This window comes from Haliotis asinina, unplaced genomic scaffold (genome assembly GCF_037392515.1).
Source record: "Haliotis asinina isolate JCU_RB_2024 unplaced genomic scaffold, JCU_Hal_asi_v2 scaffold_17, whole genome shotgun sequence".
In the NCBI taxonomy this organism is placed as follows: domain Eukaryota; kingdom Metazoa; phylum Mollusca; class Gastropoda; order Lepetellida; family Haliotidae; genus Haliotis; species Haliotis asinina.
Genome location: NW_027133889.1, coordinates 483,086 through 544,033, shown reverse-complemented (window position 1 = coordinate 544,033; position 60,948 = coordinate 483,086). Strand labels below are relative to the sequence as shown.

The 60,948-nt window shown below is 41.9% G+C and overlaps 2 protein-coding genes across 2 annotated transcripts; both read right to left on the bottom strand.

Moving 5' to 3' along the window:
• Positions 1-289: 289 nt before the first annotated feature.
• On the bottom strand, positions 290-31,839 carry LOC137269812 (calpain-5-like). Its single transcript, XM_067803649.1, has 14 exons — positions 31,788-31,839; positions 15,618-15,789; positions 12,019-12,150; positions 11,168-11,292; positions 10,469-10,546; positions 9,414-9,597; positions 7,861-8,057; positions 7,027-7,104; positions 6,144-6,321; positions 5,226-5,348; positions 4,878-5,074; positions 3,775-3,890; positions 3,222-3,358; positions 290-2,070 (listed from the first exon to the last, which is right to left on the bottom strand). The coding sequence occupies exons 2-14, from the start codon at positions 15,786-15,788 to the stop codon at positions 1,876-1,878; spliced, it is 1,911 nt and encodes a 636-aa protein (XP_067659750.1). The 5' UTR covers position 15,789; positions 31,788-31,839; the 3' UTR covers positions 290-1,875.
• A 4,094-nt stretch (positions 31,840-35,933) lies between these two features.
• Positions 35,934-41,707, bottom strand: LOC137269864 (uncharacterized). Its single transcript, XM_067803703.1, has 3 exons — positions 38,707-41,707; positions 38,204-38,278; positions 35,934-37,271 (listed from the first exon to the last, which is right to left on the bottom strand). Exons 1-3 carry the CDS (start codon positions 41,705-41,707, stop codon positions 36,628-36,630), a joined length of 3,720 nt encoding a protein of 1,239 aa, XP_067659804.1. The 3' UTR covers positions 35,934-36,627.
• Positions 41,708-60,948: the final 19,241 nt, after the last annotated feature.

Here is a 60,948-nt window from a genome sequence, read left to right as displayed (position 1 = left end):
CAGTCAAACCAGTGATTGATACCACGAGCAACGTTCTTGTCATGATAACACACAGACATACAACCTCTTTAAAGTGTAGATTACCGGGGCGTTATCTTCTCTGGAAAGTGAGTGAGTTTAATTTTAGAAATATTCCCGCATCATCACCTGGGGGGATACCACAAATGGGCTTCACACGTCGTACGCATGTGGGGAATCAAACCCGGGTCTTGGTCGTGACGTGCGAAGGCATCAACCACTAGGCTACCCTTCCGCCCCTAACGAAAACTGAAAACGTACATAACAACCGTTGATCAAAAATAGTACAAAATTTATTGCAGTCAATCCGTTGTTATCACAGAAGTTTTGCTTTGGCACCGAACCCTGTTAGGCATTGAGCAAAATATGAACATCACAAAACTTCTAAAACACGTTAAATGTCATGCTGGGCGTAGGGTTACCAAGCTGAAGTACTAAAACACATACCACTTTTCGTCTACTGTCTACTGGGATAACGCACAAGTCTACAATACAATGTAGTTGTTTAGGGGTACAGCTTCATTACACACTTGCATCACTTCTCACATCTGGAATTGTGACGCGTGGTCATTGATATATGGAAGCTTCAAAGGGTCTTCTCTCACGTGCAACAACATAATGATCCTGGCGATGTGACCAGGCACTCATAATTATGAAGCATGCCAATGTTAGTGATTTACCGACATGCCTTTTTGAATGGCTTTTATTAAATTATACACAGTAAATTGATTCAGAAACATTTCCATGATCGGGACAAATGTGAGATTCGAGGTCCTCGTAATCAGATCTTGACATGCTCATGGGACGTAACTCTTGTATGTACAGCATGTATGGTCATGGGAACCAGATGGTACGTTTTATGATGTTTGGTTTATACAACCAACGCCAATGTACAGTGAGGAACCTCCATTGTACATGTGAATGAGTGAGTATTGTTTTATGCCACTTGTACCCATATTCCAGCAATATCATGACGGGCAACACTAGTGTGAGTGAGTTTAGGTTTACACCACTTTTAGCAATATTCCAGCAATATCACGACGGGGACACCAGAAATGGGAATCGAACCCGGGTGTTTGGCATGACGAGCGAACGCTTTAAGCACTGGGCTACCCCATCGCCCCTTGAGCACACCAGAAATACTCATTGTGACAATGGGGGCAATTGAACTCGTGTCCAAGGCGTGTGTTTCAACCACTAGACTGCACTTGGTCTAAAAGGAAACAGTGGTGGGACATGACAAACAGCATCGATCACATGGGACATCATACATCGATACTGTCGATCACTGGATTGTCTGGTCCGGACTCAATCAATTACAGACCGCTGCCATATAGCTGAAACATTCCAGGGTCTTACGTAAAAATAAACTCACTCACTCACTCGCTCATGAGAAACGGCACGTTGGCTTCTAGCAGACGGTTTCTCCTTCACGATTGCATTATCGAGCATATGTGTGATACATAATAAAAGCGTTTTTATAGGATCAGATTTGGCATCAATTACATGTATACATGAGAAATGTATGTACACTCTCAAGAAATAAATATATAAAATAGCAGCAAAGTTGACAGGTCATCTTTTGTTGTGTGGATCAGTGTCGTTAGAAAAGATGGATTTTAAATGGTTTGATAAAGCTGGGCAAGCTTAGAACATGTTAAACTTAGACCAGGTTAAACTTGGACCATGTTAAACTTAGACCATGTTCAGTGGTCTCCGTCAGACCTCAGTCAGTGTGTTCTCATGTTTTCTCACGAGATTATTCTGGACAGCAGGCTGTGGTGACTGTGACTCGGCCAAAGTGTTCTTTCTGTGACACTGTGATGTTCACACAATCGCCGTCATTTTCACGGCTTCTCATATGTCCGACATGTTCGTTGTGTGGTTTACTTTGAGCCAGAGGAACCCCGCCCTTTCTTCCTTGCCCTCTGATTCCACCCTCTTGAGCTCGTAGCGTCGGATTAGGTTACCTCCCTTGTATTCGCTGGCACGTGACATGGGTAAGGTCACGCTCCCAACTAGCGTGTCTTTCACCAGGTTCGCTTGCCACATCTGAAACATGGAGTATCACGTTGAGATAACTGGCAACATTACTACAAGATCTATCATCCCTATGGGTAACGATCATGTATGATAACCTTCTGATACTTGCATATGTGCATTCTAGCGACTTCCAATCATGTTTACATTATTCCGTATGACGTCTAAATGTGGATATGTCGTCAAACTACAAAAATCATCTGAAAATTCCAGTAAAGCGTCCCCTAAGGATCGAGATTACATCCGTTTTTTCATATGTCCGCAGCAAAAATGTCAATGAGTAATACACAGAAAAACCGAATTGTGACGCGGATTTATGTATTTTCAATTCCTCATAAAATAACGCACGGACGTACGCGATGCATTCCCTGGGGTCAGACAATACTGTAGAGTTCGTTCAGTATTTTAAATATGTGTCGTTGTGTAAACCTCGGGAACTATATTACATGATATTACTGCCATCTTGCATAAAATGCGCAGAAGTTTAGAGCGAAGTATGTTTTTCAACTAACACCCACTACAAAAGCAAGAACTGGAAAAACATATACAGTAGTATTAACAATGGGGTTTATACTACTTACACGAATTTTATAAATTGCATGTGTTAATTCGACAAACATGTCATGGTGTCCAGTTTAGGCAGTGCAACGTAGACACTATCCCGGAATGTGAATGTAGAAACTAAAACGTGAGATACCATCAAAAACAAACAAGAAAACATATGTCTCAAATATTTCGTTTATGTTCAAATAAGTTATCATTAAGTTCCTAATATGATGAACATTTTTATTAGACCATTATCTTTCTTAAAAGGTATTTTAACCTAACAAGTAGGAGGGAGCGTTATATTTATAAAATCATTTCATGAAATTTCAAAAGCCATCGGTCCAATCTGCAAATTTACTGGCCCCACTGGATTTTTACTCGCCACGAGCTAGCCAGCTGCAGCCAGTGGTTCTTTAGCACATTGCTGCGTACACAGCTGGGATCATCAGCTCCAGTCTGTGCTTTAATTAAGGGTCATCACTGAATTTTTTTATATGTGGTGATTAACGTAGTTCGGTTGTAGTATCAAAATATGATATTTGGTAGACAGTATCTGTGTTTGTTGTGTCAGTTCATGAAAAGCGGTCTAATCTATTCCAGTTGAGTTTGTGACTGACCTCAATGACGATATCCTCCTGTGGTTTCTTCCTGTACAACGTCACTCTGTCGCCCCATGTGGCTGTGGGAGCCTTCCTGGAGGTTGTGGTCTGGAACACCTTCCCCTCGCACTTCACGATGCAGTAGGCCTGCAGCTCTACAACACAGCATGGTGTGATTAACAGTCAACTGTTGTAACGACATTGTCAACATCTTTGTTGGTTGTTATGAGCAAATAGCGGGTGCTGAGGTTCTGTTTGAGGCTTGGATCACCAAAGGTGGTTGGGGGTTGAAAGCCGTGAATTTACGCCATCCGGGAGAAAATTCTCTCGTGCCAATTCAATATTTGTTGCATTGGCGAACGCATGCATTACTGTACACGGGAAAGCCATGAAGATCCGGATGCAATTGGTTTTCAGGTACCCATGCTAGTAAGGGGCGAAAGAGGCAACTGATGTAATCGGGGGGTCAGGCTCGCTGACGTGGCTGACACATGTCATGGTATCTCAGGTACATGGATGTTCATGTTGTTGATCACTGGATTGTCTGATCCAGACTTCACTGAATTCCTACCGTCATCACCGTTCTTCTTTACGAGGCCGTCAGCGTTGACGATGGTTACCGCCGTGGCCGCTACTTTTGGCGTCCCCATACAACCAGGGGGTTTCGGCTCATCACGAGTTAACTCCCTGAAACAACAGTTTGGGCGAGTTGAATTCGTTAGTTTCACATTAATTTTCGATGAGCTGTGCACATGCACAGGGCGTGAAAAATATTTCCGGTTTGGTTGTATGCTTTACCGATAGAGCAAACACACTCTAGGGAAAATATGAATCAAACCAAGTACATCGTTTAATGACGAATGCATGTGGTCTCAATTCATTTATGAAACAAAGGCAGGCATGAGTTAAATAAATAGCTTACTTGTTCATGTGAACAAGCTCTCGTACAAACACATCACACCACCACCGTCCTTCCTGTGCATCCCCTTCTCACAACAGTTACTAATAAAACACGAGATTTGTTATGCAGGTGCAGCCAGAATTGCACATCAATTATTGAAACGCATGGGCAAATGGATGTAAGTAGATGGATGTAAGTGAATAGTTGTCACACTTAAATAATCTTCATAAAAGCTTTTATTGACAGTGTATTTACTGTATCGACACACAAACGATCAAACAGGAACTGACTAGTGTCTATTTTTACAAGCTCTGCGCATGCGCACAGCGAGATGAAAAATAATGTAAAACCACCGAATGGCACTGATAACAGAGGACAAACAAAAGAACACAAGTTACCAGTCATTTACAGTTCAACTTTAGTCATGACTACCTCCAGTGTCCCCACTATATTTACTGTAATAGTAGACTAAGCAATACCGCGGTGAAGGTATTCTAAAAGTGTCAAGGACGGTGTCTGTCCGATACCGCGAAAATCTCAAATAACTGAGAACCGAACCCGCGAAAAAATGGTTGCCGTAAGAGGCCGCTCAAGGGATCGGGTGGTTGAAACATGTCGTTGATTCCAAACTGTGCAGATAGATGCTCAAACTGTTGATCACTGGATCGTCCGGTCCAGACTCGTTTATTTCCAGACCGCCGCCATATAGCGGGAATACTGCCGAGAGTGGTGTAAAACTAAACTCATTCACCCACTCATAACGTACTACTTACTTGAGTTTCACTGCCCCAGCTGTGAATATACGAAGAACGTGTGATCCCTCCTGCCCAGGGTCAAAGGTCGAGGGCACAAGGAGGTATCTGCCCTTATTGAGGGAGAAGCGGCTGAAGATGCTCCTTGCCTGTACGAACGGAGTGGCGTGGACACGGTCCAGTTTGTCGTGCATTCGGTACTTGCGGTTTACGTCAGTCTGAAGTACGAAGGGATGTGAATGAAGCTCGATGTTTGTTTGGTCATAACTGTCAGAAATTCTACTTTGATATTGGCCTGATAATGTACCATGGAGTATGTGATGCATTTACCACTTGCTTGAAAAGGGGAATATATCGATGAGGACCAACCTTCATTATCGTGACACCGATGGTGAAGTTATCTCCCCTTTGTTTGCATTTAACCGAGCGCCTGTCTTCCTGCTCCAGAGAGATCATCACTTCCTCCTCGTCCTGGTACACTTCAAATATATACTGTAAAGGACATAATTCAGAGGAAAGGATTACTAAACGAGATTTAACGAGCCGTAAGAAGTATTCAATGATGTAATTGTATATGTGGAAGTTAGCATAGGGTGTGTCATTTACATTTTGATAAAACAAGTGATGGATGTTCTATACGAATCACCTCTTAAGATATTGATGGCACGATCTGATACAAACATGGCAAATAGCAACATAATTAGGACTTATCTGGGAAGTGTAGCTTTGTGTGATCAGCACATACTCATTGGTACAAGAAAATGTAGTTACCCGCTGGATTGGTTTCTACTAAAAGTTACCCGGGACTCAGACCGGAATCAGAGAAACGAAATATGATGTAACTACCAATCGTACTCTAAGATAACCAAGATCACATATATGGTGATTAACGGTGGCAGGACGAAACCATACAATACAGGGACTATAGTTATAGTAATAAAGGCAGTAATGGTAATATTCATATCACAGCAACAATAATCAAACTTGCAAAACAAATCCACACAATACCTGTCTCCCTTTTACTTGCGTTTTAATGTTAGATGATCACCTTATATACTTAAAAAAGGCCCCAGAAGAATTTGCTGCCGTGCGCCAGAGTAATGTTCTCATCCTTATAGTACCTTGCAGTTGTTTCCAGAATTCTGTCATGATAGAGCACACCGATGCTCAGTGTAAGCAGTGTAACATTGCGAATGAACAGAAACGGTTGCACAATGAGCAACACACCCGATAACAATGTGCATAACTCGCCGCTGGACATGAGCGCTGATTCCAAGACGGTCTCACCTGTGGGTTTTTCAGGAAGGAGGCGTGGTTGCCGCACCCTCCCGCCCTCATCGGTCTCTTCCACTCCCCCCGGGTTGCAGTAGCGGTCCATGTCTTCTTGAGGGTGAAGAAGCGGGTGTTGATCATGTGGCAGATATCGATCTGAGTGAAGTATCTGCAGAAGTCATCGAACGACATCCTAACCGAAAAAAACAGAATTATTCATAAATTACTTGAATTGAATTACTTTTAATTGAATTTACTTTCATTGGCGTTAATATGGCGAAGTTGTCGTTACAGTCATCTCCAAATAATGTAGTCGGTGCCAGGTGGGAACTACCAATTGCTGATATACCTCCCTGGATAAGATGGTCATCAGCCATCAAAGCGTTTACTGGAGACAGAACAAGAGATAAACGCGCTGGATAAAAACAAAACAGTTTCTGGTTCCGCTGTTCATTATACCGGTTGTTTCAGTCAGAAATCTGGAGCCTTCACTTTTACATAGTTTACCTACAGAATGCTTGACAACGACATTACAATCTATGTCGAAACGTCTAACAAAAGACTAAAAAGTTCCATATCCATAAACATTAGCCACATTCTTCATCTACCCAACTTCTAAATTGCCAATCAAAGAAGGTACAGTTTACTCACAACTGGCGAACTGGTGGGTCAGAATATATTGTACATATATTTTCTAATCGTTTGAAACTTAAACTTGTTTTTGCATCTGTAAGACCAGCTGCCTTTACTTAAACGGTATGATTTCTGTATATAAATGCTTAATCAAAATCGGTTGAAGATTGATCCTATGTGTGGGAAAACGAGATGCCCTGTGTGCTTCAAACAGTTTGAGTCTGAGACTTCAAATAAATCCTTTTCGAAAAGTAAACAAATCTACCAAAATTCTCCGTTCTCGTCGAATGTTAGTCCAAGGTCTTTCTTTTCCTTCTCACTGACTTTCTGCCATTCCGCCGACCTGAAACCAAGGGGTCATGTGAACACAGTGCTTGAGCGTGAACAATCAGTCATGTGGCAAGTGTCCGTAGTCCGACAGCAATTCTCACCAGATATGTCGTGATTTTAAGAGCGCTTTGCGTAGGGGTGGGGTGGCAACACCGCTTACAGCTTCTCACATTTCTCATTTCACCTTTCAGTTCTATTCATGCCATGGATGTTGCATAAGACACTTCATCTTCCCAGTAATATGCTGGTCAAGTCTACGGATCTACTCGTATAGCGAAAGCAGGGGTGTAGCTATTATTATTTAATGAAATCCCCGGACTTACACATGGTTGTTGCTTGAAAGGCTGAACAGTATATATATAAACTTAGGCAAGCCCTCAATACCTAGAGCTTAGCAACCTATTGTGCTTACATGAAAATATTACCATTGCTACGCGCCTGGGAAGGACTGCTGTTATCTTTTAGTTTCCAATATTTCGACGCATGAGGAATCAGTGGGTCCAAAGTTCATGCTAGTGAACACTATGTATCTTAGCTAGTACAAAGCTCGATGTTTCTGACCGCAAATAGCTGGAATTTTATCATTTTAACTTAAACAAATATTCACGATGTCAATTCTCCTAAACTGCCACACTCAATTCCTCTTTGGTTTACAGTTTTATAATATCCTCAATGTGGTTGCACAAATCAACCCTGAGTACTTCCGGTGAACTGTTAAGGAAACAAAGGGGAGGTCACTCTGTCATCATTATACCTCATGACCACCTACCCGTCACTCCATGGCCCCCGCCACTCCACGCCGCCCCAAGGGTTCCTCAGTCGGATCATCTGGATCTTCTCTCGGTTAAAGAAACTAAAGAGTCCAGTTCCTTTCAGGTGGACATTGCGGACATCTGTGACGCTGTAGGCGTGACCCTTCACTAGGCCGATACTGAGTTTCACCTCCATCTCCGCCGCCGACTTCGCCTGAGTGAAGTAAGGCAGTGAAGTAAAAAACATTGGCCAGTATGTGATTCAGAGCTTGTGCTCAAACGTTTCATTTCATGGCTCTGTTATTATGTGTCAGGTGCTCTGTTATTATGTCAGGTGCATGTTAACTCAATGTGTCATTTTCACAGCTTACGTCATACCTTTGTGAGTCAGTGGATTTAATTTTACGTTTCTTTCAGCAGTATTACAACAATATTCGCTGTAGAAAAATCACGGCGTGGGACGTCAGAAGACAGCTCTGAAGTTTTGATACCAGATAAATCAAACTTTACTTTATGTTATACTACCACCGACTCTGCAGCCAAGGAGACAATCCACTGATCACATTTCCATTTATCGAAATGGATCGGATTATGCGACGAACCTAATTATCTATATTTCGGGGAAAGAGAAGTACGGATAATGTATCATAGTGGAGATAGGGAACCTGAGGAACTTATTGAAGAATACCTTCTCAGACGCAACATATGTCATATTTGGGATTTCACTTTCTTAGTAAAGTACAAATTCTAGTACTTTTTTCGGTTGAGTCCCATCCGGGATTCGAACCCGCACCATCAGAGTCAGGCACCTAATCGCCAGCACACAAAGTCAGCCGCCTAGCCCGCTCAGCCACCGCGACTTCCACAAAAATGAAAGTCGGACAACTGGTAGTCTAGACTGCGTACTTTGTGTACCCCTCTGATGAGTGTAAATTGGCACGGCTCCCACGGCCGAAAGCTATGATTACACAATGCCATTTAGAAAGTGGTCAAATGCAACATATGTCATATTTGGGATTTCACTTTCTTAGTACGAATCCCGGATGGGACTCAACCGAAAAAAGTACTAGAATTTGTACTTTACTAAGAAAGTGAAATCCCAAATATGACATATGTTGCATTTGACCACTTTCTAAATGGCATTGTGTAATCATACCTTCTCAGACGACGTCGAGACAAAATGTTCGAGTTAAGTCCGTATTATTTGCTACGGATTATCCGCCATTCTGAATGTATACATATCACTCTGGTTGGATATCCGTCATTCTAACTGGAGGCACATGTGACCCATTCGTTCACAAGGCGCGGAAAGTGTCAACCCAAAGTGTCAGACAACATGCCCAACATGGGTACAATGTGTGAAGTCCATTTCCGACATCCGCCGTCGTATTTTTGCAGGAATATGGCTAAAAGCGACCTTAAACCATACTCACTCACTATAATTACATACTTGACAATTTCCTGAGTCCTGCTTCACTCTGACCTCCCACCCACAAGAAGCTGATTTAATACCGTTCATCACTACTACGTCACACACTGCGACCACAATATCGGGTTGTCCGGTACTCACCACTATCGATGCACTCATAAGCGACCTGTGGTCCATGGCCTTATGGAGTATGTCGAACAGCTTCATCCGCTTCTCCTCCGACCTGTAATCACTGACGTCCAAACCCTCCCCGACCCCGCCCGTCATGTCCACCATGGCGTCCCTTGCCTTCCCCGCGGTCAGGGCTTCGTACGATCCGAACAACCTGCAACAGGGCGTGGTCGCTTTACAAGAGGCATATTACATTTTTTCATTTCATTTATAAATCTCAGCAGCCACGTTGGTTTAAACCGATGAACGTTTTGCACAATCACCGGAGCATATGCCCGTGTGATAGATGTAGCGCTTTCGGAAATGCATTGCTTTTTTGTGTTCTTTTTTTTATTCGTTATTTTTTTCAATTCATTCATTCATTCATTCATTCATTCATTCATTTAATCTTTTTTAAAAAATATATTAGTATTAATATACTAGCATTGTTTATTCTCGATATCTGATATTTACCATACAGTGAGTGAGTGAGTTTAGTTTTACGCCGCACTCAGCAATATTCCAACTATATGGCGGCGGTCTGTAAGTAATCGAGTCTGGACCAGACAATCCAGTGATCAGCAACATGAGCATCGATCTGCGCAATTGGGAACCGATGACATGTGCCAACCAAGTCAGCGAGCCTGACCACCCGATCCCGTTAGTCGCCTCTTACGACAAGCTGAGTCGCCTTTTATGGCAAGCATGGGTTGCTGAAGGCCTATTCTACCCCGGGACCTTCACGGGGTTACCGTACAGATATATGTAAGCACAAACCTATGCTTATGGTCGTGTGAGCTGGTTTACAATATCATTTAGCTCTGTGATGTCATATCCGAAATCATCACAACACAATGTATAACGGAACTGTCCCATTTATGTTGTGCCAAATGATTTGCAGCCATGATCGATTACATCCAACGCAGTCTGTACCCAACATAACTGACACATGATACACTTAAAAAATGAATAATTATCTACAAAAATCAAGGGGCTTTTTAGATTTTCCACGTTAAACATTCACTGCTGCATATTCCAAAACTTACTTTGCATAGGCCTTTTCCAGTAGAGCTGACCAGAATTCGTTCCTGGTTTTGGAGTGCATGAATATCAACCTGCCCTGTCTGAAAGACACGGGTAAACAGCTTATCAAATATATATATTTGGAATGGCGACATACACTGACAAGGTACATTATTAAGACATCTCGTCTTAACCGGTGGACGATGTAACACAATGCGTAGTCACCAAGCTCTCCGTTCACGAACGGTATGGGCGTTAGAAGTCTGTATTACATCTATGCAACATTGCTATTTTTACCTGAGAAAATTGTTTAGACACATTCAGTCAAGATGGGGTGCTGGTGTGCATGAAGAGCATTTTCTCTTAATATTGGCGTTCTTATGGCCTTTCTGTCGGATGATAAACATTATCGACAGCTATCATCCAATTAATGTAAAATTTGGTATTTAAGGACACGTGAAAACACGAGTTTTTAGGGCAGGTGATATGCGTAGATTCGTCTTCTATCAAGTATGCTATATAATGTTTCAAACAGATAAGCATAAAAAATATCAAAATGTCCTCAACAACAACAAAAATGCTATTAAGGTGTTTTCTGCGTTAGGAACCCAAAATGGATGAAGAAAACTATATATTCTGTGTTTGAAATATGAATCAATAATTTCATATTAGAGACTTCTTTCGGTCTAGGCCGATGAAGAGTTCGGTGGTTTTGTTCACACCTCGTGGGCAGGTAGTCATCTATCACTACGTCCTCCCACTGTCCACAGCGCCAGAACTTGAAGTGGAAGATACCGGCGTATTTGTTTCCTGGCGCCCATTCCTGACTCTTGTAATCCGGTACCACCTGAAACAAACACGACCAAAAACCCCCTAAAAACTATGACATGCGGTTCTTATTGTCATGTTGTTCGTAACACATCAACATGAATGAAATAATGAATATATTCTAACGGTATCTGCACATTCGTGATAGATACTCCATCTTTCAGTCTACACTTAGTATATCTCTTAGCAGATGCCGTTTGGTGATGGTTGAAATAGGGTACGGCCAACGCACAGGTACTTTAATTACTTTGGTTGTAATTATTAACAAGCAAACAAACGTCATTGGCGTTATATAATTTGATTTACATGTATATCAAACATAATCTTATATGTTATAGTACGTATTGGACCGATGCCGTTGGTTACGCATAATTATCTAAACATACAGCTGATTTTCTTAAATTAGAAATAACGTTAGATGGTACTCAGCCATGGCTAGATTAGGCTAAGTTACATCTAGCTTGTTTGATGTCAGTCACCGATTGCTTTTGGAGCTCATAGTTCAATTCCTATCAGCCACATGTCCACCTGGCCAAGAATCCATTGAGGCCATTATTTAAAAATACGAGCGTGGCATTGAAAACATCCATTAAATCCCTTCAAAATCAAATTACACCAGCAGTGAACTTGCTGTAATGAATACGTATTTCAGGGTTGGAAGTGGTGTTCAGTAACTATTAACGGAACTGGATGGTGATGTTTGCTGAATTGGTAAACGCATAACCGAAACAACAAATAATTTTACCTTTTTCCAAAGAGTGGAATCTTCGGCGATGCAAGCACAGGCTGCAACGAACCAGCAGTTACCTAGGCTACCCTGAGAAAAGTCATCAGCACTTGCCTTGTCCATGAAAAATTTGGGGTCCGGCACAATGTCCTGAAAAAAAACCAGAACAGCTTGGAGTCACACATCAGGCACCATCTTGACGCGCTAACGGGTAACTTACATTTGGCGAAGTCGCGAGAATCAGACTGCAACTTGGCATTTACTATAGATGACCGACCACACCCTTTCAATAGTACCTAGCTAAAGCCCACAAGATTTGGTTACGAAAGAAAAAGTGAAAGTATTTCATATTCCCGATTGGTTTCATCTTACTCCGATGGGAACTTCTGGAATCTTCCATATTCCCGAGTCGCTTCACTGTACCGGTGGTACAGGATATTCACGATTCCAGTCATCGTACCCATTATATTTTCGATTTCTCTTAATCGTACCCAGATGTTAAGGGTCTTTGGTGCCCAGAATCGAGACATTGTAACCCGATGGGACCTTCAAAGGTTTTTAGCATTCCCAATACGCGTCATCGTATCCCAGTGGCAAATTCAAGGGTTTTTGGTATTCGCGAGTCGTACCCTAATGCAAGGCTCTTTGATATTTCCAATTCGCGGTATCGTACCCTTAATACAATGTCCTTTGGTATTCCGATTCTGGTCATCATACCTGATGGTCGTTGATCCTTGTGTGTGTTTGAACGCGATTACGAACAGGTCGCAGTGACCCAGATGTAACATACCTTTGAATTACGAGAAAGGCAATAAAAATACATTTCTCTCTAAACCGATACTAAATTTTGTCTTCGACTATCTTTTACCAGCTGGACAAAATCTTTTAGATTTATGCTGTATGTCTTTTCCCAGCTCCTTAGTGTTGCATTATCCAGGACCGCATTCCCCTAAATGTAGATCCAGGACTTGTAGAGTTATGTCGATTGTAACCATTTGCGCAGATCGATGCTCATGTTGTTGATCACTGGATTGTCTGGTCCAGACTCGATTATTTACGGACCGCCGTCAAATAGCTGGAATATTGCTGCGTGAGGCGTAAAACTAAACTCACTCACTCACTAGGTTGATTGAGCCACTAACAGCAAGATCCAATCTGATACGACACGTCCCTGCGTAGAGATGTACGGACACATGCATACAAGTTCGAGTTAGGTGAACGGTTAAATCAGGTCATTAGCGTCGATGCTTCCATATTGTCGATATCTCGAAAACGAACTGACACGACCTTTCCCAAGTGTATACAACGAGTGCATACAATCTAATTTTAAACCCTAGCTGTCTGAAACAACTAATCCTGAGCCCCTTTCAGCTCTACAAGGCCGCTCACTCTTCACAGTATATGTAGGGATAAGCAGTTTTCGTTAATTCCATATGCAAACATTTAAGAAAGAGATGTGTGATTTGAGCTTAACCTCGCTTTTACACGTTTTCCAAATTCCTTGGCGTGTTTGCTAAATTTAGGATGAAAGCCCGAAAGGTTTTAGGTCTTAAACGTCTAGGTCTATTGTGAAACCCTGAACCACCAAGAAGCATAACGACCCGTGAAGGTGCGGGGTAGAATAGACCTTCAGCACCACATGCTTGCCAGAGAGACAGCTGCTTGTCGTAAGAAGCTAGTAACGGGATCGGGTGGTCAAGCTTGATTACTTCGTTGACACATGTCATCGGTTCCCAATTGAGTAAGTCGATGTTCATGCTGTTGATCACTGGATTGTCTGGTCCAGACTCGATTATTTACAGACCGCCACCAAATAGCTGATATATTGCTGGGTGCGGTGTAAAACTAAACTGACTCGCTCACTGGAAACGTAACGGAGGGAACCCACGATCTTAAGTGTCTGGCCGGTCCAAAGGGTGCAACTTTGTTGAGAGAATTGCGGCACCTTATACAGTTTGGCCAGCTAATCCCGCCAGCGAAAAATGGTAAAACAAATCGAACAGTACTTCCACAAAAAAAATGTAGTTTGCTTTGATTAAATCCCTTGCCGAGCATCCCGAGTCAACACTGACTCCACTCGATCACCCCAGTTAGTCTGAAATTCAGTGCCAGTAGCGTGACGCTAGCCTTCTTCCATTAGCGGTCTCCGTCTTCTCACCTGATTTACGCCAGTCAGGTTTAATTTGGAGGCGGAAATAAGTGTTTAGGTGGATGTCTGACCGGGAATTAGACATGAGGAGAAAACACACTGGGAGGTCCACAACACTAACCGGTAGGGCTCTACCTTGAGCACGTACCTGGCAGGAGGTGTACGGCGTCGTGTTAGCAGGCGTTTTTGATGGAGTAGTTGTTGCAGGAGCCACTGTGGGGAATTGTTATGACTTGCGTTTAACAACAAACGGCATAATTGTTGTTGTCATAATTAATGACCAACGTGGACTTGAGTAAAATTTTCACGGTATTTCAGTGACATCGGCTTTTTGTAGGAGTTAAGTACGAGATGAGTTTTTGAGTTTTCCTTTTACGCCGCAATCAGCAATATTCCAGCTATACGGCGGCGGTCTGTAAATAATCGAATCTGGATCAGAAAAACCAGTGATCACAGCGTGAGCATCGATCTACGCAACTGGGATAAATTGGGATACGATGACATGTGTCAACCAAGTCAGTGAGCCTAACCACCTGATCCCCTTAGTCGCCTTTTAAGACAAGCATGGATCAATTCTAATCCAGATCTTCACGGGTCAAACTATGAGGTACGACAATTGATATACTGGAGTGAGTGAGTGAGTGAGTGAGTGAGTGAGCGAGTGAGTTTGACGTTGCATCAGCGTCATTTCTACTATATAGCGACGATGCCAACTACGCGTGTACATAAATGATTCACAAAAGCATCGGCAGCTTTGAAAGCAAGGTTGCTAACCATACTCAAGCTTAGTTGTCAATAACACAACCCATAGGTCATCACCATTTAAAGCCTGGGCAACCTCGCCGATGATTACCACATATGAACCATTATCAGATGTAACATGGGACTCGAACATAGAATCAGCAGCTCCTGTTTCGTTTAAACAATTTTGCAAAGTACTTGCTACAAGAACGTAACGCCTTTTCCATTCTCTTTAAAACACATTATCGTAATTTCCGAACTTTTTTGTCACATGTGTTCACTCCTGAATCCCGAATACTACTCAAAAGCAAAATATGCATTCCCTCTGCAAAAGCAGAATGCCGATCTTAAAAACCAACAGAAAACACAGTCCTGGGTCATAAAGGCTGCAATCAGAGTTAGCGGACAGAAAATTAAGAAACAACTTGACACGTGTCATCGTAGTCTCATTTGCGATGCTCATGAAGTTATCATTGGAGTATCTGGCCAGACTCGATTATTTACACGCCGCCGTCATATAAATGGCCCGTACGGCTTAAAACTAAATTCAGTCATTAAAACGTTGAGTTCGCAATGTAATTTAAAGAGACCAATGAGGCCAGTATATGTTGGCTGGCAGCCTCCTGGTCTGGTTTCAACAGTTAGTACATGATTGGGATCATCCAAACGATATGATCTCCATACTGGCGCCAGTCTGTTAATTAGCTTCATTATGTATGTTATTTACCTTTGGCCTCTTCCAGACTATGTCTGCTGGCGCAGGACGGCTGTAGAACAGCGATGACCCAGACGGGGGGAACTCACCGTCCACGAACAGGGCATTCTTCTTCACACACTTCCTTTTGAGTTTACCATACTTCTGACCCTTTCGCGGCACCGCCGTGCTGCTTGAAGCCATTCTGAAAGAAAATGACCCGTAGAAAACATGCTCCTCAAATCACCTCTCTATCATGGATAAATCGTGTGTTTCCGGCACAGCGGAACAAGTGACCGAGCTAAACGATTGGCTACGAGACGGGACTTTCTTTAGAAGCGTTATCTCCTTTCATTTGAGACAAAAATGGCACCTGGTCAACGTTGACGGGTGAAGTGATTTGATATATTGCCAAATACGTTCACATAAAACGTCATTATTACTATTATACAACGTATTATTCTCAGACAGACAAGATGCAATATCGATATCTCCTCTGAGAGTGATCTACAGCATTTGTTCTAGGAAATACAAAAAAACCGTTTTGTTGTTTCAGTCGTGTAGTGGGCTCAAAATAATTTCAGATGAAAAACCTCCTGCAAACTTTCATATCTTACACAAAGAATGTCAAAAGATCGGAACGATATCTACCAAACCGAAAACAAAACTTTGAAGGAAATCTGTTTCTATTCTTGTGTGTCCTTACTTATGTTCTTGAGCATGTTCCGTCCGCTGTCAGCATGTGCTGACTGCGTGTATACAAGGAGATACATGTAAATACCATCGGCGCTTGTAAAAATGAAAGCGTAACGTGAAACATGAAACAAAACGTACGCGAAATGTTAAACGAATCACCAGTTATAAGCAATAAACTTGTGTGAAACAAATTACTAAATTATGTGGGAGTATACAAGAGCATTCAATTAGACCCTGGGCAAATTTCCACAAAGCTGCCTTGATTTTCACAACTACCGTAGGTTGTAGCTAAGATTTAGGGATGGAGCGGATGACGTGAGCACCACAGCGGACATTTCAATTGTGTTCAGATTCCAGTACATTCAATTCAACCAGATTTAACGTCAACTGTGTTTTCTATATGCACTTACTAATAAAATACCAAATTTTCCGATTCGATAAAATTATTGTAACAAACTAAATGCTATTACATATTTTAGTGAGTGAGTGAGTGAGTCTGTTTAGTTTTACGCCGCACTCAGCAATATTCCAGCTGTATGGCTTCGGTCTGTAAATAATCGAGTCTGAACCAGACAATCCAGTGATCAACAAAATGAGCATCGATCTGCACAAATGGGAACCGATGACATGTGTCAACCAAGTCAGCGTGCCTGACCACCCGATCCCGTTAGCCGCCTCTTAAGACAAGCATAGTCGCCTTGTATGGCAAGCATGTGTTGCTGAAGGCCTATTCTACCTATTCTACCCCGGGACCTTCAGGGGTCACATATTTTAGAAATCGTTTCACACGAAAGTTAAATAATGATTTAACTTTACACCAGTGTCACGGTCTAATTCGCCGGACGTGTTTAGAATTAACACGTGTTTGTGACCAAAACTGGCATATTCTGAAATAAAGAAAAGACTTCTGCCACTGTTAGATATAACTGTGACTGCGACTTATGATATGTACTGTGTTGAGACGTTCTTTACTATTGTCTGCTAAATACTATCGGATCGTCCACAGAATGATTGCTTTACACAACACACCCTCCACATATTCATCGCTACTGTCAAAGAGTACTGCCAGCCGTCCGTGGTCATCGATGAAATCACTTATTTACTAAAGCTCCTGTATAAAATTACACAATTTAGCAAGTGAGTATGGACTTGATCACAAGTTTCACATGTATACAGATAATCTAACCTAGATTTGTAACTTAATTCTTGTCACGAGTTAACTGAAATATAATGAATTCCTGTTACCTATGTTTTGAGTTCATTTTGGGACAACGACATAGCACAGTAGTCAAACCTGTAGTTCATCACAGCGAAGGCTTGATGTCGATTCCCTATATAAGCTTTGTTTGTTTGATGATTGTTTAACGCCGCACACCGTAATAATCCAGCTATATGATGGTAATGCATAAATTATCTTGTCTGGATCAGACACTCCAGTGATCACCATCTTGAGTATCGATCTGCTCAAATGGGATACCAGGTTATTAAGTCTGACTACCCGACCCCATTAGTCGCCTTCAACAGACATAGGTTGCAGAAGACAGACTCAAACCTGGAGGTTCAAGGGTCCCTTCATGGGTACATGTTCAGTGGTCACGAGGGTGCATGGGTTGATGTACCCTCGATGTTTGTTTATGTTCCGCTAGTCTGAAACATCGATGGTTCATCAACGCATGGGCCCTGGAGACCAATGAACAACGCATTTAAAGTCCATTTGAGTTAAAATCCCCCAAGCACTCTAACTTAAAATCAGATAAACGTAAATGACTCAAACTAACTCCAAAGTAAATAGGAGAAACACACCAAATCTGCCGAATTTTGTTATAATTTTTGTCGGCAAATTATTAAAGTTGTTTAACAAAATATCAGGTAAGAGCCAGGTAAGCGAGGGCCATGTGCAAATTTGTCACGTGACGGTTTATCCTAACGACTGAGTGATTGATTCATCTCACACAATGACGTTCACTGCTGATGTTAAAGCTTTAATTTAGAAGGTCCAAGACTTCTCCAAGTCTGAAACTCTACGGGGCAGAGTTCTTAAACGTGCATCTTGTGCTATTGTTCCTGAGCAGCAACTGAAAACATCATTAAAACAACGACAACCTCCATCTTCAAACACGAGTGCCCAGGAGGTGAGCAATCAAAATCAACGAAAATTGAAAAACTTGGTTCGTTTAAAAAACGTGTCCAGAAGTATATATAGCCAGAATAGATACCTATCATTACGCAGTTGCAAAAAGAAACATGGGAAATCAACATTCCCTCTCAATATCTATGTACCAACTTTGAAAATTGCTTCTTAAGTTCGTATTTCGGTACACCAAAGTTAACGGGGAAGTGAAACGTGTTTTTAATAAGATAATGTGCGAATGAGAAATAATTATTTACGCACCATACGTCAAAAGAGGGAAGTGGGGTTGAGCCTGTTTATCTTGATGAGACTTGGATGAATGCAAGCCACACTGCAGAAACGCAGTGGGTCGCTAGCACTGACGATGCATGTTTCAGAAGACTGCCAATGAGCAAAGGAGAGCGACACATAGTGCTTCATGCAGGTTGTAAATCTGTGGATTCTTACTTTGAAGTTCTGTTGTGTTTAGGGCTAAAGCCAAAGACAACCGAGATTACCATACCGAAATGAATGGACAGGTTTTTATGGAAAGGGTACACAAACAACTGGTATCGGGGTTAAAGGTCACATATACTCTAATAGGGTACAATTGCAAAATCACTTGCTGACATCGTTATAAATGAAATCCCGTCATTAAAACTGCACATTTCGATCTTTAATTACCTTAAATCGACCTTTTCGTCAACAGTGCACAATTCTCAGCCGCAAACGAAATTTCAACCAATCAGAGCGGCGCGTCTCCGTGACGTAATAGTGGGTATAGAAATGAGGGTCTGTGCAGTATTCATCTACATTTCAGGGGTTAAACTATTTCGTTTACAGGTTTGTACAAACCTGAAATCGCGAAAGCTGTTGAGAAAAATGAAAGCTATACGTTCTCACAATCTATTGTCATTTAGTTTTGTCTCCTGCTTTGCCTAGTTTTCGAGTTACAACCCTTGTTTTCATAGACGATTCTGTCAAAATCACTTGGTGTCGCTAGGTTGTAATCCGTGTTAGTTGGTATAAAACCTACACGTTAGTTGTTATCATTCACTTGATTGGTCAAAAAGTAGAGTTTATGTATGTACATTTACCAATCTATACTGAATACACTCTGTCGTGTCTGTGTCTATGTAAAACAACACCCTTCTTTCAAAGGATTAACCGCCAATACATTTATTGCTCATTATTGTCTGACTAAATAACCTTTTAAAAAGAATGACGCACATTATGCAATTAGTTGCCAGGTGTGCTATCTTGGGTAACCAGTGAAACTATACAGCCATGTGAAAAACCTGAAACGATACATCACGTTTTCGTATATTAGACTGTTAAAAGAAACATCACTTGGCAAATCTACAGATGAATTATATATCACTTGTTTTTGTGGATATTGATGGATACATTCCTCGTTGAAGGAAATAGCCTGACATTGCTCCTATAACTTTAATTTTAATATTTGCATATTTGTTTTTAATACGTTGTCGTAGCTTTCAACAGAATCATTGTTTTCGTCGTTAAGTGCAATGATGCAGACGACATACACTAGGGCGTGCGTGCGAATTATGATTCATATAGGAAAACTATGAAATGTCTACATATTACATTCCTGTTATACATTCGCAGATCGCTTCTTTCTATTAAGTTTCAAAATGCTTACAAGTATGATTATAAAGTAATTAGGATTATGAGACCAAGTATAAGGACGTATATTGACAAGTGTCTACGTATTGGTGAGTGAACGTTACAAACCAAGTAAATGTAGCAAGTGAAAAAAATTATAGCGCAGTATTTTCGCTTAGGTTATGTTAGAGGTTGCGTCATGCAAACTCCATTTGGTAATGATTCAAACACATATTTATGTAGTTTTGATTTTCTAACGTGATGAGAACAAACCATACATAATCTCATTAATTCAAATGGATTTGACTTCACGATTTTCAATAATGGCGGCGCCCTAGGCCTGTCTTGTGATGAATGCTATTTAAGTTTGTTTTCGTCGACTGACAAAAGGACAATCACTTTCTACTGGTAGTATTTTATTGATCGACAATAGGATTTTGCATGACATTGCTTATAAAATGACGATTTCAGTCAAGGACGTGAGGGAGTGTGGTGTGTGTGTGTGTGTGTGTGTGTGTGTGGGGGGGGGGGGGGGGGGGGCTAGTTGAAAAAGTTGAAAATGCTGTTGAGCATCAGTACTGGCTTCAACAGGCAACTATCAGTCCTGTTATCATACGAGTGCACTCTGATGACTCTGACAGCAGCGACTCAAAGTCCGATTCAGAAGCACAATTTGATGACTTTGATACCATCCCTTACCGACGAAATCAACATCGCACGTGCCTCTCGCTTCCCTGGTTGTTACCGGAGCTATTACTGCACCCATGCCACAAATCTTGCGGCATCGAATGAGAATAATAATGGTTTGTTAAACAACTTTTATATTTATTTACAAATAATTAATTTTTTATTGTGTTCATTAAAATTTTGGCAATCTGATTGGTTAACTGGGAACATTTCTTTTGATCTCATTTCCCACTGAATCCAAAAAAAAATAAGCCACGCCCACCTAACCGGACTACTTTCGGACCAAAGGAATGTCGGGGAATACCTTTACACGGCGAGGGAATTCCCGTGCACTCAGGTACCCTAATGAACTTTGGATAAACATTGAAGTGATACATTGTGGTTAACATAAACAAACAACTCAAAATTGTCGTTCATAACGTTGTAACGCCTCGACAAGAGCATACGCACGTTGGAACACTATTTCATGTCATGCAATCCCACTCACATCACAGCCTCTTTCCACTTGCACAAATACTGCTGCCACTAACAATCTCAGTTCCACTAACTTCATGTCATCGGGCTTCATTTCCAATTCTCACCTTTCAAACTGTGTCTTTCAGTTCGCTGGTAATAATTCAAATGTTTGAACTTGAAACTTTGCCATTACCGGAACGCGTCACGTTGTGTTGTTCCGCTCTGATTCGCCACCAATTATTAACTTGGTGGATTGACAGCTGTTTTGGGGGTGCTCTATTCCGATTGGCTAATGGTTTGGTATGTAAATGAGTCACCTGAGTCATGTCACGCCAATACCGAATTCTTACCCCAAAAATGTTAATCGGTGGTAACAAAGATATCTGTTTCGATAAATTTCATTATGTTTAAAGAAAACATTGTTGAAAGCCTATAGTATTTGTAGTTGAATTTAGTTATAAGGATTGACTGTGTATTTCTTTCGTTGCACTGAGGTATGAGGTATGCAAACAAAAAGTTTGCACATTGGTATTTAGTTTCATACCTCAATGCAACAAAAGAAATACACAGTCAATCCTTTAATGTTATAACAAAATTCTGCGGAGTTGGTGTGTTTTTCCTACATACTTTGACGTTAGTTTGAGTCATTTACGATTTTTTATTTTGGGGTTAAAGTGCAATTTCTCGGGGAGATGTTGACTCAAATGGACTGTACCTTACCGAACACCTCCATGTTAATTTTGAACTGTTTGATGCATGGGTATCGGATCGTACACTTCAGCCAAACTGTCTGAATCAAACAATTTGAATCTTGCATCTTGCTGTTTTCCCGCAGGTATTGTCTTAATAAAGTCGCCAGAATCGTAAATCCCCTTCTTAATATTCACAGGGACGACATTTGAACGTTTTGTCAAAATTTGTTTACTGGAATGCGAGTGAAATCTTTCCGTAGCCATCGCTTGATTTTGCAGACGAAACAAGAAGAGTTATCTCCCTTCAATCGATTTGCATTCGCACAACATCTGTACTTTCCGTGGATCGTGCTTGATTAAATGTTATTCGAGACCACGAAGTACAGAATGAGTTGCCATTGGTAGCGGTACATTGCAATTTACCACGCTAGTAAGTCGGGTACATCGAAATTAATACAGAAGAGCACTTAGCCAATCAGAAAGCGACATTTCTGTGTAGGGTAAGATACTGAGAGAAGCATATTTCCGGGTGTTGGTGAAATATCGATTAACTCGGCGTAAAGCGATACTGTGTACCTCAAAAGAGTTCCGTGTAGTATTGAAGTAAAAATAACAATGCTATTTGTCTTGGATACCAAGTTGTTCGGACCTCTCACGTCATTAACAGCGTGTGACCGTGTGTGGTCCTGCGGGTAGAGCTCAGGTCACATATCAGTCCAAAGTCGAGCTCGGACAGTCCTTGGATGGGTGACTCCTGACTCCCATGTATGATCGGCCTCACCTTTAGGCAAGAGAGTTTGTTAAAACTGCCTAATTTCCCAAAGCAGAAAATGGGTGCGCGATTGGACAAAGTCACTATAAACTTCTAGTGCTCAACAGGCAGATGGGTTTTCCGTGGTAATATTAATCAGATTCTCATTACAGCGTCCATCGAGCAACTAGTCAGATGGACATTAGGCGCTGTATAAGTGAATGATTATTATGAATACTATTTACTACACGATCAGGAATAACCCGATGGTCGGTCTTAGGTAGTCTGTATACAGAACGAACGTCGAATAATTTGGCAGTACTTCAAACAATTCCAGGCAGGAAGCTAAGCCAGGCTGAGATAAAGCCGTACGTCTTCTCTTTCCGAGTACCTGTTAGGTTTATGTGCTGGAGGCGGATTGTGTTGCCATGATTAACACAAGCCACCTGTGGTGACCGTTAGCTAATGTGTACACGGTCAGATCAAACACGTATGGCGGCTTCAAGCATCCCTATAATGAAAACAGGAAGGTAAATGAGGATGTTTATACGTACGTCTGTAAGGATAACTGTAATTACGTCGTTTAAACACGGGGACGCTTGGGAAGTCTAGTTGCTCGTTATGAGGAAGACCTGGTTCGATTCCGCTCACGGGGACACAGTGTGAAGCCTACTTCTGGTGTCTCCTACCAGACTTTAACCCATTCCTCGTTTATACACGGGTTGCAACGGAAATGTTGACGTCCACATTAACTGTTAAGGTTTGTGTTTGTACCATAGACGGTTATTTTGGAACTGTGGTAATAGATAGATAGATAGTTTATTTGTATATAAGGCCATTCGACCTACAGTACAAAATAGTACATGGTATAGATACGTTACCCGACATGTATATAATATGGGTAAAAGAGGCACATTTTACTAGCAGTATTTCGGAGAATACACTTGTTATAGATACATCACAAAGTTGTTAATTATGTTACATATCTGAGGACATTAACTGCGGTAATAACTTATATAGTAACTGCTGAGGTTTCGAGATATTTGGGGAAGAGAGCTATAAACATCACGAAATAAAGCCTTTGACTCCACGTCGCCTGCTACCGTTTGAGCCTCGATCTACGGTTTAGCCAATTTCTTTTATAATAATAGGAATGAGAAAACCCTTTCAGGAACCATAAGAAATATCTGGGAAATGCAGAATGTATAGTACAATTTAGAGTATATTACGAGTGTGTTTGTGAGTTTGTGTGTTTGTTTTTTATTTGTTTGTTTATCGCCACACTCAGCAATATTCCTGCTGTAGAACGGCGGCCTATAATCAACTTCTGGAATCTTACCGTAGAGAAAGCACAAAATACCAGGGATGGTTGTCCAACCTGCAACAGTTGTTAGCACTCAAAGCCCTCTCCGTGTTTGCCTTGTGTTATCACCTCTCTCTCAACACGTCATATCTGCATGCACCATCTACTGCTGACAAGACGTCGTCATGGGTTTATCTGTCCCTTGTCTCGTTACACACCCGCATGCATATTTCCGTAGGGAATATGTGAACAAGTCCGTTTTCTCTGGTTTTGTAATTTATTTAATTGTAAACACTTGAGCTTAAATTAGGGAAGCGTGGTGTCGCAACGACTTGCTATGTCCCTCTCTGTCTCTGTGTGTCTTTCTCTCCCTGTCATTCCGTCCCTGTCATTCTGTCCATCATTCTATCGGTCATTCTCTCGCTCTGTCTATCTGTAATTCTCTGTCTGTCATTCTCTCTCTCCCTCTCTATCTCTATCCCCCTTCTCTCTTTCTCTCTCTCCCTCTCTCACTGTATGTGTGTATGTACCTTGTCTGTGATGCACATTGCACATGCAAGGCGTGACCTCCACAGCTGGCAAAAACATTTGTACAAGGAAGAACTTATTATGTCCCTCTCTGTCTGTCAGTCTCACTGCCATTCTGTCTGTCATTCTCCCTGTCTGTCATTCTGTCTCTCCCTCCTCCCTATGTACGTGTGTGAGAACTCCATTTCGTTCAGGGAACGTCTTACTGTGTCCTCCTCTGTCACTGTCTGTCATTCTTTCTCTGTCATTCTCTGTCAATCTCTCTTTGTCTGTCTCTCTCTTACTCTCTCTGTGTTTGACTGATGCACATGCAAGGCGTGATTTACGCAGCTGACAACACCATTTGTACAGAGAATAGATGATTTACAGCATCGTTCATGTGTACACGGTGCTGATGTAAACACACCATGGCGGGAATAAGTCTCAAGGCTGTGTATCTGAGACTGGGTGATTGCCTACATAAACACACTCTCGGTGAATTAGAATGTAATCATACGATCAGCCAGTTCGAAGTCAAATACCACGTGAAATCAAAGACATTGCTACAGAAGTTAAGAAGACATAAGACGGCCCATGCACACAAAGCCATGTGCCACGGGAAATATAAGCCTGTGAGAATATCTCATAGTAATATGATTCAGTGTACATTCAGACAACACGTTTCAGCTTTTGGTAGATAGGTGTGGTAGCCAAGTAGGTGAAGCATTCGCTAGGTTCTCGTCCATCGTTTATTAGTGCGATACCTATTTCTGGTGCTTCTTCTCCCCTTACACTCAACAATGCCTAGGTCACATGTACCTATTTCTTCAAAGGTAGCCGGCCGAGGCATGGGCATCGGTGGGTTGCCGGAAGATGTGCCACAGATCCGTTACCGATGAAGTGTGGACCATGCACCAGTGGCCTTAAGAAAATAACTGTGTGTTACCTTCTTCCGATACGTGACCTTACATGTTACAAGATGTTAGCAAGCAAACGCGGGAGTGAGATGGCAAACAGCTATACCATTCACGACCTGCATGTGCCTCATACACACACTTATATGTAACGATACTCAGTGGGTGAATGATTGATCTGTTTTGACAAATCTAAACACCACACATGTATGTGTTCCACGACCTAACTGTGTCTGATACAGAACGTGATCATACTGCGTGATGACTGAACGTTTAAGGCACCTCACACGGTCTGAACCCAATCGAGATAGGGAAATCCCATGATTAATAACAAGAGCACCAACCCTGCCGCTGGGCGTGTATGAAAATCATCTAACCCGCTCATACTCATTTTCTGGAGCCCCGTCAAGATCCAGGATAGAATAACTGATCTTAAGTAGCCCAAGCTCTTCGTAAGAGACAGCAAACGGGAATGGGTGGTCAGGCTCCCTGACATGGTTGACACATGTCACTGTTTACCAGTTGATTAGAACGATGCTCACGTTGTTGATCACTAGGTTGTCTGGTCCAGGTTCGATTATTTACAGAACGCCGCCAGGCGGAGGGAATATTGCTGAGTGCGGCGTTACACACCAATTAATCAATCACTGAATGCGACGACAAACGTTGTCGATCGTATCTCTTGGCGTCGCCATGTATCTGAGGGGTTTCCAAATGGTATATAGAGGATATTTCATGTACTTCAACATACGGCGTGAAAAGTTCTGATGCCAAGAGTACGGAAGTCAATTTCATGTAAGCAAACAACGAATGCTTGAAATCTTTTGCACCGTTTGCCATAGCGATATTGTTGCTCTATTTCGTGGGGTCTGCCAACACAACACGAACACTTCCAGGAATGCTTTGTGCATAGACAATTGAACTAACAAGACTTGACGGGTGTGACTAGACACAGGGACCAGTGCCCAAATCATCAATAATGGCTGTGCCTTAGCGCTGAAACTCTAACCTTCAACGTTAGAGATTACGCAAACATCCAAGAGTGAGTGTAGGTTTATGCTGCTTTTTAGCAATATTCCAGCAATATCAGAGCGGTGAACACCAGAAATGGTACCCATGTGGGGAATCGAACACGGGTCGTCGGGGTGACGAGTGACCGCTTAGTTAAACCACTAGGCTACCCCCATCGCTTCCAAAGAACGAATAACTTGACTCCGTCAATCTGCAGAAAATATTATTGATACTGCGTATGGTTGTCTTTAGTTACGGTATGAATTTGGATATTAGCAACATAATAACATATTTATATCCAAGCTGCATTTAAAATTTACCAATATTATCATTGAATTGATTGAATTGATCATCAGTAACCCATGCTTGTCGTAAGAGGTGACTAACAGGATCGGGTGGTCAGACTTGGTTGACACCTGTCATCATATTTCAGTTGCGCAGATCGATGCTCATGCTGTTGATCAATGGGTTGTCTGGTCCATACACGATTGTTTACATACCACTGCCACATAATATGGAATATTCACTCTTCGTAACCATGGTTTCACGCACAGGAAATACACTCTAAGACGTCACTCTCAACGTACAATTAACACATTCATCCACACCGTCTATTCGACGCACCAAATCTCAGTCAAGCCGTATCCGGATAACACGCCATGCATATAGGATAGGCCCACATCGGTCATCACCAGATGTACAACAAATCACCAATCCCAACATTCCATCCTCTACACACGTTTTGTTTCTTTGTTGCGTTAACGCTGGACATAGTAACGTAACTGCTATGACGGTGATCTCTGCGTAAAGTTTGGTCGATGCAAACCAGCCATCGATGTTATGAAAGCACTGGACAGTTGTACTGGCGGTGTTTGGTTTGCCTGTGTTAAACCGTTCGGTCGTCCGAAGATCTGGGATCGGCAGTCCTCATGGGTACGCAGTGTGAGAAGCCGGTTGATTTTGCTGGTATATTGCAACACGTAACGTAAAACCATACTCACTACTGCAGCTAATTCACCTGCCGCTAACGACTGTTACAAGTGTATGGTAGAGTATGGATGCTGTGAAGTCTGTCTCGCAGTCCCTGAACCAGATTATTTTCCCTACTACCTAACCCTCCCTGTTATGCTAAAGCCGTACGTGAAGGAAGTCTAGATTTCCCCGGGTTCCCCAAACTCTTTTCAGTTTAAATAGGTTCATTTGTTACTGTCAGTATTATAATTATAAATTCTGGAACTAAACGTTCCCCTGGCTTGCTGTGGTCAGTACGATCGCTTTGAACAACGGTAATCATCTCATTTGTTATTTTGTCTATATTTCTGTTGTACATGCTGGAACCTCTATCATTAAGCTTTTCGTCACGGTGGGCACGCCTGATCGAGTGCTTGCTCTGCGCGTGCCCTCTCTCAGACAGTCTCCCTCTTTTGGGGTCTTGAGTTTGTAAATATGAGCTGCCATATCAGCCAAACACAGGCTATGTTTATGTGCACGGTTTCAGTGTTTTACAGCACGGCAGCTCAAATTGCACAAACACCACGCAACATCTTCATCGTAACAGGACTCTCGACCCTGGTGAAGATGCCACTTCATGTGCCCTTGTACAATGCAACCTTGTCAGTCTTTATCCAGAGAGTGAAGGGGTGGGGATGGAGTCGGAGGAGCGTCAGCCCTTGTGTTCTGGGGAGGTAGTAGGGTCGCTTTTTCATATAGAGAATACTAAACTATGTCGAGGGAAAGCGAGATCGATAGAAACCCAGGCCATTCACGAGTTTCATAAATATGGTGTTACACGGGACATAGTTTAGTATTTTATTTATTACTAACCAACATTAGCAAAATTATATCGAGCAAATTAATTACTTCTTTGCTGAGTGTGAGTGAGTTGAGTTTTACGCAATATTCCAGCTATATGGTCTGTGAATAATCGAGTCTGAACCAGACAATCTAGTGATCCACATGAGAATCGATCTGCGCAGTTGGGAACCGATGGCACGTGTCAGCCAAGTCAACTGAATCGCTCATGTTCCAATACTAGCTCTGATCGATATAGATTTCACTTTCTCAGCAAAAACAAAAACTGTTTATTAAATCCCGTAGCGATATTGAATAATGACAAGCCGAGTCACCTTTCATGGCAAGCATGGGTTGTTGTAGGCCTATTCTACTCCGTGACCTTCACGGGTTGCTAAGAATTCAACGAGTGTGGTGACCCTCAGCGCTCCGCGAGTCAAACAGGGTCCAATACTATTGTGACAGAAGTATTAGCATTGTGACGTGTGTTAAACACTTAGACATCATGCGTACGCCATCACGCGATGTTATTACACAATGTTTATTAACTTTGTAAAATTATTAAACAGTGATATCTTCAACGGGTGAATAACAAATAGAGAAGACTAAACTATGTCCCGTGTAATATCATATTAAGAAACGAGTGAATGGTTTGGTATCTAAGGAACGAAAGCGAGTTAGCTACTGACACCATTCACTATTCGCTATGAGGACATAGTTTAGCATTTTATTTATTGCTCTCCCAACATTAGCAAAATAATATCGAGCAAAGTACATCTTGCCTAAGGATTCAACGAGTGTGATCACACTCGGCTTTCCGCGAGTCAGTCAAGATCTGATACTACTGTGACAAAGGTATTAGCATTGTGACGTCATAACGTTGACGTCATAAGTACGGCATCACGCGATGTTATTACACATTGTAAACCAAAAGTCACCAAAAGTGTTATGTAATCTGACTGGTAGAAAAAACATGATCAAATGGCATTACATTCCCGGAAACTGCAAGACTATTCACTGCGTATTCACACGTAGAAACATCGCAGACATTTGTTTTGTTCTGTCATCAACAGTGGTGACGTTAGTTAGTTTAGTTTTTCACTGCACTCAGCAATATTCTAGCTAAGCAGCGGTCTGTTAATAATAGAGTCTGGGCCAGACAAACCAGCATGACCATCGATCTGCGCATTTGGGAACTGACATCTGTCAAACAAGTCTCACCACCCGATACCGTTAGTCGCCTCTTTCGAGAAGAATCGGTAACTGAAGATCAATTCTACCTCGGTTGCGTGGCGTTTATGATCACCGAGCAACATAAATATCACTTTGTACAATAGTACCGAGGAACTTGAAACCATGCCAAGTTTACAAGGCAGAACAGATTCCGAGCACTAATGCTTGTCTAGTCTGTCACTGAGAACCTGAACCATAGAAAAACCCCACGCAAGTCTACAAAATGTGAAAGTCTAGGTATCCACAGCTTCAGGAAGAAATTCTCAGGGCTTCTTTTCATGTATGATATGTTTTTCACTTTGACTTTTTTCTGTAAAAAATATGTTTATTTTAGAGGCTAGCTGGTAGTCAACTGCTTGTCGTAATAGAAGACTTGAATGGAAGGGAGACTGGTGTGGTTGATTTTGTCCTTTGTTTCACACTTCATGTATCTCGCCCTCGATGAACCATACACTGTGTATAACAATAATTAACATCCCGCATATTTCTTCCACAGCAAATATTTCATCACACACAGTAAAGAATGCAGGTTATGTTGTGTCAAATATCTTCCATGATTACAGGAACACATGCATATCTGCACATGGTGAGATCACGTGACACAACATGCTGAGAAATGCATGTTTTGATCGGGTTCCGCCTCAGAGATGGTGAGTCAATGAGCATGGGTTACACCACCCCAGGGACAAACCGTGGGAGGGGGCGGGACGTATCTTCCGCGTCTATAACAACATCTACACCATATTTATATCGACGTATGCCTCATTCTCACGATATTGTGTCACGATCACCCACACACCAGTATCAGGGCGGGGCGACCTCGTACCAGACATAATGGAGATATAGTCGGTCTCGAGGAAATACCACCCTTTACGGCAAGCTGTGAAAACAGGCGGCGAATGTCGCTATCCTGGCATTGCATTGTATAGTCAACTGTTCATTTAAAAGAGTATATACAATGACTGTCTTTTATATATAATTACAAAGAACCATGGATTGCGTTTTCGCGAAATATACTGGATCTTGTATGAATCACGAGGGCATCAAAATCTTAACAAAATAAATGTATGTTTGTGCCAGATATAAATAATACAACTTCAAGTCGTACTGTAATATATCTATAAATAGAAACCAAACTGAATACCTCCTCCCTCATGAGTGACTCACAACATTGGTTGAAAGTAAGCACGAGTGCGTGTGTGTGTGTGCGTATGTGTGAGCGCATGCTCGTCAGTAATTTCAGCAAAACGCCATAGACGGCCTTATAGAAACATCCAGACGTACAAAATAACTTAACAGAAAATGTACATCGCATTGCTGTCACAAATTAATGCTGATATGCTGAAGTAAGCAATGTTTAAGGTAACTATAACTGTTACATCCTGGGTCTCGTCAAATATGTGCAACTCACAGCTGTCGGATCTAGCCAGTACCATGCAGTAAAATCATCTTGTATTTCATCATCTATTGCACACAGTGTTCGAAATAGCCACTATCCCACTAGCCCGCGGCTAGTAAAACTATAGTCGGCCCGGTGAATTGCGGATCCACAGTCACTGACCTGAGTGGCTATATATTTAGCTAGTACATTTTCATGATGTCATTTTGTAAAATTATCCCTCTCTCCCACTTGTTAAACTATAATGCACTTTCAATGAGTGTGTGGATTTAGTTTTACGCCGCACTCTCAAGCATTCCAACTATATGGTGGCGGTCTGTAAATAATCGCGTCTGCATCAGACAATCCAGTGATCAGCAGCACGAGCATCGATCTGCGCAGTTGGAAACCGATAACATGTCTAAACTAAAACAGCGACCCTGACCACCCTATACCGTTAGTAACCTCTTCCGATAAGCATTGGACAATATTCTAACATGGACCTTAACGGGTTCAAGGTACTGTTAAATCAACCATGATTATTGCCTGGTTAAAATGTTCAACATACTTGCAGCTTAATGACGAAGCCTGTCTCCGGCCGACAGCTAATATCTTATCATCAACTTTTATTGTAATCTCTGCTTAGTTTCTACATTCAACTTTCGGGCTACTAGTATAGTGAATTGACTAGTAACTTTCAGGCAAGCTATCCCAACTGGCTAGCAAACTATTGAAACTATTTCGCGCACTGCATGTACACCTGTTATGATTAAAATGTAACTGTTATCCTTCCTTGAGCTTCACACGCTGATGATCCAATCTGTTCACACAAATGTAAGGAAATGACAACAACGTTTAACCACGCTCCTCTGCACTTCAATCCTCTCGGTCTCACTAACTGCTGGGGATTCTTACATGGATTTAACCTATACCTGTTAAACCTATATCAACACAAATGTTACATCGTAACATATTATATAGTTGAAAGTCGGGACAATATTTGATGCTGGAACCAGTGGAAGATTAAAATAGATCATAATTTACTTACCTTGAAGGAGTATCGTCTGCTACTTTCTTTGGACGCGGTTAGCATCCACGACGGTAGTACCAAAATAGAGATTGCCGTATCACATTACACGCGAGAAGACTTTCTGACCAATACCAGTTACCTCCCTTATATATGCAAGTTTATACTACAAGCAGATGCTAATATACGTTATTCGAGTTGTACGCGTGTGCCTCGTTTTCTGAAACGAGTTTTGAACTTTTTAATGGCTCGATAAAACTTTCACGCCCAGGATATGTTACCGAGTTTCGCTATCTTGTAAACATATGCACGAGTCACAAGTCGAGATTATGACTGTAATTGAGAAATGCGCGTGATTAGACGAGGCGGGAACTCCCGATCTCGAGTTGGTTTGTGCCGGTTGCCTAGTGACTCATATTGAGATGTCTGGGGGCATCTCACCCACACCGCATCACTCACACTGTTATCATTTCATGCCATCGACGAGCTGATTCCAACAGACACACACCAGCTGAAATAGGGTTGTATTGTAATTTTTAGTGGGCTGAAGTTGATATAATATACGTCAGCATAAGGAGCTGAAAGTAGTGAGTGAGTGAGTGAGTTTAGTTTTAGTCCGCTTTTAGCAATAATCCAGCAATACCACGGCAGGAGACAAAAGAGATGGGGTTAACACATTGTATCCACATGAGGAATCGAACCCGGGTCTACGACGTACCGAGCAAACGCATTAACCACTTGGCTACCCCACCACCCCTCCATCTGTGTCGTTTCGAAGCCGCCTCTTCCACTCTCTCACCATATAACATTTTGTATCATCATTTCAGGAAAACGCCTCCGTGGTGTAATGGTTCGATCCCCGGCCGCGTCACACCGAAAGACGTTAAAACATGGTACTTGTTGGTACCTGCCTAATGCTTGGCATTAATGGGGACAAGGACTGGAGTCAGTGAGTGTGATTGGGGTCTTCTACTTCACTGCAGCGTGGTGTCTGAGTGAGCTGGCCCTATAAAACCAGCTTAAGTCTGGGTTAGTACATGCAGTCTGATACCATAGACTCTCGTGTCACTGCGAGGATGAAGTTTTTTTTTTAAAAAAAAGTATAAAAATTTTGAGATCATCCCCGACTTGAAACATTTCCAGATATATCGCACCGTGAAGCGTTTCAGCACCTGTTGCATTTCCATACTTGTTGTAGTTTTATTATATCGTTTTGACTTGATAACTATACAGCTGATACATAATTATGAAAAAGTCTAGAGAGAAACTGAAAGAGGCGCTAGTAAACGGCCATGCAGTTTTACTTTCTTGATTGGCATTCTAGAAGTTGAGGAAATGAAGAATGAAAACAGCTTTCATAGGTAGGCAACTTCTATATTGTGTATGGACTATTTGTCACAGATTCTAATGTCGTTTCCTGTACAGAATTAAAAAGTTGCATATCCAAAAAAATGTCTGCATACCCCAATATTAAGCAACCATCCCGGGACACTTGGAACGTATGTCAATAGACAAAACAAAGTCAACTAAAATGCTCCAAAATATTAGTCCTCGAAAACTAAATCAAATAATTATGTACGAAAACAGGAGAAATTATGTGAACAACAGGTTAATTATTTAGAGGAAACGCTATAAATACATATTCTTACCAAACAAGAAATAAGCTTCCAAAATGTTGAAAGTTTTGTGTGAGGATGATGATGATGATGATGATGATGATGATGATGATGATGATAAAATCAAGGATGTGGAAAATATTGCAAGAAACAATCCCAAGTCTGTTCATTCAGCTTTGAGGCAAAGCTAGAAAGTTGTCATTTATAGTAAGACAAATATTAGTATCGTATTTTTAGGAAAAGATATACATGCAAAGTTCCACACATACCAAGAAATATAGCAAAAAATAAAACTTTAACAGTCTAGGACACTCAGTGGGATTCGAACTCGTACTTTGAATGTGTTTTGAAGCAGTGTGTTGACAAAGGTAAAATGTCATAAAAGATGGGCAAGGATTGCGTCAGTGGATGTTTATCACGGGATTGGGAACCCGAGCTCCTCTTCTTCTTGCCATGGTCCTGGTACCTATTAGTAAATACACACCTTCAACAATATTTCACAAGCGAAGTATCCACATGACTACGCCTCGCCCAACAGATCGTGTGGAAATTAAGCCTGTACTCGTTATCTGTCACTCGCGCAATCATTGCGGTCATTCAGAAAGGCTCGGTAGTTTCCGTAGATCGACATCGGGCGTGTGACCCGACACGTTGAGGATCATACAGCAGCATGTATGCGACCAGCATACGGAAGATACATTGATGTGTGCAGGATGTGAAAGTGTTTCAGCCTGCAATCGACTCCACTGTTTGGCAATGTATACTGTTTGTGATGTACGAACTTACACGATAATCACGTTGTCACTTCACTGACAACTATTGATAACACCTTTCCGGAGATAGCTTGAGTACACACAGAGACATCACGTGGTCATTGTGTTTTCTTTATTTGCTTAACACCGCCCTCCGGAGTATTCCAAATATATGACGGGGGTCTGTAAATATTCGAGTCTGGGCCAGACACTTCAGTGATCAACAGCATGACTATCGATCGATTTGCTCACTTGGGATACGGTGATGTGTCAACCAACTTGCAAGTCAATGAGCCTGACACTTGATCCCAAGCAACAAGCAAAAATTAGAGAAGATCATTAATTTTCTAACCCGGATCTTTACGGGTTGAAGAAGAGGGCTTTCCTGGTGAAGGTCTGGACCAGAAATCTAGTGGTTGATATAATGAGCACGGGTCTACCGAACTGGGCCACGATGACAGGCATCATGTCTGTCAGCGAGCCTTTTCCACCCAATACATTTAGCCGTTTCTTACAACATGCTGACGACCTATTTTAACCCGGATCTTAACAGGTCAAGAATTATCTTACGGAATATTTTCAGACATATTGCATAGAGTGTGCAAAACAGTCACTGGCCGGTAGCCCGTGTCTTCTAAAAAATAATCGAGTGAATTTCCATGGGGTCATTTTGAAAATGTAAGATTTTGTTGGACTTATTAAGTCATAATACACGTTTAAATCATGCTGGATAGTGGCCTGATGAAAATGCTGATCGTGTTAGCAGCTTACCTCAGTTATCCTTTGTTTAGTTTCTAAATTCAAATTTCGGTCTAGTGAAATATTTTGTAGTCTAGTAACTTTGGGGGCGGTGGGGTAACCTAGTGGTTAAAGCGTTCGCTCGCCACTCTGCAGACCCGGGTTCGATTCCCCACATGGGTACAATGAGTGAAGTCCATTTTCTGGTGTCTCCCGCCGTGATATTGCTGGAATATTGCTAAAAGCGGCGTAAAACTAAACTCACTCTAGTAACTTTCAGGCACAGTCAGCCCGACTGTCTGTAAAATATGGAAACAAGTTCGCATACTGGTTGCATAGATCGCCCCTTATGTTCAGGTATATACTAATTGTTGTTGAATAGTTGCGTTGTGATGAGTTGTGTTGCGATGTAGATGTATTAACTTGTGTTAACATTTCTCGATTACGTTTCATGTCAGTGTGCGACCTGTATGGTAACAGAACTATAAAAGCTTTTGCTTGTCGATGCTATCCGTCCAATACTTGTTTCTTCATTAAGCATGCACATTAAATGGGGTGTTTCTTTTGCTTTTCAAATCAGAATTTTCAAATAGATAATGTCTTTTCTACATTTCTAGTTAACATAAATATGTGAGAATATTTTGGTTACCAAAGACTTTGCCCTAAGCGCTATTGTTTCCAGTGACCCGTGAAGATCCGGGGTAGGATAGGCATTCAGCAACCCATACTTGCCATAAAAGGCGACTCTGCTTGTCGTAAGAGGCGACTGACGGGATCGGGTGGTCAGGCTCACTGCCCTGGTTGACACATGTCATCGGTTCCCAATTGCGCAATTCGATGCTCATGTTGTTGATCACTGGATTGTCTGTTCCAGACTCGATTATCTACAGACCGCCGCCATATAGGTGGAATATTGCGGAGTGAGTCGTAAAGCTAAACTTACTCACTCACTTGGGTTCCAGTTGTTAAAGAGACGAGAGGTGGCTGATACGAGTGAGTGAGTGAGTGGTTTTTACCCATTTAGCTATGTTCCCATCACATTTATATTTAACATACAATTCTTCTGTTTTATGTTATCTTTATTTCAACAGAATCTGAAGACGCTGTAACATAAATGCAATATATACAATTTAAGAGCCGATAGTAATCAACAATATTCCGTGCGTATATGTGACAGTTTACGCAATGCACGAATACATAAACTGAAGCAAATATTACTGACTACCAATGACAGGTTCAACAGCAGGTTTCCTCTTTCTATGAACATATGTTGACAAACGCCTTCACACAAAATCTAGTGTTCATCGTAATTACCAAACAAAATATAATGTTCATCGTATTTACAAGACCCATTAGATATGAAACACAAATATCTGTTTCCTCATCACCGAACATATAACATTTCAATGCCGTCTTATTGTACTATTTTCATTGGTCAATTAGTTACTATCACAATCTATTTTGGTAGCCTACGCTACTAAATGCGAAAATTGTAGCAACGGGATGAAGGTTCAGTTGAACAGGTCCTATTTCCAGAATGAAATATAACAAAAAATAATCTCTTCTAAGTAAATGGAATCCGCGACTTCCAAGAACATTTCTCCTATATATGTACTTTGCAGCTAATCTATTATTGATTCACCTCGCCAAGCGCACAAGCTGGAGAAGAATATTTACTATAACTTCAGTTGACAAGTCTACCTGTCGACCATCGCCACTGTCTAATAATGAACACATACATAACATCACATTGGCTTAATCTGACTTCGACATTTGCAGCGCCTTTAGGAAGAGTCCAGAATTAAGTCTTCCCAGCTGCAATGCATCTCCGGAAATACAATTTATGTTTACGTCAGCGTTGCCGTAGTTACAAGCACCCCAGACCGGAAGTAGAGACATTCCGAAATCCACCCTCGGGACCACGGAGAACGAGTCGTCACGTTCCAAGTCAAAGATCACGAGCTTGTTGTGTTGACTGTCCAACAGAATGCCAAACTTGAAGGACATCGTTCGTGAGATCGTGTGCCCCTTCACAGGGCCATTATCGAAGTTCTCTCCACTTCCCCACACTCTCTTGCATAGGCCCTTCAGTTCTGGATCATACGAAATTGATATTCCCCATGCTTGATCTTGCCCCTCCATGATGTGAATAGAGTCAATAGCTGCTTGAGAAGCCAGTCCGACTTCAAACACGACCGTTCTAGCCTCAGCCTTTTTCCGCAAGACTGTTTCCATCCATACCTCCATGTAAGCCAAGCCTTCGAAGTCTATGGGAAATCCAGACACTGCACCTGTGTAGTTCCGGACTCCCATGTCCATGGCTGCCTGTGCAGGTGCCGACATGTTGGTTCTGTCTCTGTCGCTGAAGTTTCGCTGACCAGCATCGTCCATGTTGGGACCTGAATTAGAAAACCTACAGATAACACGAGTGTCTGATGCTGTAGCGATGTTGGGTTCCTCCAGCACCTTGATTAGGATTAGCTATTGAACATCAGTCAGATTACACACAGTCCTTTCTCGAGATTTATATGACAGGCATGAGAACCGTATTCCATTTCTTATACACTACAAATTGAAACATTTTAGTAATTTGTACCTAGTCACGACAATGATGGCTGAACAGTGCACAACAGTGCACAACAAAACGGTAATTTGTGATGTAATCCAGGCTGGTGCTGTGTGTACATTCCGCACACGTTTCTGACACATTTCACCCAGGATGCTGGGGTAGCCTAAAGGTTAAAGAACCTGCGCGTCAGGCTGAAGGACCGTGTTCGATCCCCTACATGGTTACATCATGTGAAACCCATTTCTGGTGTTCCCCGTCGTGATATTGCAGGAATGCTCCTAAAAGGCACGAAAACCATACTCACTGACTCACTGACACATATCCCAGAATCGCGATGACGATGATGAAAATAAAAACTACATACGACTTACGAACGTTCATTAAAATTCTAACCCACGATGTTGGTCTTTTCGCCAGAAGCAGGAATAACTTAGCATTAAGTTACTTTCAGGAAAGTAGCGTCATAAGTTGTCCTCATGTCATCAGATACATACTGAACAGCGAAAGAAGCGCAAGTTTAAAAAATTGAAATCTCATTAAAGTAAGCGTTCATGTTTATCAAAAAAAAAATACAAATAGCCAGAGCTGCGTTTCTTTGGCTGTTCAGTAAATAACTGGACTTCTGTGATATAACTGGATTTCGATATCTCAGCAATTTGTTTGATACCAGTTATCTCAAGTGGTTTCTCACCCACAGGTGTGTACGGAATACAGGTGTTTACGTGACATCTAAGGCAAAGGTAAGTGTATACAGTAACTCACATAAAACTATATGGTCACATGTGATCTTCATGTCTTTCATCTCCGTGACAAATATGACTGCGTCTCGGGAAATCTCTGAAACAGAACATAATTGTGTACTATTGAAATAAATAGTTATCATGGCTATCATCACCGTCGTCGTTGTCGTCGTCGTTCCCGTTATCTCTGCCTGCAGTCAAGTTTCACGGAACACGCTGGTATGAAAGCAAATTATTCTTCAGTCTAATTATAGCGTGTGAGATCGCCCAAGACGGCATGGCATTGAAGGAAATCCTGAGGACTCAGTTGAAAAGACAACGTAAGGGATGACTGTACCGGACCGGTTAGATTCGATGTCGTGGTGGAGCGTGTCCGGGTATGCTATGGTATATTTTTACAACATCATCGAAAACAACAAACCTAACTGCAACAAAAGATATATCTAAGAACACTACTACTACGAAAACATGGAGTTACGACATTAACACTGAATAGTTTAACGGTAGAAAACAATAATAAATTACCTGTTACACTACCCGCCTCGAGTTGCATATTTCCAGGTAGTCGCTGTCCCTTGAAGTCAATAGGAAGACCATAGATACCTTCTTCTTTTGGGGAATAGATTATTCTTAACAGGGCGCTGTTGTACTGAGAAGGGATAATTTCTAGGCTTTGCAGATCTCCCGACGGGCACAGCAGGTGACCGATAATGTCCCCTGGAGAGACCTCTATGGGTACCAGTTTGCCATCTAGCACCTGAATCCTCCCGATTTCAGCGCAGGTGCCTGTTATCATGTTGATCAACAGCACCACTGTTGTGATGTTGTTGTTGTCGTCTGAGGGTTCCTCTTTGGGAGTATCTCTTTCAGGGTTGCTTGTAACCAAAGGTTCGTCTTTACGGGCATCCCCACCAGGCTTGGTTTCAGCCAATGGTTCACCCTCAGGAACATCGCTATGACGCAACGTTGAGTTGGTGATTGGAGCCTGTGATGTATGGTCAGGCTGGTTTTTTTTGGACTCTGTCATGGGAGGTGTATTCTTCAACGGCTCTCTGTTCTCTGAATGTGCTGTCGGTTTTGAACTAACTGTGGAGAAAGAGGGGTCCCTTAATATTTGTGGGAATTCTGTGTGTTGCTCTGGGAGTGTAGTGTCTCGTGGATAGGTAATCCAAGGGAACTGATAGTACAAGGGTCTGTCCTTAATTGGCACATGACTGAAGGGTCCTCCTTCATCGTATAGACCTTCCTCGTTGGGCGGCAAGCTGCCAGGCATCGTGTGTGGAGACGTATTCTCTTTCTCATCAGGGTTGAGGATCGAAGACTGTTCAGGGAGTCTTTCAGTGGGAGTGTGGATCTTTTCGTCTGGGATTGTTGAATCCCTGCCTCGGTTGTCATCCACCTGGGATTCAGAGGGGTGAGAATCAGAAATTATTGGTTCAGTGTGTTGTGGCTTCTGTGTCTCAGGAATTATTGGTTCAGTGTGTTGTGGCTTCTGTGTCTCAGGAATTATTGGTTCAGAGTGTTGTGGCTCCAGTGTCTCAGGAATTATTGGTTCAGAGTGTTGTGGCTCCTTTGTCTCAGAAATTATTGGTTCAGTGTGTTGTGGCTTCTGTGTCTCAGGAATTATTGGTTCAGTGTGTTGTGGCTTCTGTGTCTGAGGAATTATTGGTTCAGAGTGTTGTGGCTCCTTTGTCTCAGGAACCATTGGTTCAGAGTGCTGTGGCACCTGTGTCTCAGGAATTATTGATTCAGAGTGTTGTGATTCATGTTTGTCAGGAAGTATTGGTTCAGAGTGTTGTGGATCCTGTGTCTGAGGAATTATTGGTTCAGAGTGTTGTGGATCCTGTGTCAGAGGAATTATTGGTTCAGAGTGTTGGGAATCCTGTGTCTCGGGAACTATTGGTTCAGAGTGTTGTGGATCCTGTGTCTCAGGAATTATTGACTCAGAGCGTTGGGGATCCTGTGTCTCAGGAATTATTGGCTCAGAGCGTTGGGGATCTCGTCTCTGAGGAATTATTGGCTCAGTATGTTGCGGCTTCAGTGTCTGAGGAATTATTGATTCCTCTTTGTAAGGTGGATTGCCAGGCACCTCCTGACGACTTTCATTCACTGTGTCAGAGTTTGGTGCTTCCGAGTACTGTGGCCTTTGACTTTGAGGAACTATTGCCTCATCTGTGAGAGGTGAACTGGTGGGAAGCGACTCCCTGCTTCTTCTCTGTGGGGACATGGATTGCGGCCCCCAGCTGTCAGCCATCAGAGGTTCAGAATAATAGGGAGCTTCATGGGATGGTTCATCTCGGTAAGATTGGCGTCTTGGTCTGCCATCCGTGCCGTCATAACCGACCGGAAGATAGGGGTGATTTTCTTTCAAATGTGGGTCATTCCCCTTCGTTCCTCCTTGTGTCACAGGTTCAACGTATTGGGGATTCCTGGATGGATCAGAGCCCTGATTTCGTTCCCTCTTTTTCCCTTGTTCTTGGCCATCAATATTCCTTGGACCAGGGTATCCAGACTTCACTTGTGGTAGCTGGTCATTTCTCCGAGGCATTTCACCAAATGAAAGTTTACGGTTTCTATCTGCAAAGGGGCCATTGATGTCTTTGCCAGTTTTGGGGTCTATTAGTCGGCCAAAGTACCAAAGCTTGTTCATGAGACTCTGTATGTTCGGTGAAAGGAACCGTATCTTTCCAGTGCTACCTGTGAGGTAACCATTCTTCAGAATGTGATAGTGCAACAGATTCAGGTCACCATCAGGAAGATTTCGAGGAATATCAGTTTTGAATGTTATTTGTCCGGTTCGATCTCTTTTCCTGGGAAGTGAATCCATTATTTCGATCTGACGGCTCCTCACCGCAGCTCTCAGCCTTGCAAATGCATCCTTGATTGCCCGTTTAGGATTCTGGTTAGAGGTAACTCGAGGTCCGTGTCTTTGTATCTGTGCAATTCTTCTTGCAAGCCGTTCGGAAAGTATTTGAAGGTTGCCTCTCTCCTTCCCGAATGCATTTTCAATGTCTTCCACAGGGTGTAGCTGCTGTCCTGCCCTCACACAGTAGAGACATACCAACACGTCTTGGCTGAAGAACAGCAGAGGGTAATCAGGATGCTTTCCGCAACGGAGTTTCGTATTCCACTCAGACACTGCACCTCTTCCTAAGTCGTGGATAGACAGACACTTGTGTTTAGTAGTTGTCTGCACTTTATTGTGAGCCATCTGACATTCTTCACAGAGAAGATGCAGGCACTCCAAACAGTAGATGGAGGCAAGTTTGCCGTCATTCTTGTTTGTACAGAACAGTCGGTCAGGAAATCTCCGAGCTAAGGTTACCATCAACTCGTTCTTACGAACAGGGTCATCCTTGATACCTTTCCTGTGGATGCGTTTTCGGTTGCATCTGTTGCAGTCTACCGTCTGGCCAGATGTTCCCTCACACCTATCGCAGATTCCATGCAGACATGGGAGCACCTTCGGAACCTTCCTGTCAAGTCCAAATTGGTCTTGGCACCCAGTGCACTTCAGATGGTTCATGTTTCTGCAACTGTTCAGGGATCAGGATGATTGTCCCATCTGAAGAAATATGTAACATTCATGTGTAATTTTTGAAGTTCCACATTATGTAAATGAGCAACTGTATTTACATAGAAATCATCACAGGTTACAAAGTCGAATGCTTAATCTTTTTCAGTGAGGGTAAGTAATTGGTTTAAACATTTTAGCACCACCAACTAGTGGTGACCAATGAAGAAACATAGCTGTTGTGACATATCCATATTACAATCCTAAAGGAACAAAAGCTATTACAGTTCATTGAAGACCACATGCTGTTATTACATTTCTGTAACGGAAGACATAAGTATTGAGTTTCGAGCCCGAGTGAAAAGGGACCATAGAAACTTAAGTTTGTAAGAGGCAACTAAATGGATCTGTTATACCAGGTCTTTGATTAGTTGATCATGTGTCATGTGTCTGCTCATAATGTCAGTCATTAGTATGTCTAGCCCAGATGCCAAGTGTTATATAGCTCGTATATTGCTGGTTGCAGATGCCAAGTGTTATATAACTCGTATGTTGCTGGTTACTGATGCATCTTACGAAACTCGACCTTGGGAAACTGGATTTTGATTACAGTGGGCAGACTTGATTATTTTGCATACGGTTTAATTACATACGTCAATATGTATACCGATGATAACCCATTAAATAAAATTAAAATTAATATTGGATGACATTGAAACAGGCTCTCGATTGGTGCAAACACCTAGTGATATAATTTCTGCAGGTGTTAATAATAATCGAATTATCTCAACTGGCTGAGGTCACGTTATATATTATTTTAGTATGCCGCCAATAGTACTGAAACACTTCTAATATTCGTTTTAAAAACCTTAATCGTAGTTATGCATTTATAAACATATCTGATTATGTGGTCCAGAATATTTGCAGATCGTGATCATTTGGAGAGAATATTTCTTGGTAACGTGGTTGTGAGGTTGATCCTAACTTTGATCCTAACTATTCACAATCTCTCTACCATGGACTTGGTGCATTTGATCAATACTCATATGATGATGTCAGCGAAAAGGGGATACAGATGACTCATGACACACTAACAAGACAACCAGCTCCACTAAAATACACATCAACATTTTGCAAGTAAGCAAAACTATGACCTATGACAAACACATACACACCGCACGTTAGAGCATTTGAACTAGAATGTAAATGTGTGACGAACCTCTACACCAGAACAGGTTCAGAACATTTGGAACATTGTTAAAATGCTAAGCATGGAGGAAAAGAAACACGATTTACCTTTCCAATCCCAAGCTTCATCCAACGAAAGTGGGATGGCTTCAGATGTGTAGTCTTAAATCTCACTTTATGATGTAGGCTGATCAAATGCAATATCATCTTCACACACGGTTATCTCATAAACACTACAATGAGTTATCGTTCTTTCTCCATTGTCACGACATTTAACGTACAGGCAATGAAATTCACTTTATTATTCAACCCTCATTCATCGCCACTCTTTACGATGCATGGATTTATAAAGCCCTGTATTGATGAATGGGGTATCTGAAATATTAATAGCTTCAGAATGTGTTAATGTTTAATGATTTCATCGAATGCCAAGTTATGAGACCATACGAGCCGTGTGGGCGACTGTCCTCCTCCAGGACAAGCAAGCTGTTGCAGGTCTGTCTTCAGCTCGAGCTCAAGCCAATAATCAACCAACCAGGTCGACCGTGGAAATTTGTACTTAGCAAGAATGGTCGTGAATGTGTATGGCTTCAAGTAGCTTTTAGCAATATTCCAGTAATACCACCAGACACCATAGAACACCAGAAATGGGCTTCACACATTGTGCCCATGTGGGGAATCGAACCGGGTCATCGTCGTGACGAGGCAAAGCTTTGACCACTAGGCTACCCCACCGCCCTAGCCTTTTGTGATATATCAAAGAGCTATTATTTTACAGTCACTGAAGGTGAAGGAAAATTGAAGATCATCAAAACGTGGGAAGATGAAACTGATAATAAGCTGTGTGTTAGCAATAATGTGCGGCTAGGTAGACGTTTTGTGTTGCAGGATGGTCTTGCTACAAGGCTCTTATCACATTCAACAGGACATCGGAAGTTTGCCTATTCAAAGTCTCTTCAGAAATTTTGCAAATATGTTGGCCGGTAAATATTATCAATATACAGGACATCTGACTATTCTTCAAGGACCAATGCCATCTTGCACAATGTGCAGTCACTGAGGTGACCATGGGTAACTCGAACCCATCACAGCTTGTGCTAAGATACCTCATACTGCTGTACAGTTTGTGAGTTCATGTATTCAACAAACAAACAAACATATATTATTTGTACTTTCAACACGTCACCATTAACTGCTTTGCTGTATTCATATTCGCATCATGTATCACACTATCGATACAGGTACATTTTCCATCCCTTAAAGGATTTTTAAATAAGTCCAACACTATGCATTTTTATTTCATAATGTCGTTCCAACATGAATATATAACACATCTGCACCATTCATTTATGAAACAAATGTCCAAAAATTATAAATAAGCACCAAAACGAAAACCACTTTAGCCCCGCCCATTCGTATACAAGTTGTTATTTTTAGCGGTCTTCCGTCTGTAGGTGTGACGTCATACCCGAGAGTCCGCTCAGTGTATTTACACGTCAGTAGTGTGTACGACATCGAGTTGAAAGTGACACGAAGCGAAATGTTTTGAATAATGCGTTGTTGTGGTTATGTATTGCAAACTTACAAGTGCACGAGTTTTGATAATTATCCACTTGTGTAAACAACACGGATGGACATTTCCTGAGAAATTCTTTTTGACAAGAAGAATGGCATAGATAGTTTACTGTCGTCGTGAGGATTTTGGAAATCTCCATGTACAATCATCTAAGATCGTTACATTTTTCTAAGAAGAGTCATGAAAGAGACCTAACCTCTGGTGAAATATGGATAAGAATTTATTCACAGAGTATGTGGAATTCCTACTCAGGGCCATTCTCGAGAAGAAACATGTTTCCTTCCTACAGACTTGCAGGATACAACAGGTTATTCTTCCAGGATATTCTGCCAGACACTGTCATATATGAATAGTAAACTGGTGAGTTCGATGACATCAAGATATAAAATGAAATCATATATATGTGTGAACTGAAGGCAACTGTACTGAATGTCTTAAGGTCTATTGTGTTCCTCTATTTGAAACCTGCGACTTGTATCGTAGGCAAAAGTCAAAGAACGGTCTTCCCATACCAGGGAACAGGAATTAATGACTTTCTCAGTTCGGTCTGAAGCCGAGAGTGGAGAGCCACCCCTTGTAACACATTCGTAACTACTCGTCTCTTTCCGTGACCTGCAAGAAGATCCGACTTGACGGAATGACACGAGTAGTTACGAATGCTTGTAACAGTACGAAAATAAAATCGGGTGGACCCCAAGACGGTCTTGTGTTGTGAACAGACAACATATATCCCCCAAAACACACATTATTCTGAGGCGGATATTTGTTCAGATGGTAAATGTTTCAACTGCAGTCACCACTGTGTCACATGTTATTAGAGAGCAATCTTGTTTTCTGAGGCTTATATACGAGTTAATATACACGCAAGCCTTAGCCTTCTTGATGTCGAGGTACACACTGTAGTCATTATTTGTCATCAACAGTTTGTATGCAAATAAATTATTTGCTTGAATGTTTTGGTGCTGGTTTCTTGATTTGATCGCTGGTCTTTCTTTGGGGCTGATCACACTTTACACATTACTACTAGAACACAATGAAGAAATTTCTGGAAGAGAACGATAAAGCAAGGATTTGTCAGTGGTTATTTCACCTATATGTCCTGTTTTTCTATTATCAGTCGTTAAAGAGGTTACAAGTCTTTATCATTTTTCGTTTAATCTATATTTTGCAGTTTTTTTGCAGATTACACGTGCATGGAAATTGAAAATGTTATAAAGCTGATGTTTGATGCATCGAGTCTCAACCGCCGTGCTCAGAAAACATACAATAACGAATTCAGAGTACAGTACTGAGATCGAACTTACCGACATCCGTAACGGCAGGTACTTCATAGAAAACACTATTACCAGTATGCTACTAGACCTTTTACGAAAATATGTAATCAGAAAACGCATTTTATGCAATAAATTTGGTAGTAACTTAAAAACCGTTATAAAATCATGAACCTCAAACGTAAGTATTCCAGTGTTTACCTTCCCAATGTTAACTGATCAGTACCGGAAGACAGGCTTAACACGCTAATCGAACATTGCAGTTATCATGACTGCAAATTTTACCGTGACTGCTGAAACTTTAATTCTATATCTGATCGGGTTTCAATGAACATATGATAGGCAAGTGTCTTGCATACCGGTCTGCAGAAGTCAGGATCGGGGTTGTCCCACGGCTGTGTGTTGTCAGTTGGTGGAATCGTCGTCAAAATTCATGTCGGTCTTGTCTCTAGAAATACCTTCAAATTGATAAGGTTGCATGTATGTTATAATCTGCATGTAGTATGTCATGCAAATCCAGGTTTGACTTCGTGGCTTGATATATTTGCTAAATAACAAGCAGACCCCAGTAGGCGGAAAGAATCGGTACCGCTGCATTTTCCGAGTGTTTATGTAGCGACGCTCAGGCATGACGTCACGCGACCACCTCACGATCTTGCGAAATGCTTTTGAGGGACGTGCGTTTTAGATTCACAACAGAAGCTCATAATGAAATATTTCTGTACATATTTTGCGGATATTATATGTATGTAGGTGTTCATGAAGATCAAATATAAACAATCTGCAGAACCTTTTTGAAATCCTTTAAATCTGCCTTTCAAAACTCTTGTTATTTTCTTTTGTCTGGGGGAATAATGTATAGTAGGTCATCCATGTCCTGATAGCAAATTAATGTAAAAGCGCTTGGTATAATCATGTGTCATTGATAGTGGTCTGTGTATATTCCCCATACTGTAAATCACCGACCTTCAAGCAAATGTTTATATAACGTATAAAATTATCATCTCTATGCCATGATACATATGTGCATCGTTATACCTATGCACTTCTGGTTATGAACCGTGACATAAGTGATATTTGGGATAACACTTTCGTAGAAAAGTACAAAATCTAGTACTTTTTGGTTGAGACCCATTCGGGATTCGAACCTGCGCCCTCAGAGTCAGGCAACTAATCGCCAGCACACATAGTTAGCAGCCTAGCCCCCTCGGCCACCGCAACTTCCGGCTTTGTGTAATCATGTAACGAACCGTCTTATTTTCCATGTCTTGATCTGTATGGGTAACTGTACAACAGGTAGCATTTCATATGGTATGTTACATCCGCGGGGATTCCATTAAATCCCACTCCCTTAATTGTTTTTGTATATCTATGCTGTAACGTAAAATTATGCATCATTGATCGCGGAATGCTATATCCCTCATGCCTGGTCACACTTGTATACACATTCTGCAAAAACGATTGTATCGCACATAACCTAGTTGTACTTGTATAACTTTTCGTATAATCTACGGACCACCTGTACAATGGGCTCTGTCTTAAACCTTTACTATATTTACTAGTGTAGAATTAGGCATCAATGACGGTGGAATGTTGTATCCCTCTTTCCTGAATACACATGTGTAACTATTCAGCAAGATCGATTGTATCGTTACATAGCCTTCCTGTAATTGTAAAGGCTTCTGTGTAATGTATGGATCATGTTGCACATAGGGCCGATGGCCCACCCCACTGTACTGAATGAAGAGAACTACAGGAAGTTGGCTCATCCAAATCCCCTGGTAGCTTGCTACCTATATGAACTGACCAAAGGGTTAAAAAGTCATAAATGTATTTATGATGTGGGTATAAATGGCAATATGGGTATTACGAATCAAAGCTGTTGCGATGCGATTTTTCCTTGCAAAAGGTATCATGGAGTTTTTTAATATCTGTTTATGACTATGAATATGATTATTATATGTTTATGATTTTTACCAAGAGGTCCATATCAACACTTTGTGTATCAAACTAGCCTAAGACATAACGGGGCAGTACTACTGCAGATTCGACACCTCTGGTTTCGGATGGAGTGCTTCCTAGTTTATGAAGTGTTGTTCTGAGATCGAACGTATTCATTTGTGATGGGTAATCGGCATGTATTGTCATTATCATTGATGCGCAGACAATCGATAGTGAGTGAGTTGAGTTCTACGCCGCACTCAGAAATATTCGATTGATTGATGTTCCTCTACTCAAAGTTCTTTGTGTGAGTAGGAATTAGAATTTAATTTGGAGGTGTCCAATGGAATGTAGATACCAGAATTTGACCAATCAGTTTGCAGAATTCCTCAGAGTAGTGGTAGATGGAATCGAATCGAATCTCCATCACAGACTTTTGCCAAGGGATGCTTTCAAAGACTTCTTGACACGACACGATCATAACGATGACAGTAACGCAGTGACGACAGAGTGATGGTAACACTTGGATGTACTGTCATACAAATCGTGCCACACTGAACATTTGTATCTATCGCTTCACAAAGCCACGTAACTAACTGGCTGCAACAACCCCACACGTATACCAGTGTTGTTTACGTTACGAAAACAATCGTATGCATCTCAACATTAAACTCAGAAACGCCCATTTGGGCGACAAAAGAAATCACTTTCGTGTTCATGTAGGCTGTTATGGATCCCCCACCTGTCAGCTAGGCGATATGTCATCCCCACCTTCAGGGCAAGATGTTTATCACTTTGGTTCCTTTTGTCTCCATGTCGATACACCAACCTGTCGCCATAGCCGGAGAGTGAGACTGAAGGTATGGCGGCACTGTCAGCCCTGACCTAGCGATACAGACCAGGTACGTTGTTAAAATATCCATATTGTAGTTACATTAAGGTGGTGAACATGTAGCTAAGATTTTGGTGATGATGTGCTTAATGGTGCAATTGCCATTCCTTACACGTTGAAGACTTAGTATATCCTAGTGGTTGCATATAGGGTAATCATACTTTGGATATGCAAGAAATGCGAGTGTATGATGAGACTGTGATTCTGAGACTGTCATGTGTTTAGTATGTCTGTGCTTACGTTAATCATACGATGACTCTGGGTATGCAAAGACAGCGAACTGTGTTCATCAGTGTAAAGAGATTGGAATACAGAGACTCTGATGTGTATATTTAGCATGTCTGTGTGTATGTTAATCATAAAATGATGCTGGATGTACAAGAAATGAGAGGTTAGACCTCGCGATATGCAAAAACAGTAATGAGACTGTGATTCGGGCATGTTTGTTTAGTTTGTCTGTGCTTGACACGGAGGTTTAGTATGATTATAGATCGGTAGGACGTGTTCTCTGGTATGACGAGACTGTGATTCAGAGACTATGATGTGTAGGTTAAAAAATAAGAGTAATGATAATGGCTCCCCATCAACATCACTCAGGGACATGCTCTAAGCTCATGTCTAGTTTGTCTGTGCTTAACATGTACGTTAATCATACTTTGACAATGAATAGGTGTGCAAGAACGGCGACCTGTGTACAAGGGAAGGATGAGACTGTGATGTGTAGGTTAAATAATAAGAGTAATGATCTTAGCTCCTCATCCACATCACTCAGGGACATGCTCTAAGCTCATATCTAGTTTGTCTGTGCTTAACATATACGTTAATCATACTTTGACAATGAATAGGTGTGCAAGAACGGCGACCTGTGTACAAGGGTAGGATGAGACTGTGATGTGTAGGTTAAGAAATACGAGCAATGATAATAGCTCCTCATCCACATCACTCAGGGACATGCTCTAAGCTCATATCTAGTTTGTGCTTAAAATGTACGTTAATCATACTTTGACAATGAATAGGTGTGCAAGAACGGCGACCTGTGTACAAGGGTAAGATGAGACTGTGATGCAAAGTTTGTCTGTGCTGAACATGTAGGTTACTCATTCTATGACTATAAGTGTGAACGAACAGGGAGCCGTGTTCACCGATGACATAATGAATCGTTTGCTATTCGATATATGTTATAGTATATGGTGGTGGTGAGATGAGAGAGTACAAGGTTCTGATGACGAGAATGTAAATCGGGGCTTGTGATGAGTATGAATTGCTCATATACCGAGATATTAGAGTGAGTGAGTTTATGTTTTCGCCCAACTCAGCAATATTTCAGCTATATAGCGGCGGTGTGTAAATAATCGGGTCTGGACCAGACAACCCAGTGATAAACAACATCAGCATCGATCTGCGAACCGATGACGTGTCAACCAAGTCAGTGAGTCTGACCACCCGATTCTGTAAGTCGCCTCTAACGACAAGCATGGGTTAATAGAGGCCAATATTCTAATCCGGACCTTCAGTCTACATACAGTCTCTTACTGTATGACAATAAAGGAAAGCGTTGGAGATCTAGGCACTTAAGCTATCCCCTCGTCACGACAAAACACACGGGTTATCAAACACGTGTTTGTTTATGATTGTGGGTTCCAATTCCTGCCATCCTATGTATGATTCTCGGTTTGGCAACAGCATACACGTTCCCGTGCGTTCAACTACATACAACTCATACGTTACTTCGGGCTTCCCTCCCACATCAAGTTGAAGCCGTAATCGCTAAAGAATACTTGCTCATTAACCATTTTGAGGGACGTCTCGAATTTCTTTCTGTGATTAATACAGATAAGTTTCAATTCTGTTTTGCTGTAAAATTGCCGCCATTGGCACCTAGTTTGACAGAAATAACAATTAATGTCTGGGACAGGAGTTTCATGCATGGATTTATATTTGGATCTTAAATGGCGGTGAGGTAGCCCAGTAGTTAGAGCGTTCGTTCGTTCATTCGAAGGCCCGGGTTCGATCCTCCCACATGGTATTGCTGGAATATTGCTAAAAGCGGCGTTAAACGTAACTCACTCACTCTCGAATCAACAGAGTTGCGTCTCTTAGCTGTTCATATCAACTGATAACCTGTTATCCTTTTCAGTGAGTAAGTTAGCTACGTTCACCTTTTCGAATTAGGAGATAAACATCATGTTTTGGCCAATTTCCTGGTGTTGTTCAGTATTTGAAGCACGGGAATGCATTTGGAACCGACTCAAAATTGGCCAACACATGATGTTTATCGACATTGTAAACACAAAAGTAAACCAAAGGGTTTTAGCGTCTGCACTCGTTTACATGGAGTACAGGTACAGCAGTGAGGTGTCACCAGCAAGCCGTCTCAGCTGGTTCCCATGGTAACATCTGGAGTTGGTCATTTGTGACGTCATTCTAACTTTATGTCACAATATGATTTGAATGACGTCACCAATTGTTTGCGAGGTTTCTACGTGTCAATACGTAATAATTAAATTTTCATTTTGTTCATTAAAATTCTGGCAATCTGATTGGTTAACTGGGAACATTTCGTTTGATTTCATTTCCCACTGAATCTAAAAAGCTAAGCCACGCCCACCGAACCGGACTACTTTCGGACCTGAGGAATGTGGGGGAATACCTTTACACGGCGAGGGAATTCCCGTGCACTCAGGTACCCTAATGAACTTTGGATAAACATTGAAGTGATACATTGTGGGTAACATAAACAAACAACTCAAAATTATCCGTGAACGTTAATAACGTTGTAACGCCTCGGACAAGAGCATGAGCCCGATGGAACATCAGTTCATGGCATCGCAATCCCAGTCACATCACAGCCTCTTTCCACTTGGGCATATACTGCTGCCACTAACAATCTCAGTTCCACTAACAATCTCAGTTCCACTAACTTCATGTCATCGGGCTTCATTTCCAGTTCTCACTTTTCAAACAAATGTTTGAACTTGAAACTTTGCCATTACCGGGACGCGTCACGTTGTGTTGTTCCGCTCTGATTCGCCACCAAATATTAGCTTGATTGACAGCTGTTTGGGGGTGCTCTATGCTGATTGGCTAATGGTTTGGTAGGCGTGTCATTTTATGTAAAGGAGTCACCTTAGTCATGTCATGCCATTACCGAATTCTTACACCGAAATTGTTACTCGGAGGTAACAAAAATACCTGTTTCGATGAATATGATTATGTTTAAAGAAATATTGTTGAAAGCCTATATTATTTGTTGTTGAGTTTAATTATAAGAATTGACTGCTCCGCGGATTCATACAGTTTGCACATTGGTTTTTAGTTTCATACTTCAATGCAACGAAAGAAATACACAGTCAATCCTTAAGTGAATAGTCTTGCAGTTTCCGGGAATCTAATACCATTTGATAATGTTTTTCAACCAATCAGATTACAGAACAAAATGACTTTTGGTTTACAATGATACATGTCTTTGCCCGTAAGGTTTGTATGGGGTGATAGTCCAAGGCGGATCGTTCATCCATGGCAGACTTATAACCACGACATATGGCCGGACCCGTTCAGTGACTACTCCACTGCCCCATCTGTGCCCATTGCCCCAACAATGATCCTTAATAGGGCACCGTTATAACATGTTTATAACGTAATAAATATCTTCGATTTCTTCCCTCTAGACTTAGTTTACTTTTATCCATTTATACACAGTGTCAACAATAGCCAACTTTCAATACACACCGATGTATTTGCCTTGCTCATTTCTAAGACCCGTCGCGATCCGAGATAGTATAGGTCTTCAGCAGCCAATGCTTGCCACAACAGACGACTATGCTTGTCCTAAGAGGCGAGTAACGGGATCGGGTGGTTAGGCTCGCTGACTTTGCTGACACATGTCATCGGTTCCCAATTGATCAGAACGATGCTGGATTCTGGATTGTCTGTTCCAGACTCGATCATTTACCGCCGCTATATAGCTGGAATTTTGCCCAGTGCTGCGTAATACGTAACTCACTCACTATAAGAAAGAAGATCCAGAATTCGTCCAACTTCCATCAACATTTTCCCTACTGTAATGTAACATCTCAGAGAGCTATAATCAGATCTGCTAATGTTAGTAAACGCACACCTATGTAAACGTATATAAAAGGGCAAATCCATTAATTCAATATCTCTACGGGATTTAATAAACAGTTTTATGTTATTGCTTAGAAAATGAAATGTATATCGATCAGAGCTAGTATTGGAACATGAACGATCCAGATCCTGTGTTCGAATCTCAGATTAACCCTGGTGATTATCATAGGTTCGGTATTGTATAAAGACACAAGTTTTATCTAACTACAAGTGCAACACACGACACTGTGAATAGATAAACATACATCACGCAGGGCGCTATTATTATCTTGTCGATGTGATAAGTGTTCAAAAGGCATATGTTGGAAGCAATGAAATAGTGCTTGACATGTATTGGTGATAAATGTACCATCAACAAGATAACGGGAATTCAGCCAAATACGTCGCCAAAGCCACTGGATGACATTTATTGTTTGAAAGCCTCACGATCTGTAAATAAAATCAAGAGTTTGTCAAGATATAAGTACTGACATGGAAGTTATGCTTGTGGACATAATGGAATGGTCAGGTCAAATCTATTCCTGCTAATAAAACCCGAACATTATATCGCCACATAAGTGGTAGTGGATTAGTTAGTTTTCACACATATAAGTAGTAATCAATTATTATTCCATATATCAAACTGCACATAAGCTTGTCAAGTTTTCAGGACAATGCCTATATGGCTCGCTACAGACAAACACGTGGCGTTCGGAAATTGCGATACAAGGTATGCATAGCAGAAAGTGTCTGTGAATCATAGTATAAAGTTCACAGATCTTCAATAACTTGGGTCTCGCAAATGTAAGAGTTTTTATACGAAAGCCACGAAGGTGAACGGTCAGTCGTATTTCAAACACACAGGCCACGGCAGAGAAGCCATCTGTCACCTCCAGACTCAATGGATTGAGACATCGACGACCTCAGCCGGATAACAATGGAGAATGCTGAGGAGGAAGCATTACTTGAGAAGGCGACTGGAGAGCCTGAGTATAACACATATCAGTTAGTGTGGATACAACCTGATGGTACGGGGGTTAGACAAACTGTTTTTGAAAAGTCCTATGCAGGTGCGCCATCGGTTTATGCTTCCCGCAGGCAAGGGAATAAACACCTTCCGGAAGGTTCCACAGGGTACAATGACTCTTATCTGGAAACAGCCAGCGTTGATAACGTACAGAGGGCAACTCTTGGAGGTGATGGCGACAAAGAGCAAAGGCATCACTTGAAACGACAGCATTCTGAAACATGCGCTTCTTGTGGAGCTTTGTACTTAGATACATCCGTGTCGATTGACTCTGAGTCTGACGCATCTGACAGCGAGAGCACACATGGGCGGTCTGTAATTATCAGGCAGTTTAGTACTGATTCCAGGACAGACGCAATGGCCATCGTTGAACCGAGTCCCCAGAATAGAAGTAAGTTATACAGAGGCAAGTCATTGTCAAGATCAGCTTCTGAAGATAGGGTATTGCAACATGTACCTTATATAGCTGGCACCCACATCACACAAAGACACGGTATTGACGATCAGTCATTTACAGAGGACATCCAACTTGGTCCAGTACCATCGAACAGAGAAACATGGACCAAAACACGTGTTAGGAAAGGTCCTGCAGAGGTGACGCTGAGTATGGATCGAGGAATACACAATACACTGCAGTCTAACAACGCATATATACCTCATGAAACTAGTGTGGTAAATAAGTCACCTGCTGTTGATGATGGAGGACTACCCGGACATACAGGATTCAGCAAGGAGGGGCGGATTGATGGACCGGAACATGTGACAATAACACGTCGTCAGCAAGACGTTCCAGAAAGGGACCTAGAGAACGGACAATATATTTTGAGAAAACCTCTTCCACGACATCGGAGTCTTGAGAAACAGATACCTTACAAGATATTCAGGACTGCTAGCCTTCATGAGGCTGATGGAGAACCTGTTGAAAGTCATGTGTTTTCGGTTGACAACGTGACACGGGATTGGGGAGATATTGCAGATGGAGGAAACGTGACACTGAAAAGCACTGAGCCATTGTACCATGAAACGCAGGACCGACATCCAGACGCTTTAATACCAGGGAGAGGTGGCATAATACAAGAGGAAAGTGCGCTTGCATTCAGCCCAGAGCGGAAAGCACCTAACATTATTTCTGAGAAGTTACTAGAGACAAATGTGGGTAGACCAGTTCGTGAATATCATAACACAAGATTCATTAAAGGAAGCATCCCCAGTACTTATCAGACATTTCCTTGTCGGTACAGTCAGTTACATGGATCAGATAACGAGACAGTGACATGTGATGACCTATCCTACAGTGATGAGTCGGACGGAGGCAAGAAAATATTCAGACCCGATGACAAGACATTCACAAAAACAGCAACCACACAAGTGGCTCCCTGGAAGCAAGGACTACAAAGGCCTCCAATGACTAACAAAGGCCCAACCGATCCTGATATTACAAAGCCTGTATACACGCAGACTTTGGATAGTGAAACAACACATATAGAAATAAGATCATCTGATGACACAGATGGTGGATATACAGGATTGCCGGGAGAGGTTAGTGAAGCCATCATAAAAGACTCCAGGCCGCCACTTGATGCAGTGAGTGGATACAGACAATTACCAGAAGAGGTTAGTGAAGCCATCATAAAAGACTCCAGGCCGCCACTTGATGCAGTGAGTGGATACAGACAATTACCAGAAGAGGTTAGTGAAGCCATCATAAAAGACTCCAGGCCATCACATGATGCAGTGTGTGGATATAGACAATTGCCGGAAGAGGTTTGTGAAATCACCATAAAAGACTCCAGGCCATCACTTGATGCAGTGAGTGGATACAGACAATTACCAGGAGATGTTAGTGAAGCCACCATAAAAGACTCCAGGCCATCACATGATGCAGTGAGTGGATACAGACAATTGCCAGAAGAGGTTAGTGAAGCCACCATAAACGTCTTCAGACCATCACATGATGCAGTGAGTGGATATAGACAATTGACGGAAGAGGTTAGTGAAATCACCATGAAAGACAACAAGCCATCAAATGATAAAGTCAGTGGATACAGACAGTTACCAGAAGAGCTTAGTGGAGCCACCATAAAGGACTTCAGGCCATCACATGATGCACTGAGTGGATACAGACAACTGCCAGAAGAGGTTAGTGAAATTACCATAAAAAACGACAAGCCGTCACATTACGAAATCACTGGATACGGACAATTATCAGAAGAGGTTAGTGAAGCCACCATAAAAGATTCCAGGCCATCACATGATGCAGTGAATGGATACAGAAAATTGCCAGAAGAGGTTAGTGAAATCACCAGAAAAAGCTCCAGATCATCACATGATGCACTGAGTGGATACAAGCAATCACCAGAAGAGGTTAGTGAAGCCACCATAAACGACTCCAGGCCATCACTTGATGCAGTGAGTGGATACAGACAATTGCCAGAAGAGGTTAGTGAAGCCACCATAAAAGTCGCCGGACCATCACATGATGCAGTGAGTGGATACAGACAATTGCCAAGTGAGGTTAGTGAAGCCACCATAAAAGACATCAAAGTAACTGTGCAAAAGCAACGACCAGAGCAATTAAGCACACAAATTGTCAAGCAAATATCCAGACCCACTGATCAAGCACACTGTTCCAAAATTCCAGCAGTTGATCTGCCTAGTGGACATACCTACCTACAAGCAAATCAGAAAAATCCAGATGACCGAAATGATGGAGTAGGGTTGGACACTGATGACCTCATGTATCGACCAAGCGCTGAAACGTCACCGGATACACACAACCAACAAGATGAATTACATGTTGTGACAACTTCCAGGAATCTAGAAAGCGCTACACCTATCCAAGTTCTGTCCGATGAACCTGTCACGCCAGTCACTGATAACAGTCATACACATGGTTCACAAAACAAATATATATATGTTCAAGGAGCAGAGCAAGTAACGCTACATTTAATTAATCAAGAACAACCAGACACACTAGCCATTAAGGGACATAAATACATACATGGCCCTAATTTGGAACCCCAAGAAAATGCGCATCATCATCAAGGAATAGAAGAGTTGAAGGTTGGCAAGAACGTAGATGACATAAAGACACTTGGAGTAGATGCTAGTAAACAACTGGATTGCGAAAATAGCCAAGACCAAACTGATACAGTAACCATTGCAAACGCATCTGGAAACGTTTTGAGGAATCCGGCGGACCAAAGACCTGTAGATCAACCTTCCTTTGTAGACCCACCACAATGTGATAATCAATTCCAAGGCCAAACACATTCAATATTTCAGCCAGGTCGTCAAGAACAGCAGCACAAGGTAATGGAAATACAGGGTCGTGATGACTCACACTGGGTTGCCCACAGATCAGACGATGACCTGTTAGCTGAATACATGCAGTTACCAGAAAGCAGCCAAGTGTCAGTAATAAAGGTTGACCGAGGACAACTCTTAGGGAGATTTGCATCATTGGATAAACAGATACAAGGACAAAAAAGAGTTCCCTTTAGGGATGATGGACTGATACTAAAGAGCAAGGAATCTCCAGCATCCACTGCCCCAGGCATTTCAACAATTGAAGACAATTACCCAAGAATTTTGTTTAAAGAAGACGACAGGTATCTAAACGAGCAGTTTCATGCAGGAGAAGACAGGTGCACTTACACTGACCTATCCTATAAATCAATACCCTCGGACGTATCACATCCACATCTCACAACAACAAAGGAAAGCCCTGTCATAAGCAGCACAATTGCTCCATCGACTAACTATTCAGTATCGCCAGCTGGTGAACAGGTATACATAGAAGAAACACCATTAGCACGACAACAACAGCAATGCAGATCTAACTCAAATACCATTATCAATAACGACTTAAGCACAAATGAGACTTACTCTCCTCTGTCCGAAGGTATCATAGAACCGGCAAAGTTAAATAGATACCAAGAAATCAACTTTGGGAGATTACCATCAGGTTTGCCTGTCAGTTTTACAGAGATGTCTCTATTTTGTATTGACCACAAGGAAACCTTCCTCAGCAATGGTCGGCGTGCGTTCATCTGTGGAGGCAGGAATACCTTTGGTGCAATACCAATAATTTTGATAGATGAGGCAATTAATGATCCTAACCAGTCTGTCGAGCAGCCTGTGCCTGTTGAAGAGGAAAGTGTCCAACAGGAAAAGAAGTCTTGCCTACATAGTCCACTGAATGTTGTGGACACACATTTCGATACTGACGATAAGGATAACGATATCCACAGCAGTGAACGGTTCAACAAGACCGCCCGTGTGTGCACAGAGACTCAAGGATATAAAGATGGAGGAATGCCCTTACATGATGCATTATGTCCGCAGAGTCCTCTGATAGGCAGAGTAAATGTACCTCCAAATCCGCAGGTCGTTGATGAAGATGCCCAAAGTGGTGAATGGTCCAGTCAGGCGATGATTGTGCCTGACACTGACTGCATCGAGTCCCAAGGAGGTAAAAATGGTGGAGTGTCCATATATGACGAATTATCTGTGCAGAGTCCAGTGACCTGTAGGACGAATACACCGACATACGCTCAGGTCGTTGATGAAGATTCCCAAAGCAGTGAATGGTGTAAAACAAGGGCCAGTGCCCCACCATACGTGCATTCTGGGCACACTGATGACCCTGCGATGCCAGTTTATGAGGAAATCAACTTTGGAAGGTTACCATCAGATTTGCCTGTCAGTTTTACAGAGATGTCTCTATTTTGTATTGACCACAAGGAAACCTTCCTCAGCAATGGTCGGCGTGCGTTCATCTGTGGAGGCAGGAATACCTTTGGTGCAATACCAATAATTGTGATAGATGAGGCAATTAATGATCCTAACCAATCTGTTGCGCAGCCTGTGCCCGTTGAAGAGGAAAGTGTCCAACAGGAAAAGAAGTCTTGCCTACATAGTCCACTGAATGTTGTGGACACACATTTCGACACTGACGATATGGATAACGATATCCACAGCAGTGAACGGTTCAACAAGACCGCCCGTGTGTGCACAGAGACTCAAGGATATAAAGATGGAGGAATGCCCTTACATGATGAATTATGTCCGCAGAGTCCTCTGATAGGCAGGGTAAATGTACCTCCAAATCCGCAGGTCGTTGATGAAGATGCCCAAAGCATTGAATGGTCCAGCAAGACCGCCAGTGTGCCTATTGTTGAGGGTACAGAGACTCAAGGATATAAAGATGGAGGAATGCCCTTACATGATGAAATATGTCTGCAGAGTCCTCTGATAGGCAGGGCAAATGTACCTCCAAATCCGCAGGTCGTTGATGAAGATGCCCAAATCAGTGAATGGACCAGTCAGACGATGAGTGTGCCTGACGCTGACTGCATCGAGTCCCAAAGAGGTAACAATGGTGGAGTGTCCATATATGACGAATTATCTGTGCAGAGTCCAGTGACCTGTAGGACGAATACACCGACATACACTCAGGTCGTTGATGAAGATTCCCAATGCAGTGAATGGTGTAATACAAGGGCCAGTGCCCCACCATACGTGCATTCTGGGCACACTGATGACCCTGCGATGCCAGTTTATGAAGAAACTTCTCTGCAGATCCAGACACACAGAAATACAGATGGCGTTGATACGAGTCTACCAGTAAGCGAATGGTCGAACCCTACAAAGAGTGATCATCCAGCTGCACATCTAAAATCATCGCGTGATGAAGATGGTGGAATGCCAATACATGCAGAAACCTCTCTGCAGATCAAAGCACGCAGAAATACCGATGGTGTTGATACGAGTCTGCCGAGCAGTGAATGGTCGAACCCAACAAAGAGTGATCATCCAGCTGCACATCTGAAATCATCGCGTGATGAAGATGGTGGAATACCAATACATGCAGAAACCTCTCTGCAGATCAAAGCACGCAGAAATACCGATGGTGTTGATACGAGTCTGCCGAGCAGTGAATGGTCGAGTCAAACATCAGTGGACCCATCAGCTAGGCATGTGGACTCGCAGCCCTTGGGTGATGGTGGTATGCCCGTGTATGGAGAAACATCACTTTGTATCAGTAAGCCCAGGGATGACGTTCGTAAGGCCAGTCCGGGTAGTGAATGGTCAAACAGAACAATCAGTGATCCATCTGCTGTCAGCATGTTTTCTCCTCACTACAGTGCATCACGGTTGTGGTCAAATGATGGACCGGAACAGAATCCGATTTTGTTTGATTCGCCATCAGACAGAGCGAGAGGGAACACACAAAATATGATCACACCTGTACACACAAGACCTTTACACTACAGGTAATGCTGGTTGTTTCTGTAAAGCCCAAAACGCAGTGCAGTAATTAATACAGTTGAGTTTGATCCTACAGTATAAACGAACGGTACAAATAAAATAGTCAATTCAAGGAAATATCCGTATAAAGTACAATATTTCTACAAAAATCATCGATTACCATGAAGATGGCATGCAACTGGACAACGAAACAAAACATCTGTTTAGGTATGATCTAGATAAATCGCAAAACACGAATGCAGAACTCAATTGTACCAAGATTGTGACAATGACTGTGAATGTGTATGTCGTATGTAATTGTGACAATGACTGTGAATGTGTATGTCGTATGTAATTGTGACAATGACGGTGAATGTGTATGTCGTATGTAATTGTGACAATGACAGTGAATGTGTATGTCGTATGTAATTGTGACAATGACAATGAATGTGTATGTCGTATGTAATTGTGACAATGACTGTTAATGTGTATGTCGTATGTAATTGTGACAATGACAATGAATGTGTATGTCGTATGTAACTGTGACAGTGACAGTGAATGTGTATGTCGTATGTAATTGTGACAATGACAATGAATGTGTATGTCGTATGTAATTGTGACAATGACAATGAATGTGTATGTCGTATGTAATTGTGACAATGACAATGAATGTGTATGTCGTATGTAATTGTGACAATGACAATGAATGTGTATGTCGTATGTAATTGTGACAATGACGGTGAATGTTTATGTCGTATGTAATTGTGATAATGACAATAAATGTGAATATTATATGTATTTGGTTTTATATTCAGTGACAGGTGACAATAGTCAGCGATAAGAATATAATCATCAACAGCACATAACTAACCTACTCATACCCTACTATGAATATCGTAAAATATTTCAGGTTTCGCAAAAAAATTCCTCTGTCAGTCAACAACATAGAAGGGTTGTTTTATAATTTGTATATGCTTTGACGTGATTAACGTATTATACTCA

Excerpts from the sequence above, each read along its gene's own strand:
- LOC137269812 (XM_067803649.1), bottom strand. The coding sequence starts at position 15,788 with ATGGCTTCAAGCAGCACGGCGGTGCCGCGAAAGGGTCAGAAGTATGGT. Across the intron at positions 5,349-6,143 it reads CCTTCCTGAAAAACCCACAG|TATATATTTGAAGTGTACCA; the intron begins GTGAGACCGTCT and ends TGTCCTTTACAG. Across the intron at positions 3,359-3,774 it reads AAAGAAGAACGGTGATGACG|AGCTGCAGGCCTACTGCATC; the intron begins GTAGGAATTCAG and ends GCTGTGTTGTAG.
- LOC137269864 (XM_067803703.1), bottom strand. The coding sequence starts at position 41,707 with ATGAACCATCTGAAGTGCACTGGGTGCCAAGACCAATTTGGACTTGAC. Across the intron at positions 38,279-38,706 it reads CGAGGCGGGTAGTGTAACAG|AGATTTCCCGAGACGCAGTC; the intron begins GTAATTTATTAT and ends GTTCTGTTTCAG. Across the intron at positions 37,272-38,203 it reads ATGTGACCATATAGTTTTAT|GTCCCAACATGGACGATGCT; the intron begins GTGAGTTACTGT and ends TTTCTAATTCAG.